The sequence below is a fragment of the Medicago sativa genome, chromosome 2 (genome assembly GCF_051527215.1).
Source record: "Medicago sativa cultivar Bolivia chromosome 2, Bolivia_mono, whole genome shotgun sequence".
NCBI classification, from domain to species: domain Eukaryota; kingdom Viridiplantae; phylum Streptophyta; class Magnoliopsida; order Fabales; family Fabaceae; genus Medicago; species Medicago sativa.
The window spans coordinates 21,869,825-21,941,913 of record NC_140750.1 but is presented as its reverse complement, the minus strand read 5'-3'; the positions used below and the strand labels follow the sequence as shown (position 1 = coordinate 21,941,913).

Sequence of the window (72,089 nt, the reverse complement as noted above, 5' to 3'; positions counted from 1 at the left end):
TGTGGTGCGAGTGCGGAAGAGGAAAGCGCAAGGACAGGTGGTTCAAGGACAGGACGGACAGCGGGACATCGAGCGGCATGGAGGTTCAGAGGCATGGCAGCAGCATAGGTTTAGGTCATCTTCTCGTCAGACTTTGGTGACTGAATTCGATGCAGTCCAAAACCCTAAGCAGGGCGCGATTGCATATGAGCATCACAGGGCACGCACCACTGTTTGGGATCGGCTTGGACAGAATTCTAGGGTTATTGAACCGAATTTGCAACCAATCACAGATGCAGTACGTTCAGGTTCTTCAGGTGGTGGTGCAACACATAAACATATTTCTGATCAGGCAATATCTCATGGCACAATCTCAGCAAACATCAAAAGTGCTTCAAATTCCATTGTTCCACAACGGTATGTCACATTCTATTTCACTAATGTGCCAGATTTGATTCCTTATTTTTACGTTAAAAAGGCATTTGAGGTGTGTGGCATCATGGACAATTTATTTCTGTCGAGGAAAAGAAACAAGCAGGGTCATGTTTATGGTTTTGTTAGATATGTCAATGTTAGGGACACAAATAAACTACTCAAGGCACTTAATAATGTAACTCTTGGTCACTTTCGTGTGTGGGCGAAGGTTGCTCGTTTTCAACGTAAGCCTGTGGGAGAGTTTGTGTAGAGGGAGTTGGAGGATGTTAGGGGTGAGGGAGTCACGAGGAAGGGGATGGTCAGGAAGGATATTTCAGTGGGTGAGGGAGAAAAAAGAGAGCCGGTAGGAAATAATTCAGCAGCTGGAGGACGAGGGATTGAGGTGAGGGAGCATGTGAGTTTGGGTAAGGAGATTGTGAGGGATGCAGAGGGGGAGGGTGGCGCTAGGAAGGCTGTGAGAGTGAAGGAGATCAATACAATCAAAAACTTTTCGGTTCATGATAAGAAGGCTGATGCTTACAAGCCAGCGACTCAAGCTGTTGGTAATGCAAGTCTACAGTCTGTTTCTAAGCTGCTGCGTACATATAGATCAACTTCTGATGATTTATCTTGGGCACGGAAGGGTGCGATTGCAACAGTTTTGTTTGGTGAAGCTATTCCGGTAATTCAAACTCGTATCATGGATGCTGGTTTTGACGACTTGGATATCATTCCGATGGGTGCAGATAAAGCTTATATCAGGTGTGTTTCGGACGCGGATGTAATGCAAGTGATAGATAATGCACGTGATTTTTTCGATTTATTTTTCTCTCAAATTGTCCGATGGAACAAAGATATTGTCAAGTTTGAAAGGGGAGCTTGGGTTCGTATTTACGGCATTCCCATTCATGCATGGAATGCGTCTTTTTTCAAGTTGGCTATTTTGGATTGTGGTAGATTTTTAAGGTTGATAATAGTACAGTTGCAAAGAACAGGTTTGACTATGCACGAGTTTTATTAGCAACATCTTCACTGGATGTTATTAATTTTACAGAAAAAATTGTGGTAGATGGTGTGCTGGTCGATTTGAAAATCATTGAGGAATGGGGTTTTTCTCTTGGTGAGGATGCTTGTTTATTAGAAGAAGAAGATGCAGATTCGAAGGCATCAATACCAGACAATAATTACGATGATGAATCACCTGTAAACCGAGATAATGTGGCTGATCTTGTAAACAATTTAACCGAGGATTGGATTGAGAAAGAAAAAGAGGCCAAAGTTACATCTCCCACCAAGATTCCATCCGTTTCAATTCAAAAGGATGGGAATTTGTCGCCGAACATGGACAATGCAATTCAGATTGAATCCGATTCACATGAGACTGAAGTTTTTCCGAAGCTGTTACTGACAAATGAGGCACAGGTGAAGCTTAATTGTGATATAGATGTAAAGGAAGCCAACAAGAAATCTTCAGATAAAGTGGTTCAGCAGGTGGTCAAACAGGTTGGTTGTGGAGATGTAGACAGCGATAAACGTATTACCAGACAACATTCTTGTCCTCCGATGGCTACTCGTTCCGTTACATCAGGGCCGTGGAGTCTTGAATGGCTAAAAGACCATGTTCATGGTGAAGCAGGGGTGGTGTCCTTATCTAAACATGCTTCAAAGCTTAGGGCGAATTCTCAGTCAATTGATTCCAAAACATTGGTGGATAGTAACTCTAACATTCAAAAGAAAGCAAGTGGCAGTTTGAAACTTCCAGTTCATAATTTAAAGAAAATTGCTCGTTTACCAGATCATGACCGTAAGCAAGTCCTTAAAATTTTAATGAAGAAATGAAGACGCAAAGTGGTTAATTTTGTGGAAACTTTGCCTTTTTCTATTCCTATAGGACCTCAAACATCTGATTCTTCTTCTTCAGTGTCTGTTAATAATGATTGGAAGAATTGGGTTGCATTACAGGGCAAGGAGGAGGAGGTCTTGAATGATGTTAAAGGCTTTGGTAAGGCATTGGGTGTTAAATTTTACAATGATAAATGAAACCAATTTCGGTTGTTATCAAGAGGTCGGAAACAATACAAGGAGGTGCTTGGTGGTTTAAAGATAGGGACGCATTCTGAGTAGTGTGGGGGGCGGCTGGTTGTCAAGGGGAAAGGGGTTGTAATGAAGATTCTCTCTTGGAATGTCAGGGGCTTAGGTGGGTATGCTAAAAGGCCGGAAGTCCGTAAACTTATAGCCGAAAAAAATCCTTCCATTGTTTGTTTGCAAGAAACGAAGATGTCAGTCATTGATGATGCTTTGTCCTTATCCTTATGGGGTTCTTCCCCTCATTCATATTCTTACCGACCAGCTGTGGGGGCATCTGGGGGCTTGTTAATTATGTGGGATTCTGTTGTTGTTGAGGTTTGGTCGACGGTTAGTTTTGAGCATGTGCTAATTATTCATGGGCGGTTTCTTGATTCAAATGATGAATTTTACCTCTTTAATATTTATGCTCCTTGTGATAATGGTGCTAAACAATTATTATGGAATTCTCTGTCTGTATATCTTCAACAATTGGTGGGAAGAAATATTTGTTTGTGTGGGGATTTTAATGCAGTGCGTAGTATGGAAGAAAGAAGGTCTAGGGGAGCTGCGCTTCAGTCATTTGACTGCGGTCCCTTTAATGCTTTCATTGTAAATAACATCTTGGTAGATCTTCCTTTACATGGCAGAGGCTTCACGTGGTATAAAGGGGATGGCAATTCCATGAGTCGCATAGATAGATTTTTGCTTTCTGAGGAGTGGTGTGCAAAATGGCCCAACTGTTTGCAAGTGGCTTCTTTGCGAGGCTTATCTGACCATTGCCCTTTGGTTTTATCGGTGGATGATCATAACTGGGGACCGAAGCCGGTGAGGATGTTGAAATGTTGGTCTGATGTTCCGGGTTACCATCAATTCGTTCGATCTAAATTACAATCCTACCAAGCAGACGGTTGGGGGGGTTATATTTTGAAGGAAAAATTGAAACGGATCAAAGGTGATCTCAAAGAATGGCATCTAACTCATTCTCATAATTTACCCGGCAAGATTAATTCCTTAAAGAATCAAATAGAGGTGTTGGATTCTAAGGGTGAGGCGGAGATTTTATCTGAGGAAGAAGTGAGTGCTTTGCATGATTTATCTTCTGAGCTCCATTCTTTATCAAGGGTTAATACTAGTATATCTTGGCAACAATCGCGTTTATTATGGCTTCGCGAAGGGGATGCAAACTCAAAGTATTTTCATGCTATTACATCTGGTAGACGCCGTCGTAACGCCATTTCTTCGGTTGTAGTGAATAATAACATTATAGAGGGAGTCGACAATGTTCGGGAAGCAGTGTTTGGTCACTTTCAGTCTCATTTTCAAGTGCTCCCAATCAACAGGCCTAGGGTGGATGACTTACATTTTCGTAGGTTGAATGCAACTGATGGTAATTTCTTGATTTGTCCGTTTCGTGAAGAAGAGGTTAAGGCGGCTGTGTGGGACTGTGATAGTTTCAAAAGTCCTGGTCCGGATGGCATACATCTTGGTTTTATAAAATATTTCTGGTTAGATTTGAAGCATGACATTATGAGGTTCATATCAGATTTTCACCGTAACGGTTGCCTCTCGAAAGGTATTAACAACACTTTCATTGCCCTTATTCCAAAGATTGATAATCCGCAACGCCTTAATGATTTTCGACCCATTGCTTTAATTGGTTGTTTATATAAAATTTTGGCGAAATTATTGGCCAATCGCTTGAGGCATGTGGTGGGTAAGGTCGTCTCAGAAACTCAAACAGCTTTTGTTAAGGACAGACAAATTCTTGATGGCATTCTCATTGCTAACGAAGCTGTTGATGAAGCTCGTAAGATGAAGAAAGAAATGTTATTGTTCAAGGTTGATTTTGAAAAAGCTTATGACTCAGTTGATTGGGGTTACTTGGATGACGTTATGGGGAGAATGTCTTTTCCTACCTTGTGGCGAAAGTGGATGAAGGAATGTGTTTCTACAGCAACTGCGTCAATTTTGGTTAATGGTAGTCCAACATATGAATTCCATTTGAAAAGGGGTTTACGTCAGGGTGACCCGCTCTCTCTTTTTCTTTTCCTTCTCGCAGCAGAAGGCTTAAATGTTTTGATGTCTGAGGCGGTGAATTTGAATCTCTTTACAGGGTACTCAATTGGGGCGCATAATCCCACTGTGATTTCTCACTTGCAATTTGCTGATGATACTCTTCTGATAGGTGTCAAGAATTGGGCGAATGTTCGAGCTTTAAGGGCTGTTCTGGTTCTTTTTGAAAATATGTCAGGGTTGAAGGTAAACTATCACAAGAGTAGTTTATTTGGTGTTAATATTGAGGACTCGTGGTTACTTGAAGCAGCTTCTATTTTGTCCTGTAAAGTGGGTTGCATTCCTTTCATCTATCTTGGCCTCCCTATTGGGGGTGATCCTAGACGTCTGGCCTTTTGGGATCCGGTTATCTATCGAATAAAATCTAGGCTGTCTGAGTGGAATAGCAGAAATTTGTCTTATGGGGGTCGCTTGATTCTCCTCAAATATGTCCTGTCTTCACTGCCTGTTTACGCCCTTTCTTTTTTCAGAGCTCCCGCAGGTATAATCTCTTCCATCGAATCTATTCTTATGAATTTTTTTTGGGGTGGGGGTGAGGAAAATAGGAAAATTGCTTGGGTCGATTGGAACTCTATTTGCACGAGTAAGGAGGTTGGTGGTTTGGGGGTTAGGAGACTGAAAGAGTTTAATATTGCTCTTCTGGCTAAATGGTGTTGGAGGTGTTTAGTGGATAGGGAAGGGTTGTGGTTTAAGGTGTTGTTGTCTCGTTACAGTGAGGAGAGGGGGCGGCCTAGAGAGGGTAGTAGGTTGGGGTCGGTGTTGATGACATGCTGTCATTACGTAATTTTTAGGACTTATTGTGACATTTTGATAGAGTTCTCATGCAATTTATACTGTTCTGGAGTGCAAAAAGCTTAAATATTGAAGTCTGTTCGAAGGAAATCGCGCCACGCCAATTTCAAGTCGTGCTGCGATTTTTGAAGCAAAATTACATCCTCCCTGTTTGAGGGAAATCGCGGCACGCCTATATACATGGCGCGGCGCGATTTTGACGGGTCAGGCCCATGACTTCTATAAATACTGCACTCAATCTGAAGAACAAGGGTTACGATTTTGGAGAGCAAAGTGCGATTTTGAGACATCGGAGACGGCTAGAAGGGCGATTTCTTCATCCTTTTACCAATTCATGTATGTTTTAATTATTTCATTGATTATGCTATTTGTAAACTCGATTATGAGTAGCTAAATCTCTTAGAGATTAGATCCGAGATGAATCTTTGTAACCCTAATTGACACATGTTGCTGTGAAACTCTATTTTGTTTATGAATTCAATTCTAGTTTATTCAATTCAATTGTTCTTAATGCTTTTTATATCTTGATCACATATAACTTGATTTTGTGAGAATGAATGACCACTGACCATGGCTTTCAACTTAGACCTAATTGAATTGTTCTAATAAACAGGGTTAGTCTAGGAATAGATAATCGTTTGTTAGTGATAATAGGTTAACGTTCGGTAAAACCTTCAAGAATTATTAGACCACCTAAGGAATTAGGGGATGTAGTTTAAGAAGAGGGTCCTAACTCAAGGGATTGATTAGGGCTATTTTGTTAATCATCGTAAACTAGAAGAGGGTTCATAACAAATAGGTGCAGTAGACCAATTAGGGGAACTTAGAGGATTCGACGGATCTGATCTCATCTCTCCCATATTTTCTTAACCAAATCTTTATTTTCTGTTACTTGATTTAATTAAAATCAAACCAAATCTACCGCCTAGTGGCAAATCAAAATAAACTTTTACACATCCTATTCTTATAACGCGATTGAATTATTGAAGTTAAAACAGTCCTCGTGGGATCGATATTTTTACTACTTCGATAGTATTTGGTGCACTTGCCAAACGTCTATCAAGTTTTTGGCGCTGTTGCCGGGGACTGTTGAATTATTTCAACAAGGCAATTACGTTATAATTTAGGGTTTTTGCAATTTAATTTTCTGTTTTTAATTTTTATTTTTCTACTTTCATATTCACTTGATTACTTTGCGTTGTGCAGTGCTACTAAGGTATTTTGCTGTTTATGCGAGGTAAACAGAGCTCAGACGACTTAGAGTACGATCCGGAAATTGAAAGGACTGCTAGAGCACTTCGGAAAGCTGTCCGGTCGCAAAGGTTAGCTCAGTCCGTTCCACCGGGTGTTCGAGAACAAATACCGGAGCCACTCTCAACTGAATCTGAAACGATCTCTTCTCCTAAATCTGCAACTATGGAAGGAGAAGGAGTTGTACCACCGAGACCTAAGCTAGGAGACTACGGGTTAGCCACTCATCGCGGTCAACTGACCCATACTTTTCAACCAGCTAACCCCGTAGCTTTCGACATCAAGACAACTGTCCTCAACGGTTTGAGGGACAAGCAATTTGATGGGACTGAAGCTATGAGTCCTCATGAACACTTGAGCCGCTTTGCTGAAACTTGCGAGTTTTGTGTGCAACCAGCCACCGTGACTGAAGCACAAAAGAAACTAAGGTTATTTCCTTTCACCTTGACGGGAAGAGCAAAAGATTGGTTGCTAACAATACCAAACGGGACTGTCCAAACATGGGAAGAGTTAGAGCTGAAGTTCTTGGAGAAATATTTCCCTATGTCTAAATATTGGGAAAAGAAGATGGAGATCTCTAACTTCAAGCAAGGATAAGGTGAATCATTGTATGATGCTTGGGAGCGATTTAACTTACTTCTTAAGAGATGCCCGAATCATGAGTTCACCGAGAAGCAATACCTCCAAATCTTCACTGAGGGGGTAACACCAAACACTAGAATGTTCTTGGATGCTTCCGCGGGAGGTAGTCTCAAGAGCAAAACTGATCATGAAGTTCAAGCTCTAATTGAAAACATGGCTGGCAATGAGTATCGTGATCAAGCTAAGAAGAAAGAAAGAGGAGTGTTTGGGGTAAGTGAGCAAACTGCTATCCTTGCTAACCAAGCAGCTATGAACAAACAAATCGAAGCTCTAACTAAGGAGTTTCAAGGCTTCACTTTGGCTCATAAGCAACAACAAGTAGCTGCAGTCAAGTGTGACTTATGTGGTGAAGAACATCCCAACGGTGAATGTGTTCCAGAAGGATCAAGTGAAGAAGCTAACTTCATGGGAGGTTATCAAAGGCAGAATCAATACTACAATTCAGGCATCAATAAGCATCCAAATCTAAGCTACTCAAATAACAATGCTTTGAACTCTCAGATGCTCACTCCTCCTCAACAGCAACAAAGGAAGCCATCAGCTCTTGAGGAAACTATGATGAACTTCATGAAGATGACTCAAGGCAACTTTGAAGAGATGAAGAAGAGTCAAGAAGCTGAAAGAAAGAACAATGAAGCTTCTAGGAAGATGCTTGAAACTCAACTGGGGCAATTAGCTAAGCAATTGGCTGAACAAAACAAAGGCGGATTCTCAGGTAACACTAAAGACAACCCTAAGAATGAGTCTTGTAATGCTATTGAATTGAGGAGCAAAAAGGTTTTGACACCTTTAGTTCCAAAAGCTCCAAAGAAGGTTGATGATGTAGTTGAGGTGGAGGAAAATGAAGTAGTTGAAAAAAATGATGAGGGTGTAGTAGAAAAAGAAAATGATCATGGAGTAGTTGAAAACGAAAGGAAGAAAAAAATAGAGGGAGAAAAAAGTGAGAAGTTAATTGATGAAGATTCAATCTTGAGGAAGACGAAGAGTCAAATATTGAAGGGTGGAGACAAACCACAGGTTATTCCATCATATGTGAAGCTTCCATACCCTCACCTTTCAAAGAAGAAAGAAAAGGATGAAGGTCAATTCAAGAAGTTCATGCAACTTTTCTCACAACTTCAGGTGAATATTCCTTTCGGCGAAGCTCTTGATCAAATGCCGTTATATGCTAAGTTCATGAAAGACTTGTTAACCAAACGAAGGAAGCCTAAGGATGATGAGAACATAGCACTTTCTGAGAATTGTAGTGCTATTCTTCAAAAGAAGCTGCCACCTAAGCTGAAGGATCCTGGTGCTTTCACTATCCCTTGTTCAATTGGACCGGTAGACATTGGAAGAGCTTTATGTGACTTGGGAGCAAGTATCAACCTGATGCCTCTTTCAATGATGAAGAAGCTTAAGTGTGGGGAACCAAAACCAACAAGAATGACCATTAATTTAGTTGATCGGTCAATCTCTTATCCTTTCGGTATACTTGAAGATGTGCTAGTCAAGGTTAATGACTTGGTGTTCCCAGCAGATTTTGTGGTCTTAGATATGGTTGAAGATGAAGACATGCCACTCATTCTAGGAAGACCTTTCCTTGCAACTGGTCGTGCTTTGATTGATGTTGAACGTGGAGAGTTAATGTTGAGGTTCCATAAGGAGCAGGTAGTTTTCAATATCTTTGAGGCAATGAAGAACCAAGATGAGAACCACAAGTGTTACCGGATTGACGTTGTTGAAGAAACAGTTGAAGAGAACTCCCTTGAATCTCAACCTATTCAACCAATGGAAGGAGAAATTGTTAAGCCTATTGAAAGTAAGGAAGTGGTTGAAGATGTGGGGGTGACAGAGTGTGTCAAGCAACTTGAAGCAAGCACAGAACTTATGCAACAACAATCATCAGGAGACATCCTTGACAACAAGTATGGGGGATTGGGAACTTGGAACAATATGCCTAAAACTACTTTTACTAATCCTTGTGGTGTATTTGCTTATAAGAAGATCCCCTTTGGAATATGTAATGGACCGGCTACTTTTCAATGTTGTATGCTTTCAATTCTCTCTGACACGATAGAAAGAGTTAGGAGGTACTATGACAAAGGGGTGGTAAGAAACAAGCCTTTTGATGAAACCGTGGATTTAAGGAAGTCTAGTGCACAAGGAACTTTCAAGGGTAAGGAACAAAAGCTGAAACGGTACCGTAAAGGAGGACTCCCAAACAATGAAGAGGGAGAGACATCCAATGATCCTTAGGGATCGTCATCAGTCAAGCTAGTGACGGTAAAGAAGCGTTGGGTGGGAGGCAACCCACTATTTATTTTTCAGATATGATTTTATTGCTTTCAAAAACAAAAACACAAAAATATTTTTCTTTTCTTTTAATACAAGGCAGGAAAGTTTTAAAAATTTGTTCAAGAATACCTCTTGCCAAGAAAATCATGCAAGGTACTGATGTCTTGCATGATTCTCTCCTCAGAAGTTTTTCAAAAATTCAAGGAACTCAGGCATTTTCAAGAAAACAAAATTTTTGGCCTGAGGAAGCAAAGAATGCTTCCTGTTTGACCAAAATCGCGCCGCGCCTATATATGGCCGCAGCGCGATTTTCATGAGCAAACTGCCTAACCCCCTGTTTTAAGGAAATCGCGCTGCGCCTTGTATTTGGCCGCAGCGCGATTTTGCTTGGAAGATGCCCAACCGTTGCAAAAAAAAACTAGCCGTTACAAACCCACTATCTCCCAACCGTTGCAAAACTAGCCGTTACTAGCCGTTGTAAGACAAAATCGCGCCGCGCCTTGCATTTTGGCGTGCCGCGATTTTGACCAAACAGACCTATAAATCCTTCACTGTTCATCATCATTTTCATTCCATTCTTCATACCTTTCTCTACCAAAACTCCCCTCAACTTCCACTCACGAATTTTTGTCATCTTCATCTCCTTTTTCACTTCCTAAAAATCATCTACCCACAATCCTATCACAAATTCATCAATTCAAAACACCATCAAACCACAATCATTCCCAAGTTTCCCAAACTTCACAAAATTTCCCATTCACCATCTTCCTTTCACTCACAAATGGCCTCCAACCAAAGAAACACCCGCTCAAAGAAAGCCACCAACCCCAAACCATCCACAAGCAAATCCAAACGCCCTCGTGCCGCATCCGAACCACCCGAAAACGCCATCCATTTCATCAATGACCAAGCCCAAGAGTTTCATCAATCTATGAAGAGTTTCGAGGTCATAGGGGAGAGGAAGTTTGATTTCACAAAGCTTGTGAAATATCCTTTCTTTGAGTCTGAATTACGAAGGAGGGGGTGGACGAGGTTGAATGATATGATCGACGAAGCAAACAACAAAACGGTGATCGTCGAATTCTTTGCAAATGCAAGGGTGTCCGATACACCCTTTCAATCTTTTGTTCGAGGAAAGTATATTGATTTCAGCCCAGATGCTCTCAATGCATGGCTGAATGTTCAAGCACCGGAGGAGTGTTGGGTTGAGAAACTGAGGAGGGAAATCACTGACGATTTCAATGCCACCAAGCAAGATCAAGGGGATGGCATCTTTGAGGGATTAAGGACACCTGGGGCTGGACACCCGGATGATGATGTGAACATGGGCTGATCTACTATGGATTAGCATTTTCTGCTTTGTATTTTATTTTCAGTCATTTTTCTTTTGATGTACTTTCTTTATTTTCTTTTTATGTCGAAGTCCATTGAACTTATTTCCCTATTGTAATTGCTCCTGCACTTGTTTATTATTAATGAATTTGTTTTGTTTCATGTTACCTATTCCAGTTTAGTAACAGTTGTTTGATGAAACGGTATTCCAAAAGTTCTAAAGGAGGGGTGACTTGATTCAAAGGCGAAGAGTACGGCGTTGCTAGGTAGTCACATACTCCCAGAAATCTCAGCCATAAGGTTCATTGCCAAATTTGTTTTTCAATTTACTTATATTTAGATTAGTTTTCCATGCAACTACATTTCTAGAACTTGCATTGTTTCTCTATTATTGATTGGTCTTTGTCAATTACACACTGAGGCAAAAGTGCTTAGTCCTGTGAGCCTTTTTGAAGCCTACCCTGTTTTAATTTGTTAAATTTATCCTTTCTTAACCAATTGTGAGCCGGTAGGATTAGAACTTTTTGTTCGGTGACAAACTACATTACAAGCCTAGAGACTTTTAGGACTTGTCCCTTAATGTATTTTCTGAGTTAAAGCATTGTAGAATGTTGCTAAAGATTAAGTTTGGGGTTGCTATTGGAATTTGCAACCAACTAAGTTTGGGGTGGGGGTACTAGAGAATAAGAGAACAAAAATGAATAAAATATGAAATTGTCATGCAAAATACACAAAAAAATGGTGTATAAAAAAAAAAAGAAATTCAATGATGAAAAAGGGACAAAACATTGAAAATCCGAGTAACTTCAAACTCGATTGTCCCTAAATGTTAAAAATGTTCTCTAGTACCTTTGCATTGATTGTATTTCCACAAGGTGAATGAATGAAGGATTGAATTTTGTGCTTTAACTTCCGTAGGAATGCCTAACTCAAATTTTGTGTAGCCTACTTATCCAAATATATCCCACCTTTCACCTAAGCCCCGTTATAACCCTAAATACCTCAAAAGTGTGTAATGATATTGACTTTGATTGATGTTTAGAAACTTTTCAAGCATATGGTAATATGTAGACCTGCATGTCGACTGGTAGAACCCTATTTCATATTGATGTGTGGAGTTGTGAACTGGTGGATGCGAACAAGTCAAACTAGCTCATCTTTAGCTAGAAGGAGAATGAACTTTTGAGTACTATCGTTTTGTCAGGTAACTGTTATTTTACTGTCGTTTGTCACTGTTGCAAGCAAATTCCTTGAGGACAAGGAATGGTTTAAGTTTGGAGTTGTGATGACATGCTGTCATTACGTAATTTTTAGGACTTATTGTGACATTTTGATAGAGTTCTCATGCAATTTATACTGTTCTGGAGTGCAAAAAGCTTAAATATTGAAGTCTGTTCGAAGGAAATCGCGCCACGCCAATTTCAAGTCGTGCTGCGATTTTTGAATCAAAATTACATCCTCCCTGTTTGAGGGAAATCGCGGCACGCCTATATACATGGCGCGGCGCGATTTTGACGGGTCAGGCCCATGACTTCTATAAATACTGCACTCAATCTGAAGAACAATGGTTACGATTTTGGAGAGCAAAGTGCGATTTTGAGACATCGGAGACGGCTAGAAGGGCGATTTCTTCATCCTTTTACCAATTCATGTATGTTTCAATTATTTCATTGATTATGCTATTTGTAAACTCGATTATGAGTAGCTAAATCTCTTAGAGATTAGATCCGAGATGAATCTTTGTAACCCTAATTGACACATGTTGCTGTGAAACTCTATTTTGTTTATGAATTCAATTCTAGTTTATTCAATTCAATTGTTCTTAATGCTTTTTATATCTTGATCACATATAACTTGATTTTGTGAGAATGAATGACCACTGACCATGGCTTTCAACTTAGACCTAATTGAATTGTTCTAATAAACAGGGTTAGTCTAGGAATAGATAATCGTTTGTTAGTGATAATAGGTTAACGTTCGGTAAAACCTTCAAGAATTATTAGACCACCTAAGGAATTAGGGGTTGTAGTTTAAGAAGAGGGTCCTAACTCAAGGGATTGATTAGGGCTATTTTGTTAATCATCGTAAACTAGAAGAGGGTTCATAACAAATAGGTGCAGTAGACCAATTAGGGGAACTTAGAGGATTCGACGGATCTGATCTCATCTCTCCCATATTTTCTTAACCAAATCTTTATTTTCTGTTACTTGATTTAATTAAAATCAAACCAAATCTACCGCCTAGTGGCAAATCAAAATAAACTTTTACACATCCTATTCTTATAACGCGATTGAATTATTGAAGTTAAAACAGTCCTCGTGGGATCGATATTTTTACTACTTCGATAGTATTTGGTGCACTTGCCAAACGTCTATCAGGTGTGGTGGAGGGATATGGTTAAAATCCGAGAGGGGATAGGTGTTGAAGGTGGTAGTTGGTTCGAAGATAATATTTTTATACGTCTAGGTAATGGCCTTAACACTTATTTTTGGTCGGACTGTTGGGTGGGGACGGTGTCGTTTATGGAGAGATTTAGAAGATTATTTGATTTATTGGTTCATCAGAATTTGACGGTAGGTGCGATGCATGCTTTAGGTTGGGGTGAGAATGGGGAGGCTTGGAGGTGGAGACGTCGTTTGTTTGCCTGGGAGGAGGATTTAGTAGTGGAGATTAGGAATTTGTTGTCTAACATTTCTTTGCAGGACTCTGAGACAGATGTTTGGCTTTGGCGACCGGATCCTACAGTTGGTTACAAGGTCCGTGGAGCGTATCAAATGCTTATGAGGCAGGAGATACAGGTTCATGATTTGGCTTCGGATGCACCTTGGCATAAAAACGTTCCTTTGAAAGTGTTTATTTGTGCTTGGCGTCTCTTTCGTAATAGATGGCCAACAAAGGACAACTTGGTGCGGCGAGGTGTTATCTCTTTTGACAATCAACTTTGTGTTTCAGGATGTGGTCAACAAGAAACATTAGATCACTTAATAATTCACTGTAATATTTTTGGCGATCTTTGGAAGCTTATTAAGTCTTGGATAGGTGTTTATTCTGTGGATCCCTTACAGGTTACGGATCACTTCAATCAATTTGTTCACTCTTCAGGTGGTTATGCTCCCCGTCGGTCATTCTTACATTTGATTTGGCTTTGTTGTATTTGGGTCATTTGGAATGAAAGAAACCAAAGACTCTTCTCCAACAAAGCTACCACGATGGAGCAGTTATTGGAAAAAGTTAAGATGTTTTCTCTCCGTTGGCTGAAAGCTAAAAATGTGTGCTTTCCTTTTGGTTATCATTTATGGTGGCAGCATCCCCTTGCTTGTTTGGGGATTGGCTGAATTGTTTGATCCTTTTCAAAACTTTTTGAACGGTGTGTGACATCGGTTGTAATCTTGTTTTGTCTCTTTCTGCACTACTTGTGCTAGGGAGCAAAACTATTGTCTGTTAATATATATCTCATTTTGGCTTGTTCAAAAAAATTTTACTCTTTGAGGTTCAATTATTCTAGCATATATATCACCTAACATTTTAATGGAATCATGCCACTTTTATAATAGAATCCTAACATCAATAATGTGAAGTAGCAAATCAAAGAAACTCATTGTTGTTTTTGGATTTCCAAACTGTTAAATTTGGATTTCCAAATTCTGTTATCTACCGAAGTTGTTACTAGGTTGAGTCACGACAAGGTCGCTCTCTTTAAGACGTTTCGTGGCACTACCCAAAGTTGTGCAAGGTAGACTATCAACCACGCCGCCTCCAGGATAAAACAAGCCCAGCTACAACTGTTCGATTAACTACTGCACTGTAGAAAATCGTTCGAGAATTACACCCTCAAATATGGTTCTAAGACCACTCTTTAATATTGAAACCACTCAAATTAATATGGTATTATTACCATTCTATTATGGTGCTGAGACCACTCAAATATGGTGTTACCACCATTCTAACTTTAACTTCTCCAAAACATCAATATGGCACTACGACCACTCAAATATGGTGATACTACCATTTCTCATTAAATAGAAAATTATTGAAATAATTTATATACTGTTAAGATCATTCTTAATTCCGACGGGACATTAGTATTACGAAAAGGGACTATGATCTTAATAGTAATCTATATTCCGAAGGGACTGTGAACTTAAGACCACTGATAGGTTAAATCGCAAGTGCACGATTCTATCGAAGTAATAAGAAGAGTATCGATCCACAGGGAGTTGGTTAAATTCTGACTAACTTCTATGAATGATTAGCTAAAAAGATTAGAGTTTGAAAGAGGGTTTATAATAACAATGATAATAATAATAATAATAACAATAGTAATAATATAAAACGTACCTTGGGATCGTTGGTTCGTCGAACGGCTAACCCTACAACCTAATCCTAATCCTTGGTTTATGCTAGACCTAATTTCTAAGGACGAATCTCTCTAAAGCCTATCCCCTTCTTCGTTCGATATCCGGGGAGTGTGTCTCTCAAGGTGTTAGACCTATTCTCATGGCTAACTCCTATATTAAGATCCTTGATTGTACGAGATTCTATAAGTCCCAAGGTTCACTAGGCTATTCTCATGCTTCGCAATCCTTGTCTAAATTCACTTGTTCGGTTATTAAGACTTCTTCGTTCGATTCATCACCTTAATAACAAGGGTAACGAATTAACAAGTACTAACCCTCCGCGTTCGCATCCAAAGTTTGGTACTTGTTAATATCGTTATGAAGAACGGTGAATTTAGATAAGAGAATTAGGGTTACATAAACTAGGATTAGAGATTAGGATTGATGGATCAAGCCATAAGACTCACCCAACAATCCTAAGACTAGAAGAAGAACATAGAATATAAACGATAACTTTTATTGAGAAAATAGTATTCTGTCACAATACTAATTCAGAATTAAAGATGATAAAACAAGGAGAACAAGCTCTCTATTTATAGCCTACTAATGACTTAAGCCCTAAGAAATAACTGAAGGAATATTCTCTGAAGATCCATGGGTTTTATCGTCAAAGCAGGCTGCGTAGAAAACCGCTGTTCGGAGCAAAAAGCAGCTAAAAGGGATGCTGGCAATCGCGCACGGCCGTGCGCCTTGCAGGCGTGGGCCGTGCGCCCTTCACTGACTTGGGGGAGCGAATTCTGATTTCTTCAAGTGCATGTTTCGGTCCCAAATCTTGGAAATCTCCTATTTTTGTGCTCCAAATCCCTTTTCTTTAGCTCCAAGCCTTGCAAATCATATATTTGATCCTGAAATATAATATTGGATTCTTTGAAGTAAAAAGCTCTTAAATATAAATAAAAACACATAGAATCTAATTAAATCTAAATAGAATTAAACTAAAAAAACTTAATTAAAATACGTAATAAATCTACTTATCAAACTCCCCCACACTTGAATCTTTGCTTGTCCTCAAGCAAAAGGCAGCAAACATAGCAGCAACAAAAGATTTGATTATGGCAATATTAAGAACAAATGTCTCAAATGAAAGGCTTTGCCTCAAGTACACTAATTACAATTTCAAATACTTCTCATGAACCTATTCTACCCAACATCAAGTCTCAAGTGAGTGTGTGTGTGTGAAGTCCAACCCTTTTCTTGCTCCTGTATAAGACAGATATTATGAGGAATAGGTTCTATCCTTAGTGCTAAAGTAACCGAGAAAAGTCCTTTCTTCATTTCATATAAGAGTGATGGGAATTTGAGTTAAAATTAAATTAGATTTAACAATTAAGCACAAGGGGCTGCAGATGCTTAGGGGCTATCTATCCTCGTAGGGAGTCTTCTCGGATGTAATTGTCCTTTCCCCCTAGATTCAAAATCACCCTAAGCAGTGCTGCAAAATTAATATTTGTTTCATCTCCGCGTAGGAAGTCTTTTTGGATGTAATTGTCCTTTCCCCCTAGCATTGATGAATTAGTTTCATTTAAGTTCAAATTAAGGAGTCACCACCACAATTAGGAAGTTAGGGATTGTCCTTCCCCCCACATGTTGGTGCCATTCTCCCGCCCCATTTAACATTAACAAATTAAAAAGAATATAACAATTAAGAACAATTTGATTAATTTTCCCACACAAACTTATACTACTTTTACTCTTAAGACTTTAAAGGGTCTAAGTTAACACTAAAGCTAGAACGTGCTCCTTAAAATACCTATTCATACATTTACTCAAAGATTGCAACTGAGTGCTTTTCTCATTGGAGAATTTTCACATTAAAACAAGATATGGGTATAGCAAGAACATAAGAAACATAAGAAACTACTTTCATGTACAAGAAGCAACCTAAAGAAGAGACAAAACAAAAAAATTTCATGCCATTTTTACATTAAAAACAAGCTACTTAGTCATGCCTCTTGCTATAAAAACAAAACAAAAGAATAAAGTTCAAGGGAGTTTGGGAACACTACGACTCTTACTACCTAGACACTTTATTGGCTCCCCCCCACACTTGGGAGAAGCATTGTCCTCAATGCATAAAGAAAACAAGAAATTAAAAGGAAGAGAGGAAGAGAAGAGAGGAGAAAGGAAGAGGAAAGCTCACATTTTTAATTGTTGCCCGGAGGGGGACGGTTAAGGCCAAACCTTTGCATCATTTGAGTGACAAGGCGTTGGCTTTCTTCCGCCACTCTATTTCCATGTTGGATGTCAGCTCGCATTCCAATCATCTCATTGTGCATTTGATTTTGCTTTGTATGCACTTTTTGGAATTCGGCTTGCACCCAAGCCCACCGGTCATATTCAAATTGGGGGCCGGCATGCAGCACCGGTTCCTCTTGCTCATGTTGAGCTTCCTCCTCATCACCACCATCATTAATTTGCACCTCGGGTACCTGCAAATCATCATAAAGCAAATTTTCTGCCTCCCATGTGTTAGTTCTAGCCGGGTTAGGCAAAAATAAACCAGTTGTGGCTCCATCAATTTTCCACTGATAGGTACCGTTCTTCAGGTCAGCGAAGAAGGTCATTAAAGCTAGTTTTTCAATGTTCAACAAAGGGTTCCCCTCAATCCTATTGGTCCCTAAATCCTCCCCCACACCAAACTTTTCAGCTATGAAGGTAATGATACCTCCAACTATGATCTCACCGGATCTTTTAGTGGTTAAAGAGGCCAAGTGATCAAGCATGTAATAACCTGTGTTAACGGGGCGGTTGTTCAACATTGCCCACAATAAAAATAACTCATCGGTCCTAGCGGAACTAGGCTCTCTCCTTCCAAAGATAGTAAACCCCATTACCCTCTGAATGTACCTAAGCACTGGGTTGTGTATCCTACTAGCCTTGTTAGCTTGTGAGTTACACTCATCGAGCCCGGAGATATTTTTCCAAAAAGTTTGGACATTGTAGTCTTCCGGTTTCAATTGTGTGCACTCATGGATGTATCCCTCGGAGGGAAAACCCATGTCTTCATTAAACTTCTCTAAGGACATGTTATAGTCTTGTCCTAAAAGCCGAAAGGCTACGGTATGCTTGGGGATGTTTTTCTTGGTTTTGTCTTTGGAAAAGACAAGTGAGCTAAGAAACTCATAGGTAAAATTCTCATAACCCCATCGGGGTCGCATTAAGTCACTCCATCCTATGGTTTCAAAAAGCCTAACCACATTCTCTCTAATCCCTAAACTAATCATCGTATGATCATTAGCATATTTGCAATTATGAATAGGTTTAGAGATGAGAAGATTATACCTATCTTTTTGGTCGGAGCCTTTGAGGTTAATGTCGTGGTATTTTGATGGCTTCTTTCTTCCTCCCGCGCCTCCGGTGGTGTCAATTTCCTTGCCCTTCCTTTTTCCGGTCATTTTGACTTAGTTTGAAGAAAAAAAATTGACTTTTATGGATTTTAGGTTTGTGGGAAAAAGTGGGTTTTTGATGAAGGTTTTGTGTGGGAAGTGAAGGTTTGATGTTGGGTATGTGGTGGAAGTGAAGTTTTTGAGTAGTTTGTTGGGTTTGGGTGAAAAATTGGTGGTTTTTGTGTGGGATAATGAAGGAATACGAAAATTGGGTGTTTTGGATTGAGTGGATGAAATTTGGTTTTGTTTGGATGTTTATGTTGGAAATTGGATTTGGAATGGTTTGGGTAAAAGATTGGAGTGGATTGGTTGAGTTTTGATGGAGATATGTGAGGTTGAAGGTTGAAGAAAAATGGAGGTTTAGAGATTGGTTGAAGATGGAGGTTTAGAGAGAGAAGTAGGATGAGAGAGGTTTGTGTGGTTTAAAATGGGGAAGAAGAAGAATTTTTTTTTTTTTGTGATATGAGGTATGTGTGTCGCGCTCGGCCGTGCGCCTTGGAGGCGTGGGCCGTGCAGACACTTCTGTCCTATGGGTCAATATTTTCAAAAAATTCGTGCACGACCACGCGCAATGAGGCGTGGGCAGTGCGCCTGTTTCTGGTTCTCTTGGGTCAAAATTTTTGAAATTTTCTTCACATCTTTGGACATGTACCTACAAAACAACTTAAAGCAAAACAAAACAAAACAAAAACAAAGCGATAAAAATGTGTGGGTTGCCTCCCACGAAGCGCTCTTTTCGTGTCATTAGCTTGACGATAAAGTGGGTTCTCTATCCTATACCCAATCTCTCAAAAAGGGACAAAGGCATCAAACTAACACTATCCCCTAGGTCACACATGTCTTTCTTGATGGGTTCACTTCCAATCATACAAGGGATGGAAAAACTACAGGGACCTATGAGGTTAGGCTTAGGAAGCCTTTGTGGGTAAGGAAGTTTTGTCTTATGAGGCGATGAAACAATTGGCTTATCTCTCTCTCCTATGGCATTCTCACTTTGTGGTTTGCTACTCAACTTCTTGTTCTTAATAACTTTGGTGGTCACAACGGGGGCTTCTAACTGGTTACCATCCCTAGGAATAATAGCATTTATATGGGTCTTGGGGTTGGTTTCAGGTTGACTAGGAAAAATTCCAGGGGTCTTAGAGAAAGAAGCTATTTGTTGGGCTACCTGGGCTACCTGAAGTTCAAGCATAGTGTTATTAGTAGCAATACCATCCACTTTTATAGTGAGCTTATCAAGAGAGTCTTTTAGAGCTTCAGTTTGTGTTTTAAAATCTATGTTTTGCTGGGTTTGAGTAAGAATGCAATTTTCCAGCATAAGCTCTAAATTAGACTTCTGAAAAGTTCTCTGATTGCTTGTGTAATCAGGTTGTGCTTCTTGTCCCAAGGGATTTTGAGGAGTTTTATTGAAAATTTTTTGAGTGGGCCTCATCCCTTGGTTATATTGAGCGTAATTCAACTGCTCAAGACTTTCAGCACTACCTAATTGACACTCAGCACCAGTATGATCAATTATACCACGAATTTCAGAAGGAGGCATAACAGGAGCGGGTGCGTAAGCACTTACATTAAGTTTATCTATTTTGTGAAAAAGTGCGTCCACCTTAGCAGTTAGATGATCAGAGGAAGAAACTTCGTACATACCTGCCCCCTTTTTGGAGGGTGAAGGAGCGACAGCAGAGATAACTCTCTCACTCGTCCACTGATAGTAGTTTTGAACCATATCCTCGATCAAAGCATATGCGGCTGTGTAAGTTTTATTCATCAAAGCTCCACCTGCAGCTGCATCAACATAAATTCTAGTGGAATACAAGAGACCATTATAAAAAACATGGATGATAAACCATTTCTCTAAACCATGATGGGGGCAAAGCCTAAGCATTTCTTTGAAATGCTCCCACGCATGATAAAGGGATTCCCCATCCTTTTGAGTAAATCTTATGATTTGATTCCTTAATTGCACAGTTTTACTATGGGGAAAGAATCGAGAGAGGAAAGTTTCCCTCATTTGGTTCCACGATGTTATAGAACCAACTTCCAATGAATTAAACCAAGCACTAGCTCTATCCCCTAAGGAAAAAGGAAAGAGGTGCAGCCTTACGGCCTCTTGGTTTGCATTTAAGGTTCCACTGAGTCTTAAAAAATTTGACACATGAAGATTCGGATCCTCAGTGGGTGATCCGAAAAATTGATTTTGTTGCACTAAGTAGATAAGTGCAGGTTTTATTTCAAAATTTTCATCAACTAACGGGTACACAATAGCATCGTATGACTCATCCGAAGATTGGATTGTATACTCTTTGAGAGCACGTTCCTTAGCCATGTTATTACTATGTGCGTTTTCAACTTTAAACCCAAAAGTTTACGAAAAAGATGAAAAGAAATTAGAAAGAAGAAGAAAAGAATAGAAAGAGATTTTTTTTTTCTTTTGAAAAATATTTTCTTCGAAGATATTTTAGAAAAATATTTTCTTCGAAAATATTTTTTTTTTTTTAGGAAAATAAACGATAAAGATATATATTTTTTTTTCAAGCTAATCAATACAAAAAAAAGTTAATCAAAATTAGGTTAACTTCCCCGGCAACGGCGCCAAAAACTTGATAGGTTAAATCGCAAGTGCACGATTCTATCGAAGTAATAAGAAGAGTATCGATCCACAGGGAGTTGGTTAAATTCTGACTAACTTCTATGAATGATTAGCTAAAAAGATTAGAGTTTGAAAGAGGGTTTATAATAACAATGATAATAATAATAATAATAACAATAGTAATAATATAAAACGTACCTTGGGATCGTTGGTTCGTCGAACGGCTAACCCTACAACCTAATCCTAATCCTTGGTTTATGCTAGACCTAATTTCTAAGGACGAATCTCTCTAAAGCCTATCCCCTTCTTCGTTCGATATCCGGGGAGTGTGTCTCTCAAGGTGTTAGACCTATTCTCATGGCTAACTCCTATATTAAGATCCTTGATTGTACGAGATTCTATAAGTCCCAAGGTTCACTAGGCTATTCTCATGCTTCGCAATCCTTGTCTAAATTCACTTGTTCGGTTATTAAGACTTCTTCGTTCGATTCATCACCTTAATAACTAGGGTAACGAATTAACAAGTACTAACCCTCCGTGTTCGCATCCAAAGTTTGGTACTTGTTAATATCGTTATGAAGAACGGTGAATTTAGATAAGAGAATTAGGGTTACATAAACTAGGATTAGAGATTAGGATTGATGGATCAAGCCATAAGACTCACCCAACAATCCTAAGACTAGAAGAAGAACGTAGAATATAAACGATAACTTTTATTGAGAAAATAGTATTCTGTCACAATACTAATTCAGAATTAAAGATGATAAAACAAGGAGAACAAGCTCTCTATTTATAGCCTACTAATGACTTAAGCCCTAAGAAATAACTGAAGGAATATTCTCTGAAGATCCATGGGCTTTATCGTCAAAGCAGGCTGCGTAGAAAACCGCTGTTCGGAGCAAAAAGCAGCTAAAAGGGATGCTGGCAATCGCGCACGGCCGTGCGCCTTGCAGGCGTGGGCCGTGCGCCCTTCACTGATTTAGGGGAGCGAATTCTGATTTCTTCAAGTGCATGTTTCGGTCCCAAATCTTGGAAATCTCCTATTTTTGTGCTCCAAATCCCTTTTCTTTAGCTCCAAGCCTTGCAAATCATATATTTGATCCTGAAATATAATATTGGATTCTTTGAAGTAAAAAGCTCTTAAATATAAATAAAAACACATAGAATCTAATTAAATCTAAATAGAATTAAACTAAAAAAACTTAATTAAAATACGTAATAAATCTACTTATCAACCACTCTTAATTCCGAAGGGACATTAAACCGAAGAAGGGACTATGGTCTTAAGAACACTCTTAAAATATGGTTCAATCGATTGATCGAAGCCACTCGATACGGTACGTAACCGCTCTATTTGAAACCGAAAGGGACAGAAAGGAGTAAAAGCAGAAGAAACTTGTTAACACAAGTCGGAGGGAGAAGAGAAGAAAAGAATTCCCGACAACTCAATGAAATTCTTTTCGGTGTGTGGAATGCACTGTGTGAGCTCTCTATTTATAGAGAAAATTCACAACTAATAAGTGAGAAACTTTGGGAACAAGTAATATGAGAAACTTTGGGAACAAGTAACATATTACTTTGCGATTAAGTAATTCACATATTAGATCTAGTACAAAAATATCTTAATTGAGTACTAAAATATATTAAATTTAGTACAAAAATATATTATATTATGTACCAAAATATTTTAGCAAAACTTGGGGACTAAGAAAGCATTTTCTAATAATGATTAAATTAATTATTTAATTTATCATTTCCAAATAATAAAATATATATCAATATATATTTTTTCTCTAGTGCTTATGTACCCCCATTAATTAGAGGTACACCCCCACTATATAAACACTACTAATGTGTGTGTTCCATCCGATGTGGGACTTCCACTTTTTTCAATTCACACAACACTAGTTCTACCCAACATGGGAATTTGTGTTTAGTCTTTTTTACTCAATTTCCACACATGTTCCAACATTCCCCCACTTGAATTTAAAAAATGGTTTCAGAAGTAACGTCAAAAACGTCTCCATAAGATTTGCTAGTAAACAAAGGTGTCGCTTACAACTTGAACCTTTGCATAGCGAGTAAAATTCTGATTAACAAGAGTTGCTTACAGCATTGAACTCTATCTCAGACATAGAACCCACACACAAACCTTTTCATAAGGTGTATTCTAAAAGCCCGTGCGTTTATGGCCTTGCACGTGTATCCCGGTTTTAACGAACGCTCTAGGTATTCTGCCCCGAATCCCATAGGAACCGGCCCTTAGTTCCACATTCATATAGGTGAGTCTATCAAGAGTACTCCTGTAGCTATGTACTCCACTCCAAATAGAGTATAGATCTCATTAAGAGTTTCTATTATCTCATCCTTCTATCGCTGCAGGAATCATGCTTTCTTACTTTTATCATAGCATGTTCTATCACTTGTGACTTGTTATTACCCATTGAACCTGTTTCTTGGGATCTCCAGTCATGTAGGTTGGGTTACCATCACTTGTGACCTTTGGGCATTAGTCCCATCCTATTGGATGTGTTTAGGACTTTCTTTTTAGTAATTCCTTTCGTCAAAGGATTGACTAATTCTTTATCAGTACGTACATGATCTACTTTAACCATTCCTTTTGAGAGTAGCTAGCTCTCTAATCCTTTATGTGTTCATGCCTTAATTATCGTCTCTAACGATTCTCAATTTTTGTAATAGCTGCAGACTATCACAATGATTTAACACTTCTGGAAATGGTTTTACCCACTAAGGGTTCCCAATTAGCAAGCATCTTGTCAACTTGCTTCTCCACTAGTTTTCTCTAGTGTTCTCATCTCAGATTCATTCCATAGTGGACTGAGTCAATATCATTTGTTTTAACAAACAACTCCTCTAGTGATGCTCAATATACAAACACTAGTCGCTAAATATTCATCTGAAAGATGTTCTATTTTATATCTTGTACCATTTAAGTACAATAGGTTACTCCTAGTGAAGTAATCTTAGAGTCATAGTTTTCTTAAGGCACCTCACGACTCTTTCTATAGCATGGCAATGCTTCTCATCCGTCTACTAGTAAACTTGCACAAGAGTTTTACGACATCGGCAATGTCGGGTCTAATACATTCAGTGGCATACCTAAGTACAGCCAATGATGCTCGCATATTCTGTTTTTCTAACTCCATCTCAAGTGTTCTTACACTTGGATCATAATATATGATTGCAAGTTTACGGCAAAATAATAATATTTCCTTAAGAACTTCAACTTTGTCTAGGTCTTTCTTATCAATGTTATTGATAAACAATGATTTCACATATAACATGAATCTTTAAATCAAATATGAGCAAGTCGTCTTTATAGAGACTTATGATCGTGCAAATATTATTTGTCACTTTCATTCACTTTATACTCATTCGATAGCATTAGAATGCCAAATTTTTCATGTTATTCCTTAAGAGTTTATTTTAGACCTCACAAAGAATTATCTAACTTACAGACTTTGTTTTCTTGTCCATGAATCGCAAAACTTTCAGGTTGTTTCATATAGATTTCTTCTTCTAGTTCACCATAAAAAGAGGCAACTTTCACATCCATTTGGAGTACTATCGAGTTATGAACGGCGGCTAAAGGGACTAGTACTCTTATGGATATGATTTTCGTGACTGGTGAATGAATGTCGAAGAAGTCTATATTTTTCTCTGTCTAAAACCTTTGACTACAAGGAGAGCCTTGTATTCATCAACCGTACCATCAGGTTTTAGTTCCTTTTTCCAAAATCCAAATACAACCGATTGATTTTGCAACTATGAGACAAGTCAACCAAGTGTCATGTTTTGTTAGACTCTAGAAGATTCATTTCATCGTTTATTGCTTTTTGCCATAATTCAGCATCCAATGAGGATATAACTTCTTTAAGGCTTAATGAATCTTCTTCCAATGTATAAACCAAGTTCATACTCTTTAGCATTTTTAGCTTTCTTACCTCCTTGAGGTTCTATAACATCTCGTATGATGTTTTCATAACTATTTCTAATTACATGAATGTGATTAGATATAGTGCCCCCACTAGTTCTTAATTTTTAGAAGGGAATTTATTTTGCCCCCACTAATGTCGTGCTCCCATTAGAGCCCCCACTAGTGCCCCCACTATTCTTTAGTTAAAGGGGTAAACATTTACATAAAAATATTTTCGTTATTTGTAACATACCCAGTGAATACATATTCATAGGCTCTACTAGTGAGTTCAACTCTCTTGGGGTTCAGAGTCAAAATATAGTCCAGACAATCCAAAGTTCAAAAATAAGACAAGTTGGGTTGTCTTTTCTTCAAAAAATTCTTAATTAGAATTTTTGTTCTTACACTTGGATACTCTATCCAACATAAATTTCAATTTTCGTTATAAAAATTGAACATATCAAACATATCAATTTTATTTTCCAAAATTCGCAGTCATCAATAAATATGATAAAAATATCATTTTATCATTTCTAATTTATGTGTCATCAAATTCACACATATCATAATTTATTATGTTTAGAGATTCATATTCTCTAAATTCTGATTTATATGAACTTTTGGTTCATATATCTTGACTGCAATAAATAAAATTGTTCAATCATATAACTTTAGAATTAATTCCAAGTTACTCAAGTTTTTAAACACTTGTTCGTGATCAATTTTGATATGTCAAATATTAAAATCACACAACTAACAAAATAGAAGGAGAATTTAATTTTTAACATACCATCAAAGGCGCAGTTTTTTCTCACAAAAATGCATGGTACACAAGTCTCTCTTAAGTCTGAGTCAACTCAGTCTTATTCAATAGAAATTTGAAATTCAGATTCTTTCTTATTTTTATAGCATGCAACACGTTAGCACTAGCATCAGGAAAACTGGAATTCTAAATTCTTCCGATTTAATATGCTAACTTGCTTTGTATACCCAATATGCCATAACTTCACCTAGACCATTCACATAAGTTTATGGCAATTCGTGTAATTGAAAAGCATCACGTAAGTATCTGCCATTAAGTAACAATTGGAAGAATTATTTTCTTGTTACAAAAGTACTCGATAGATCGTATTATTTTTCTTTTCGGACCCAAACAATTTCTTATGTTTCGTAAGAAACTAAACTTGTTTGGTTCTGTAACAAATAATTTGTTTTGTAACAAATTATTGTTTGACTATATGGCTCTGATTTCGAAACCATATTTCAAACAAATTCAACGTATTTGAATTTTTAGTGTTGTTATTTAAATACAACAATCACTTCATCGTTACAGTCAAAAGATGTATTTCTATAACTTGATTTATCCTTTTTTTATATTAAGGGACAACGCAACCTCAATAAGTAATTTCTTCGGTAGACATAGCAGATAGAAACGTCTTAAAATTGTTGTTTTTGGATTTCCAAACTGTTAAATTTGGATTTCCAAATTATGTTATCTACCGAAGTTGTTACTAGGTTGAGTCACGACCAGGTTGCTCTCTTTAAGACGTTTCGTGGCACTACCCAAAGTTGTGCAAGGTAGACTATCAACCACGCCGCCTCCAGGATAAAACAAGCCCAGCTACAACTGTTCGATTAACTACTGCACTGTAGAAAATCGTTCGAGAATTACACCCTCAAATATGGTTCTAAGACCACTCTTTAATATTGAAACCACTCAAATTAATATGGTATTATTACCATTCTATTATGGTGCTGAGACCACTCAAATATGGTGTTACCACCATTCTAACTTTAACTTCTCCAAAACATCAATATGGCACTACGACCACTCAAATATTGAAATAATTTATTACGAAATAATTTATATACTGTTAAGATCATTCTTAATTCCGACGGGACATTAGTATTACGAAAAGGGACTATGATCTTAATAGTACTCTATATTCCGAAGGGACTATGAACTTAAGACCACTCTTAATTCCAAAGGGACATTAAACCGAAGAAGGGACTATGGTCTTAAGAACACTCTTAAAATATGGTTCAATCGATTGATCGAAGCCACTCGATACGGTACGTAACCGCTCTATTTGAAACCGAAAGGGACAGAAAGGAGTAGAAGCAGAAGAAACTTGTTAACACAAGTCGGAGGGAGAAGAGAAGAAAAGAATTCCCGACAACTCAATGAAATTCTTTTGTGTGGAATGCACTGTGTGAGCTCTCTATTTATAGAGAAAATTCACAACTAATAAGTGAGAAACTTTGGGAACAAGTAATATGAGAAACTTTGGGAACAAGTAACATATTACTTTGCGATTAAGTAATTCACATATTAGATCTAGTACAAAAATATCTTAATTGAGTACTAAAATATATTAAATTTAGTACAAAAATATATTATATTATGTACCAAAATATTTTAGCAAAACTTGGGGACTAAGAAAGCACTTTCTAATAATGATTAAATTAATTATTTAATTTATCATTTCCAAATAATAAAATATATATCAATATATATTTTTTCTCTAGTGCTTATGTACCCCCATTAATTAGAGGTACACCCCCACTATATAAACACTACTAATGTGTGTGTTCCATCCGATGTGGGACTTTCACTTTTTTCAATTCACACAACACTAGTTCTACCCAACATGGGAATTTGTGTTTAGTCTTTTTTACTCAATTTCCACACATGTTCCAACACTCATTAAATACATACCCCTTCATATCATAATATTTGTTCATTATTCCATGCGAAGCACGATATGTATAAAATATAGTACAGCCCTAATAATTTGTTTTTTTGAAGGAGCCCTAATAATTATGTAATCAAAATCAACTTCTCCGAAAAAAAACAAATAACTTGCTTTTTTTTTTTAAAATAGTTTAATTAAGATATTATGTCACTATACAATTATTATACACATACATCCAACAAAATAGTTTAATTAAGATTTGTCAAAAAAAAAAGTTTAATTAAGATATTATGTCACTATACTATTATTATACACATACATCCAACATGTTGTGACATTAATTAATAAATATGATAATTTTTGTGTTTTTATATTCATTAATTGATATTACAACACACATTTAGATGCATGTGTAAAAAGATTTAAACCTAAAACAAAATCGTATCTCATACAAAAAATATATTTCATAAAAAAAAATATAGATAGCGATTTTTACTTTATAAAAGGATTGCGATTTCCACATGCAAAGAACTGAAAAAAGAGAACGATTAGCTTTTTTCTTTTTTGAGAAAAAAGAGAGTGATTAGTTGTTATATTCTTCTTTCAAAAAAAATGTAATTTTGATTTTACCATTTTGCTTTATCATAGTCGTCTCAATCATACTGGAGGTCCTGATATAGATTAAAAAAAATCTATTCCTAATAAAATAGTATAATTTTTTAAAAAGATTTATCATTTATATATGTAATTTGTAACTTACATAAAAGAAAATTCATATTCTACCAAATAACAACATACAACTTGCTCTAAAAAAACATCAAAATACAACTTCAAACTAGTTATCAACATTTTACCTACTTAAAAGGGTCATCTTTCTAACACTTTTTTGAAGTCATCCATCTTTTTCTTTGTTTTGTTATTTTACTTTTGTTACTGGTGTATGTGTGTTGTGTCGGGTCTATTATCCTGTATATTTTTTTTACTATTACATATTTCACCCTACTACCTTCTCGTGCGTCCTACAATTTTTTTAAAAATACCATTTGTACGGATTATATAATCTGAACCACATTGTTAGCTTTTCTCATATTATAAAATCCGAAACATCACGAACTGCATGTTTTGTGTTGTATTTGTGTTATATAATCTGAACCAGATTGTTAGCTTTTTTCTTTTTTGAGAAAAAAGAGAGAATGATTAGTCGTTATATTATTCTTTAAAAAAAATGTAATTTTGATTTTACCATTTTGCTTTATCAGAGTCGTCTCAATCAAACTGGAGGTCCTGATATAAATTAAAAAATGTATTCCTAATTAAAATAGCATAATTTTTTAAAATGATTCATCATCTATATATGTAATTTGTAACTTACATAAAAGAAAATTCATATTCTACCAAATAACATCAACATACAACTTGCTCTAAAAAAAACATCAAAATACAACTTCAAACTAGTTATCAACATTTTACCTACTTAAAAAGGGTCATCTTTCTAACACTTTTTTGAAGTCATCCATCTTTTTCTTTGTTTTGTTATTTTACTTTTGTTACTGGTGTATGTGTGTAAATTGTGTCGGGTCTATTATCATGTATATATTTTTTTACTATTACTTATTTCACCCTACTACCTTCTCGTGCGTCCTACAATTTTTTTTAAAAATACCCTTGGTTCGGATTATATAATTTGAACCAGATTGTTAGCTTTTCTCATATTCTAAAATCCGAAACATCACGAATTGCATGTTTTGTGTTGTATTTGATGTCAAAGGTCTCTGCTAACCGTCGTAGAATCCCCGCATAAAATGTTAAGCAATTGCAGGGATTCTATGATCGGTCAACAATGACCATGATACCATAAACACTCCTAAAAAAACTAAAAAAAAAAACTTTAAGAAATAGTAAGAAAAGATGGGAAGTGACGAATGAATGAATATGTTGAAGATGCAAGCCTAATTATAGCCTTTTACCAGTCCTAGATCATAACTAGAGTCAAAGAAAACGTTTTCCATGTTCCAACCGAACAAAAATGCATTAAACACATCACAAACTGTCCAAACCTTTGGTGAAACGTCGCCGTCCAACTAAACTGAGAGGTTTCAAATTATATAATCTGAACCCGTCTAGATATTTTTTGATTGTATAATCAGAATAGCACCAGACTGTGTTTAAATTTCATTTTTGGTAGGTTTTCTTGGCGAATGACATAGGAATTTTTTAAAAAAAGGTATAAAAATAATTAAACAGTATTAAAACAAGAAAATAACAAAGGTGATGAATCTTCTGGGAAGGTGTTCAAAAATGTGCTTTTGAACTTGATCCAGCTGGCCTGCCAACTGACATATTTCGATCGGCATGTCAAGTTCATAAGAACCTCTTCCGAATTAGATCTACAACATAATAATGATGAAAGACAAAGTGTTTCAAGAGGAATGTTTTAAGTTAGATCTTGCTGTCTTGCCAACTGATATATTTATATCGCCAAGACAGCAAGATCTAACTCATAGCAACCTCTTGGTGTTCATATCTTTCAGAAGAAATTTTTTTCAGATTTTTTGTTGTGTTTTGCAGCAACTGAACCAAAACACATTTATTTCGAATATATAATCCAAAACATCTCTCCCCTACACAAAGTACGAAGTTTCTCTCATTTTCACCCAATATTGAAGCATTTCGGATTATATAATCCGAAGACCTTTTTTCAAAGGCGTTATGTAACTCATGCAACACATTTTTCAAAGGTTTTTACGAGCTTTAATGGCTGGTAAAACCCCTTTGAACACTTTTTTTGACTCAACATTAAGAGTCGTTACAATCTATGCACCCATTCCTCACAAATTTCCCCTATAAATACCCTTCCAACCTTCACCATTTCTCACACCATCATATCACACTCTCTCATCCTCTTCCTTCTACAACAATGTGTTTCCATCGTTGGTCTTTCATAAAAAGAGGCTACATTGGAAATTCAGGGATTGTATAAACGGTCAATGAGGATCGTGACGAGCTGCAAAAAAGCACGATCTGTCTGGGTGCGAGGTTGGTTTGTTTGGGTGCAAGGTTGACCATCAAGGTCTCTTTCTCTTTCTCCTTCCTCCTCCCCTCCTCCTTTCCTCTATATCAGCTTGCACTACTGGTTTAGCTTAGGGTTTTTAATAGCTAGCATTTGGTTTGAATATTTTATGTAATAAGCTTAAAAAACTTTAAGCTTAAGCTTTATTTTATTGTAAATGTATTTATATAATAATAAAATGAGATTTTTTGTATCATTTTGTCCTTTTAATTTTGTTTGTATTTGAAGTGAAAATAATAGTCACAAGGAAGGGGATTTGAATTGTGACCCTTTTTAAAGTTAAACCCTTTACTTAAAAAATTACTTCTCAAGTTGAAACATGGAGATGTTAAGTTAAAAACAGACTTCAGAAAGTTCTGAAGTGTTACTGTAAAAACAATATATGAAATGTAAACTATTGTATGTGCGTTGTGTTTACTGAAAGTAAAGAGTATAAGGAAGAGAATAAGGATCATGTTGCTTTTGATGTTTTAAAGATAACAAACAATTTTGCAAATATTATCTTGTTATCTACTAATGAATTTTGGGGGCATGTTTCATGAGAATGATGAACGTTCTTGCTTCGAAAATGATCTTAAAGTGTTTCCATCAAAATACCAAAAGCAAAGCAATAGGCAAATGGGAACTTTTGTACAATATCAAGATTTGCATCATAAGATCATAAATGAAATTGATTCTTCGTCTCACTAAAATAGGGAATAAAAGATCTTAAGGATAAAGAGACTTTTAAAATATTGTAAGAATCTCTAAAAAAAAAAAAGAATTTTTTAACAAAACATGAATTTTTATATTTTTAGTGGTTCAAAATTCATATTTAATTTATGTTTTGTTGAAAATATATATATATTTTTTTGGAGATATTTTTTATAATATTCTACACAATTTCATTAAAAAATACAAATGCTACACATAAATTAACTTGAAAATAAAGACAAAAACTGATGATTGAAAATTTTATAAGAACTAAAATCAAGTAAAATTTTAAAAAGATAAAAAGTTGATATATTGTTGGGATAAAAACCATAATTAACCTAAAAAAAAAAAAAAAAAAAACCATAATTAACTCAAAGATAAATCTCAAAAGGTAAGGTTTGCAAGCTCCCACGACCTCAATTCACTTCAGAAACACTCATCATCAAAAACCGCACTATCGTCATAAAAAAAAAAAAAAAAAAAAAAACCGCGCCCTTTGCTTATTTGCTTATTTGCTCTCTCGCTGGTCGCTACTCGCTACTCACTCACCCCGCGGCTACAACAATGTCTTCTCTACCGATTCTTCCTCTCGATCTCATAGCACAAATCCTTTCGCGTCTTCCTGTGAAGTTTCTCATAAGATTCAGAAATCACTGATTTTCGACCCAACATTCGCAAAACTTCATCTTCAACAATCACCCAAAAACACACACGTCCTACTCTACTATACTTACTCGATGACATCGTCAATTTGGTTCTGCCAACGGCTTGGTCTGTTTGATGGGTGTTGAACCACTAGAAAATGGAAATCGAGAACTTTTTGTCAAATTTTGGAACCCTTGTTTACGGTTAAGATCTAAAAAGTCACCACGTTTGACTATTCGATTGCGGGAACGGACACATGTTGGATTCGGATATGATGATTCAAGTGATACATATAAGGTTAGTGAATTTTGAATTACTACTTATTTCGGGCATTTCTTGGTGAGTAAAATTTTGATATTGTTGTGCTACTTTAGAATTAATTTTGATATTTCATGGAGAGAGTTGGGGTAGCATCTATAGTAGAAAAGATAGTGGAAACTATGCTTAGGTGGTTTGAGTATGTAGATAAAAGACCCACCCGTAGATGTTGTAGATGATGGTTAATCATATAGACGATAGTCAGATCACTAGAGACAGAGGTACACCTAGAAAGATCTTCAATAAGTGCTGTTAAATAACGGCTATAGACTGTAGTGTATCGGAATTCGAATTGCTATTGTTCATAATAAACTATTTAGTACAAAATATTGTCAAATAATGGCCATAGTGGATTTTGGTTAAACTGCTATTTTCCGCGATTCACAACACTATATCCAATTACAGACTTATGAGTAGGGAGATCGGTTGGAACCCGTGTGTGGTTAGCTTAATAGCTTATAATGCTTGTATCTTCTCTTGCGCAACTTTAAGCCAATAATCATGTTCAATAACATCAGTCTAAGAGGTTGTTTCTGTAGTAGCAAAAATTGATTCCACAAAAATATGAGGAATATACCCCAAATCTAATATCAACGGGGCTTGAGAGTTGAGACTCAATATTAAGAGTGCAGGCAACATGAAGGGACCTTCGATTGATATGTTTTGGTCTTTGAATATAACTGGTACTTATCAGATTACATATATGGGGTGTAGATGGCTTTGAAGCTCCACTATCTGTTTGTTGGAGTAAAGCCTGCAAGGCGCTAAGCAAGGAGTGAAGCAAGGTGCTGCAGACTGAAGCAAACCTCACGGGGTTCTTGAAAATGATGATCACTATTTTCTGTGACAATTCCAGCACCTATCGCAGTGCTATTAACTACAGATGCAGTCCTGTGATTACCATTGCAAAATTTATACCTTTGAGAAAACCCATGTTTTTGATAGCACAACTGGTGTAGACCTTGGTGCCTCCCTGTGTGTGAGGCTTCCACTGTTCTACTCAGAAATATTGTTCACGACAACCCCTTGTTCAAATTTCCCCGCCATGTTGCGCAACATAGGAAAACACCTTGGTCATTTGCGATTGAGGATTCCTCATCTATATGTTAGACCCAACATTGTTATACTTATCATTCAGCCCATACAGAAGTTGCATTTGATCTTATGCCTTTCTCTCCTACACACTAGAATGAGCATTGCAACATTACTTAATTGCAGAAGTGCAGTTCGGATCTAATATAAAGCTGTCAATTTCTTCCCAAATAATTCAAGACTTGGTAAAGTAATCATTCATAGAAAGGCTATCTTGCATAATCAGATGAAGAGTTGAGTTCTGATATCATATCAAATTAGGGAACATAAGAGAGAGAAAAGAGGCATGACCAAATGTGTGACAAACATTTGATTAATTAATAAAGTAGTTATGTACATGTGTATTTATAGCTAGTGCTACTACGGGCTATCAATAAACAGAAATGCTACCTAATCAGTAACTAACTATGGAGACTAAATGCTAATATGAATATGAAACTATGTAGTCTGTCATGTGTATAAGCTAAGAATACTTGCTGATTCTGGAGTGTTGTTGTCTTGTCCGTTTTACTATTTAAAATGTATGTTGTCTTAGTATTGCTGATTTTGTATATTGGTTAAGGATGGAGCTGGTTGTGTGGTTCTGATTTCTCTTGTACTCTTGCTGGTTTCGGTTTTTATGTAACAGAAGAACCCCCTTCCTATCTATGGTTTGTTGTACCCTCTTTAAGGGTGGGGGTGGGGGTGTATAAGACATTGGTATTATGTACTACCTTAGTTTTTGATTTGTACGCTTTAGCTAATGATTTTCAATGAATTGTTGGACTTGTAAAAAAAAAGTGGGTCATAAAATAGAACACAAAAATAAAAAAATTATTGCACATTGTTGTTATGAGAAAGTGATGCAGTTCTTTTAAGCACATACCTTTAATCTCTTTGGTTTAATTTTACTATTTACTTATGCAAGGTGGTGGCTGTATTTTGGGATCATACAACACAGAAAATGGAGGGAAGAGTTCATTGCATGGGCGATAATTGTTGGAGAAAGACTCTCGCTTGCCCTACTTTTCCAATTCTACTAAGACGCACTCTTAATGGATCATTCGTTAATGGTAATGTTAACTGGTTAGCACTTCACAACTCAGATTGTCATCATTATAGATGGGAAAATGTTACCATCAAACAATTAGTGATTTTTTCACTTGATCTACGGAAGGAGACATGTAAGTATATGTTGCTGCCTGATGGTTTTGGGGAAGTGCCCCAAAATGAACCAACTCTTACTGTTTTGAGGGGTCGCTTGTGCCTTTACTATGACCACATGGGAACCCATTTTGTTTTGTGGGAAATGAGAGAGTTTGGAGTTCAAGAGTCTTGGACCCAATTGGTGAATGTTAGCTATGTGCATCTTCAATTTGAAGATATTGTGCCTGATTGGCTGCAGTTGCCGGTGTGTCTATCCGAAAATGGAGATGTCCTGCTGCTGGCTAGCAAAGAAATTGGAATTTGTGATGATGTTATCATGTATAATCGGCGAGATGGTAGAGTTGAATGTATTGGACTTCCTAACAGCCAAATTTGGGCTGCTGTTGAACATATGCAGAGCTTGGTTTTGCCTCGTCCTCGTCCACATTAAGCTCCTATGTAGCAACTGTTAGTTTTTCAAAATTTATGTTAGATTATGAAAGTGGAGTGATAACTATTGATGATTCCTTAATTATGTTTTCCTTAGTTAGTTTGACTATTTTGTTGTATGTTTTCATCGGTACTTATTGCTAGTTGTTGGATCAAAATCTTTGGATTGGATGAATATATTTTAATTTTATATTAATTATCATGAGTTACTTTCAACATAATGCAGAGAAAATAGCCAGAGTTATTTATTTAGTTCATTTGCTCCAAACATTCTTTATTGATATGAATTAGAAGATTTTTTTTTTTTTTTGAAGGAAGATATGAATCAGATGTTAGTGGCTTTCTTCTGCAATACTTATAATATATGCAAGATGTAATCCTATGCTGGTTGAATTAGACTTGTTGAATATACTACCAATGCTTTTTGGCCATCTTTATACTATAAGATTTTAGAGTGAACTTCATGACATAAAAGGATGACTTGTTTTGTAGAGACTTTGCTTGCTTTACCCTTGAATGCATAAATCTCTAATTTTCCTAAAAAAAAGCTTTTAATATGTAATTACTATGGATGTAAAAAGGATGGATATAATATATCCGAGCATATTATGTAAACATCAGGCTGAGGCATGTGGTTTGTTCAAGTAGTTTTGGAAATAAGAAATAAAGTAGTGACTTCATCATTTTCTTCTGATATCCAAGCTTTTGGGTTCATATGTCATATATCAGTACATTGGTATGAGGACCAAGTTATTCCCTTACTACTTCTTTAGTGCTCAAGATCTTCATGACAAATTGTTTTCCAAATGCAATGTCGCTCTGCTTTTGGTTTATATTTTATGTCCACTCCACTTGATTCCATTTCCCACCAACAACACAAGGCAAAATACAGGAATGCAGCAAAAACTCAGCAACAACACTTGGTTTATATTTTATGTCATCCTCATTTTCTAGTATTGCCACCATCAATCCATGTCTATATGTTCCATCACATTGTTCTTATTTTGTCGGCATCAATTTACCAGCAAAAATGAAATCGTGATGCTCTGGGTTTCCTTGTTTTTGGATCACAAGAGAAATTGCTTCGTGATGCTTTTTTTATGTGATTCTGTAATTTAATTAGTTGAGGTAAATGATTTTGACCTTCTAATGTGTTGCTACTTGCTATATTTTATCGAGAGCATGTTAAAACAATATTTTTATTTCTCCTAGAAAGTGTTTCTAGTTATGATTTGTCAGTTGTGAGAATTTTGCTCGAGTCTTCATTGTACAAACATTTTTTTCCTGAGCTGTTGTGCACTTAAGTTTATCATGTTGTTTACCTACTCTCAAGATTTCGTCTTTGCTTTCCTTTGATGTTCTTATTTTTAACTAAATTGGATGTGACTTGGGCTAGAAAAACTATTTCATTGGGAATTACTTATAACTTAACCGATTATCAGTTTTCCAATCTGTTTGGAAAAGTGTTATGCTGTACAGATGGGTGATTGGATGTTATGTATAACTCAATGATATAGCATCAATAAATTGGTTCATATGTTACATTGTTGAAACTGACTACTTTTCTTTCCACTTGTGCAAAGAAGATTCTGTGTAATTTTTGTTGTATAAGCTTAATATAAAGGTCGCTTTAACTTCTTTGCATATTTAGTGTAGGTAGTCTGTTTAGTTATATGCACACCGGTGGAGTGATTTCTGAGTTTCTATATGAAGTAGAAATTCATTTTTCATATATCCTATAATGTTCATGTGGGTCTAATATGTCACCAATCAAAGAAAACTTTGACAAAAATATAGATTATTAAAAAAAATTTCTCACAATCCATGAGCAATAGTTATGCTGATATATTGTGTATAGCTGCTTCCAATAATTGCTTTGAGTGTTTGACTAGGATGTCTCTGCCCAATTATGTCTCAACTCTTAAGGTAGGTATTCAAACTGTAATGGTGATGTCAACCATCTTCTTAAGCTTCAGTTATTTGCTTTTGAAGAACATAATAAAAATGTCATTCTTATGTTTAGGTTTCTTGGATTTATCAGAAGCTTTGCTATCAGCCTATCATTAAAACAGACATAGCCGTTTGTAAGAGAATTTTGACAATTATATTTTTTTCAATTAGAAGGCAGACTAAAGTAAGGTGATGGAAGGTGGGGAACAAATAGTTTTTGACTACCATCTATCTATTAGTTAGTCCTCTGTATATACAAATATAGAATTTTAGTCATGAAAAGTTATGCTCAGTGTATATCATACGACATAAAGCCAGAGAACATTCTCTTAGATGAGAACAAGGATGTGAAGGTGTGAATGTGTTTTTGTTTACTTGAATATTATTTATATTATATTTTACCTTACCAGTGCAGCTTTTATTTTAAATTTGTGATCTTCCTCCACTGGAGGTAATCCTGTTAGAGGTATGTCAGACACTAAATGTGGATACCTCTCTTAATCAGGATTCAAACTTTGGTAGCCACGTTGTGGAAGTCTAGTCCTTTTCGCTAGACTCAACCTCGTTGGTTGGTGCTTTTATTTTAGTTTACTTGTATATTGTCTTATATGATTTTGAGGATGAATGTTATATACTACCTCCGTCCCAATTTAATTGACACAATTTTGTTTTTCACACATATTAAGAAAAATGTATAAATAAAGGGGAAAGTGGAATATATTATATTGGGAATGATAAAAGTAGTATTATTTAGTGTTATATTGTATTGGGAATGATGAAAGTTGTATTAAAAATTGAAATGAGTCAGTTATTTTGGGACACTTTTTTTAGAAAATGGGTCAGTTATTCCGGGACGGAGGGAGTATGAAGTTGTGAATAGTTTTATCAACTGAGCATACAATATTATTGTTGTTAATGTTTGGAAGTGATTTATATGAAAATTGCTTGCATAAGTTATATTGGCACAATTCTCCAATATAAAGTATAATTAACGTGTAAAAAATGTAATCTATCACACATTTCTTTTTTAAGTGTCATAAAAAAAAATGTAATCTATCACATTCCTTTTTTAAGTGTCATAAAACTTCAACACAAATGTCTAGAAATCCTAACTCAACTAGCAAGTGTCGAAATTGTAAGACCGGACGTCGTGACCCGGGTTCGAACCCAGAACCTCACAATTGTATGTGAGTTTAATTTCAATGACTTACCACTTCATCTAATTACAAAAAAAAAAAAACCAACACAAATTAATGAAATCTACACACATATAATTTTATTGTAGTACATTTTCTTAGAATTATCATTAATTTAAATTATGACATTTAGTATTTAATCATTTTTATAATATTATTTAAATATTTAATTGAATAAATTAGTTTGACCGAAAAAATTGAATAAATTAGTTAAATCTCATTATAATATGAACAAATCGACAATCGTAGTAAAATATTGGATACTACAAAGAAAATTTATTTGAATCTTATTTGCTAAAATAATTTGATTGTGATACATGCCTAAAACTTGTAACCTCGATAAAATAGATATACAATTAAAAAGTTTAGCTCAGTTGCTAGGAACAACACATGGTAAAATGGAAGGTCCGATGTTCAAACCCCGACCACCACAAAAAAAAAAACTCGGTAGGAAAACAGATATATAGACACATTAGTCTTTGTATAATTCCTCTAGTTTATGCTAAAATTCCGAGGTTCAAACCCCGACCACCACAAAAAAAAAACTCGGTAGAAAAACAGATATATAGACACATTAGTCTTTGTATAATTCCTCTAGTTTATGCTAAAATTATTATATATTTTCTAAAATATATCTTTGACAATAATTTTTTTTTAAAACTTTGACAAAATTTCTAAAAAGTAACAATGAGATTAATTATTTAATTTACTCAAAAAATTAATTATTTATTTAATTAAAATTATCAAAATAGTTTGACCACATCAACATTGATATTTCAATGTCAAGGGTGAACTTTGAATTTTCCACTTCTCCATACTTTAATAGGTTAATTGACAAAAATTATTAAAAAAAACTATAATAACTTCAAATTAAAATCCCACAAACAAAAAATTCAATCAAAAACAAAATAAAAAAAAATCAGAAGGTATAAAATGCAAACAAATAAGAGTAATGATATTTTGACATCTATTTGATGACAATTTTGTTGACAACCTTGTTTTTCTCACTTCTTATTGGTCAAAAACAATGGAGAGAGAAAAAGGAAGAGAGAAGATAACAACATCATGTGAGTATGAGAGAGAAAGTTGTCCAAAAGTTGTCAAAAAGTGGTTGTCAAAATATCATTTCTCAACAAATAAATATTCATTCCGCCGCATAACCACAAACCTCTTATAGGTCGTTCGTTTTTCTCTGGTTTGGAAGCAGCAAGAACATGCCACCAGCACGAGGTGAACCAATTTTCCCAGACACACATCTACAAAACTTGTTTATTCGTTTTTGTTTTCCTAATAATGTTTAATTAACAATGATTATTAATGCTAATTGATTCATGTTTGTTGCAGAGCTTCCTGGGTTCTACTTTGACCCAGAGAAGAACAGGTATTTCCCCATCAAAGGTCCCATTCCTGGTTCTTCTTCTTCAAAAACCAAAACCGTTACTCCAAAGCCTTCCCAACCCTCTTCCTCTCAGGTATACTATTATTATATTATATTCTATGCAAGGTTTAATAGGCATACGATGGTTATCGTTCGTTGTTACAGCGTGATGATTTGATTGTGAGGATATTTTATGTGGAATCCGGGTGACCGCCCTCCCTGTGTGTTTATTTGAGTACGTGTTGGTCACTAGGCTAATAACAAATAAAAAAAATGTGCGTACACAGACAGTGTAAATTAGTTTTACGGTTGAAATTTGTTTTCTTACGTCATACAATTATTTTAAATTTTAGTTGCAAATGTGGGCTGATGTGGGAAAATGACGAGTTTTCGTTGGATGTTAGTGTAAAACTGATTTACATTGACAATGTATGAGTGAAGATCCGTTTACTCTATGAGTAACTCTGATATAGTTAGTCTGATTTAGAGATAACTATAGTTATTGAATTTCAATAATCCAACCGTCAAATTATAAATTCATAGTAAATTTATTAACTCCGTGAGTTTTCATGAAATTTCAAAACTATTTCATACTTCATCAAATAGCTTCAACTGAACGCATATATTTTTTATTGTGTTAAAATATGAGTGAATATTGACTATAAGATAAGATTAGTGCTTTATCTGGCAAGGCCAAAATGCTACTTTTTGGTGATTAAATTATAGTGTATAAAATCGTATAACTGTTCGGTAAGTCATTCTTACGAGCTTAGAACGTTTTTTTCACAAGCTTATAGTTGATGCTACTTTAAGCAGGGCTTGACCTTATAATTTATGGCATATCATTTTTTTTTTCTGTCGTTTATACCCTCCTTATCTTTATTCAAAAAATTTGAAATGATATTTATAACTGTCTTTTTATGTCATTTATATTTAAAACTGTTGATATTACCGAACAATTCAAATTTAATCTGCTATCAGCTATCAGCTATCTTGTCCACCATCCTCCATTGTTTGCCAAAAAGAGCTAGACTGTAATGTTTTTTCTGAAGTTCGGTGTGCATGTTGATTAATATAATATTGACATGTTCAACAATTGTATTAATGAAATTCAATGCGTATTGTGATTTATTTAGAGGATTAATTATACCAAAAGTTACTCCTAGAGTAAGTTGATCCCCACTCATTGTGTATTATACGTGAATGTTTCTGCGTTGGCCTTTTCGATTTTTACATAAGCCGTTGAATTAAATTCTAAAGTTTGTTTGATTTTAGTTACAGGAGAAGAATAGGAGTTCTTGTAGGAAGCTTAGAAACAGAACGTCCAAGCTGCTTCAGATTAGGGAGTTAGATGGTCGTCATGTTAATGCCTCACACTATTGCAAGTGTAACTTCACTGAGGAATTCCGGAAAATACAAACCTCTCAACCTGCTGTATGTTAATTTCTTCGACGATTTTGGTTCCATTTATTTTGATAATTTGATTCGCTGTGTTTGAGTTGCGTCTAATGTAAGATTGGGTTTGCAGGTATGGAAGTATCAGGGAACTAATAGGATAGGTATTAGTGCTTTGGAACACTTAAATGTTGATGTGCAGACAGCAGAGGGTAGATTTCGAACTGATGTTTTATTGAATGGCAGCATAAATGGCTCGCTGAGGTAATTTTTATATTTTTTTTTCGTTTGCATTTGTATTTGCTTGCATTCATTGACAAATTTTAGGACATTGGAGAGATTATCTAATCTAATCATTGAATTGTGTTGTATATGAACAATTCTTGGATTTTGATATTTGAGCTTTTAAATTGTGATTTTGTTAGTGATGGAATGATATGTCTGTGTGATTATTATGACCATCTTAGAACCGGTGTCATTTTTAGATTCTGAAATGGTATTGTGTTCTGTAGAGCTTCGGAGATGGTTTACATTTTCCTCAACGCTTTACTTTTTTTGTTCCCCTGCCATGTTAAACTGTGAATCAGCTTACCCCTGCTTTATGCGTCTTGATCTTGAAAGAAGACTAGCTTTGGCAAAGAAGCACTGTAGGTATTAGATCTTATGCTGCCAGCATAAGAAGTTAGTAATGGTATAAGTTTTTGGATTTGTGCCATCTTGTGTTGAAGAAATACTGTGATTTAATTGCATAAAATTAGCCTTGTATGGATTAGCTTCTACTTTTAAAGAGCTTTTCAACTGAAATAAATATTGTGTTTGCGTTATAAACTTAATATATAATAAACAGAGGTTGACCCAGTTGGCAAGAAGTTGGCTCATGCCCCGCAAGGGCGTGTGGGTTCAACTCCCACCACCATTTTGAGGACCTCGTTGCGCTCTTTGAGCCTGCTCTAACCCTGATTAGTTCCTGGGATCCAACTCACCTAAACTTTTTTTTGATAACAAAAAATAAATATAGAAACTGACACTAGGAGATAAACTTAGGTGCTCTAACATATTATCAAGATATTTTAATAAATTCTAACAATTATCTTGTCAAAATGTACAAAATAATAAATTCATTCCATTGCATAAAAGCATCTGTGCTTATTATTTGAGATAAAGTACCCTCCCAAGTTAAATATATACTTGTCTGAACTGAAAGCATAGAAACTCAATACAATAAGGAATACACGAACTTCGGTTATTACCCTAGGGAAAGAGGAATTAGATACCCTTTCATTGCATAAAGAATATCAAGAGATGGTTTTGTAGCTTTTAAGTTGATCACCTACCTTAATAATGATGCTATTGACAGTTAATATGTTCCGTATTAATCATTCAGTTAGTATATTTTCATCTTGACATTAATTATTCACTATAAGTTTACATTTTGTGCTGTTCTTTTTCCAACATTATCATTGAACTCTTAAGTGACAACAAATGCCAATATACCTCCAATTAGATCACATTGGTTGGACTTGAACTGTTGAACATAAAAACATTTATACTTTTTGATTGATTCTGGTGAACTTTGATTCAAAATGTTGATTACTATTTACTAGTTGTTCCTTGTGAAGTTTGGCACACACAGTTTTTCTGAAGTTGGAAGGATTGGGCAAAATTTCGATGATGGGGTAAAGTGGATGCCAGATTGTGTGAAGAGTCGTATTAAAGGGAAAACAGATGGGCATAACGAAGTGCCAGGGCCGCTTTTCAGACCTAATGGAGCTACACTGATTATGTCTTCCAGAATATCTTGTATAAGATTGGGTCCAAACGTATCCCCTCCTGCTGCGAATGACAATCCAATTGTTGGAAATATATTGTATCCTTTAATTAATTTGTCATTCATTTATTTAGGGTTTAGATTTTGTTATTACCCCGTAAGCACTACTTAAATATAAACATTCAAATATGCATGAATTACAAAGATTAAATTGCAAGATTAGCACTTCTCACTTTTAATTTTAATAATATAGCATTTTTTGTATAATCCTCTCTACTATGGATATTGGGACATGCAATTCCGCATATTTTGGATAAAGTTGAACATGAAGTTAAAGATCTTAACATGCAAAATAGATTTACTACGCTGGGATCAGAAACAGCTGGTGGATCCGTTTATACCATCAGTCTTGTTGATCCTATAGATCTTGGACCAGGAATATTGAACACATGGAGCAGACTAGAGGAAATAACGTCTTTCAATAGTACCCTTTGGACAGCTGAATACGATTATAACAGACATCGGGCTATAATTGGTAAGTTATACATTGCTCTCCTTTCTCTTTCTTCCCTCTTTCCCTATCTCTCATTTACATACACACATGCTACGTTGTATGTGCTTGTGCCAAATTATATTTAATTCAGAGACAGCCAAATGTCATTTTGTTCATAATTTTGATCTAACAGTTAGTTAATTCAGTGCCATGCTAATATAGTATTTCTCATGTTCTCTGATTGCCACTTCCCTTCCCTGTATAGGTTCCAAATTTCCAACCCAGTTGAGTTTTGATTAAGAAATATTCATTTTAGGCAATAATATGCATACTTTTCTGAATGGTTTAGCTCAAATTCTAGATTATTGAGATACAATGTATGTTTCAGTTCACTGCACAGATTCAACGAGTCATCTTATTTTAGCATTTTTCACCTTATTCATCTGGAAAATACTGTTCCAGTTCTCCAACCATTAAATCTCTTTTCGGCTGAGCTTCGGCTTTGTAAAGTTCTACATAGAGTGATCTGGTAGCCTTTATCAATAAGGTTGTGAATGATTTGTCTCACTTCTGTTTTATGTCTGTTTTTTCTTTTATCAAGCTAAGATAGTAAAAAATGCACCGTTAGAATTTGATTTAATAACATAGACTTGGTAGTTCCTAAAGATGACAACTGCGATATATACCCTTTTCCTTAAGAAATTTCCCCTGTTAATTTTATATCTAATCTTTTGCTAGATATTCATTTGTGTTTCTCTATATCTTTCTCAGGTACTAATCAGGGAGGTGCGTCGGTGGATCTTCAAAGTGGGACAAGGTCATGGTTTTTACGTTGTAAAAGTGATGTTTTTGCACAACAGATTGTTGATTCAGTAAGTTACCCCTAGTAAAAATATTGCCTGGTACATCTTCATTAACCTATTATTGTTATTAAATGTACATTTTGATCGTGTCTTCATGGCAATTTTTGTTGAGTGTGATTAATGAATATGAAGTGAAACGGATGGCATGTATACTATTCATATCGTATCATTAACCTGTTTTGATAAATATTTGGAGGTTGTGATTCGTAAAAGATTTTATTTTAATTATTTATTGTTGTTGCAGGGAAATGTGATTTTATGTGGACTCAGAAATGGGGCAGTTGTCTCGGTAGATTTTCGAGAGAAAAGATTGCTTTCTAGTAGACTTACTGAGCATAGGATATCATATGTATCTTCAGATAAGAAAGTTGGAAGTTCTAAAAAAGATTGGTTCAAGGTATTTTCTTCATTTTTTAAATTAAGAATGAAAAAGATTAGAAAGGGGGAAGATTTCAAGAAATAATCAAAATTTACCATAATAGAATATTGGGAAGAGATACAGAATGTGTAAAAAATGTTCACTTTTGTTCAATATTCACTGTTTAATGTCCTTAAGTACCTTTTTACTTCTGCATTTTGTGAATCCAAATTTAAACCCCCAATATACATTTTTTATTTTGGTGGAGCTTATTATTTTCCGTTCTATGCGGGTATGCAATCTTCAAAGACCGATGCTTCACTTTGTGAAAGTTGTAATTATTAGCTGAAACTATTGTTGATATGCTTATGCCCTCTCACTTTGCAGCTTCAAGGAAGCATATATCCTTCACATACCATCAAGATGCCTTCATCTATATCCAGGTTGGTAAGCTTTTTCCTGCTAAGTTGTCTACTTGACTTATATCTTAATTGATTTAAATTTTATTGATTTTGACTGACCAATTTCTGTTTTTTATTTTGTGGATTTTATACTAGTTTGGCATCACTTCAATTTGATGATCAGTACTTCTTGGCAAGCTCCATGGATGGATCGGTTAGTTTATTCTTTGGGAAACTTCTACTTAGATTTATTTTTAATACCACTTCTACATGGCATCAAATTCTGATAATTTGCTGCAGAATCTCATGTTTAGGCATTTGTGTGAATTCATTCTGAATTCCTTATATTTACATTGAAATGAATTTTTAGTTATTTAATGTGCACAAACCAAGTCTAATAGATCCCATGTAGTTGGGTGAGATTTCCACGGGGATCTTAGAATTTTGGTTTCGGGCTTTCGGCTTAACTCAATTACCGGCTTGTAAGTGAACTACTCACCACCGATAAACATATTTTCAAGCCTTTTCTCATCCAATGTCGGACTCTTGATACTCACCCCCCATGCTAAGAGCTGGACATATAGGGTGGGTGATACAATCGATCCTGTCTTAGATAGGTTCTGATGCCATCTTAGAATTTGGGTTGGGCCTTACTCTCTTTTTGATGAAGGCATTACAAGCACAAACCAAATCACTCTTTCTTATATCTGTTACCTGAACTGACAAAATGATGTTACTAAAATTCTTCGTAGAAGCTATTTTTTCGTGGGCTTCATATAATGAGAGAAATTACATCTTAATTACATGTTCTTTTCATTTTTAGATAAGGCTATACGACCGTCGCATGGTCCAGAGGGGTGCGGTTCAATCTTATGAAGGGCACGTGAATTCCCATACTCAAATACAGCTCGGTGTTGACCCATATGAGAGATATGTTATGTCAGGTGGGTGTTATTTCAGTGATATTAGTATTTCTTTAGCATTTTTATTTGAAAATTCTGACTTAGTCATCTCAGGTGGAGAGGATTGCAAGCTACGGATATGGAGTATCAAGTCTGGTGAATTGCTTTTGGAGGATAAGTTCTCTAATTCAGTTCTCTCCACTGTGTGCTATCAAACATTTAATAGTAAGCACAACATGCTTTTGCTCTTTCTGCTTTCAATGTTATATATATTCCCCTTTGTTGTCAGAAGCACTTTTAGGGTGGGTTTTCTTGTAACTTACGTTAGACTGTGTTATTTTGGTGCCCAGAATTTCAAGCAAAGGAAGAAAACCAATACACACATGACTCTTCTTTAGGTGCATGGCTTGGATCACATGAAGGTCTATTCTATATGCACTGGTTATGAGTATAAAGGATCTTGATACCATGGCCTGTAGGCTGTAGCTCCTGTAGGTCTATCCTGGTCTTAGCATGATGAGATTAAATAACTTGTAGATATGCTGATTTGGTTTATTTCCTTGTTAAAGATTTTTATTTGATTAGAGCTAGAATTTTGATATAGCAAGTAGCAGAGACACGATTTACCTTCTAGAAGTAGTGATATTTATCTAGTATTTACACATACATGCACACAATGAAAAGGAAAGAGAATGAAAAAACAACATAATTTTGCTTGGCTTTTTGGCATCAAGGTTTCTTTCTATGTAGACCATCTTGTTCATCAACCGTGAGATTGACTCATGGGGCCAACCATGGTTCAATGGTTGTAGTGGAAACATCTGACGACTGTTTTGTTCACTGCAACTACTTTCACACATTTAACAGTTCAGCATTGTCCTATCTTTAATGAACGAATGCCGGGGATTGAACGTTTGGTTTTATACATTTTGGATAACGAATGGATTGAATAAAAAGAACCACCAAGTGAATTGATTGAGTTGAATGTAAAGTGTTTTTATTTGGATACATTTATGTAAAAATGATATCTACATGTGTTTGGATATTATAGATCAAAATTATTCGTGTGATTATCAAATTGAAAAAAGTTTTAATATGTATATAAAAGTTGTAGAAAGTTAGAATTGATTCCACGTCAATGCTAACAATTTTCTCTTCAAATCCCTAGCTTGACTAATTGCATTCACACATCGAAATAAAAATAACTAATCATGACATTCGGTTTAACAATTTTGACAATAACAATAAGTAACATTTGCTACCAAATTCCTCTTAAATAAACATTTGCTCCCAAACTTCTTTCAACAAAACAAATCGGGAGTGTTTTATTTTATAGCATGTTTGGAATGAGGTTGTATATCTTGAGGTGACTTGGAAGTCATATAAGCTCACACTTAGATGATAAATAGCATAATATGAACTCTAATTTTAATTTATTTTTATTTTTTCTTGAGAATGTGTAGGAGACTAAGAGGTAAGTATGCCAGAATTAACAATTTAATATATCTCTCCAAAAAAAACTATTTCATATGTTTTTCAAGATTGATGTTTGATTTGGAAGTCATATTTTCTTGTTGGGTTAATTCAGTAAATAGTCCCTGTAAATATTCAAAATTTTGTTTTTAGTCCCTATAAAATAAAATCACACTTTTTAGTCCTTATAAAATTTTCCATCAGCATTTTTAGGCCCTATAAAATTTTTCCATTAGCATTTTTGGTCCCTAAAATGCTTAAGGAAAATGTCACAGGGACTAAAAAGTGTGATTTTATTTTATAGGGTCTAAAAACAAAACTGTGAATATTTATAGGGACTAAAAACTTAAGGGTTAATTAAGTAAATGGTCCCTGTAAATATTCAGAATTTTGTTTTTAGTCCCTATAAAATAAAATCACATTTTTTAGTCCCTATAAAATTTTCCGTCGGCAATTTTAGTCCCTATAAAATTTTCCATCTGCATTTTTAGTCCTTGTCAAAAATTTCCATCAACATTTTTGGTCCCTAAAATGCTTAAGGAAAATGACACAGGGACTAAAAAGTGTGATTTTATTTTGTAGGGACTAAAAACAAAACTGTGAATATTTATAGGGACTAAAAACTTAATTAACCCAAAATTTAATTAACCTTTTCTTGTTTTATATTTTAAAGTAAAATGCATACTTGTCCGGTCACTATTATACACAAAAGTGCACATTTTAGGCTCATTGAATAAGTGATGTAGACCATATACATCCTTTATTCAATGAATTTAAAATGTAAATTTTTGTTAATAATTGTGACCAGAGAATTTATTAATACTGTCTAAGGACAACTTTTAAAATATTAGTAAATTCTTTACAAAATTAGAATTCGGGTTTAGAATTAAGTTAAGCCACAACTGAATTTACAATAAAAATAATATCGTACAAGTGGCATTCTACAATAATTTATATAACCCAAATTATCTAAATTTTTAAAAATTATAAAAGAAAAACCTTTTTCTTTCTGAACCAAAAAGAAAAAACTATTAACCTCATATCTCATATCGTACATAATTTTCAACTTTGGATGTATAAATATTTCATGTGATTGACATAAGTTTTTCATGATGTAACAACAATGACAGAAAATAATCCTAACAAAAAACTATCCTTTTCTGAAATCAGAACCCAAGAAAACCAGGAAAAGAAAACCAATATTGAAAAGAGATAAGGAATAATTAAAAAGGAAACTAAAATAAGCAAATAAAGAAAACAGTCGTAAAAAGGAAAGCTGTCAAGGCACTTTGGTTGCTTTTGTCAAAGTAGGAAATATCAGTTCTTTTTATATCTTTTTTTTTTTTTTTGAAAAAACATTCTCTAGCCATACTCTTACAAAGCATTTTTTAGTTGAGTCTTGGTAACAAAGTAAAGTGACAAGACCCCTTAAAACCAAAGGTGTAGGCAAAATCATATACAACTAGTGTTGTTACACATACCCTCTCTTTTAGCTCCACTTCCAAGCATACATGATGAACCTATATCTCTATAGTAGTAACACTAGTGATCAAAGGTGTGTCTGTCGCATCGTAGTGTTTGATAACGAAATATGTGATTGGATTTAATAAATTTATTTATTTTTAAATTATTATTGTTGTTGACGTGTCTCTGCATGTGCTTTAATTAGATGGGACTGGGAGGGATATGATGAGGTGGAAAATATTGATTGATCAAATCCAACATTGGAATTTAGTAAGTAGTACATTGTCACATTTTTATAATGTGAATGCTTTTCATTCCATACATGTTAAAGGATGATGATTATCTTTGTAGCTAAACCCCAAAATTTGAAATCATGACTAAGGTTGTCACCAATAATAGAGTTACCAAAAATTAAATGAACATTTTCTTGATAAGGAAAACAAGTGAAAAGGACCTCATAATTACTCCAAATCGGTTTGGCTGTTTTATGCATATAGATAAACAAACAAGAAGGTAAATAACAAGAGGAAAGAGACAATGGATATGTACTATAAAAAAAATTGGTTCAGCCAGTAATGTTTTGTTTTGGTTTAAAGTAAAGAAACAAAGGATACTATGCAAGTTTAGGGAAAGTGAGGAGGATATTTTGGGTAATTGAGGAAGAAAGATATTGACCCTTCAAACACAACTTTGAATGCTAAATTTGTGTAAACTTTTTCACGCAAAACAATGGGGGGTGATGGATTTTTTTTGGACACTTTTTTTAACCCCAATTCACATTTCATTATTGTGTTCAGTAAGTAGCTCCTCGTCATATACAAAAGCTTTCACTACAAATATTTGAATCATTATGTCACTTCCCCAAGTGATTTTATACTTTGGATCCTTTACCAATAGGAAGATATATGCCCTTTCACAATACTAAAGAAACTTCAATTCAAAACTAAGACTTCTATAAAGTGAATATTTCACCATAAGATGTAAAACTAATAGTACCAGTGGTTGATAGAAAAACCAATGGTTGTTACTTGCACATGCATGATAATTTATCTGTGATTGGAAAAATATTTGATACACAAAAAATTCAATTGAGACCTTTAGAGAGAATGATGTGATATGTCTATTATATGATGAAAAAAGATATATATATATATATATATATATATATATATATATATATATATATATATATATTGTTATGAAGTTTCTTTAGTATTGTGAAAGGGCGTATACAAAGAGTATGATGAAAGAGAGAGAGAAAATAACATGTTGAATAAGTGAATAAGTGTATTAGACAATCTCTACATGTGTGCGATTACATCTATAAACAAAGAGTACTAATATATATAGACACTCAACTAACATGACTGTATATAGCCCCACATGGTATATGACTAGTGATAAAAGGGAGAGATAGAGCGAGATAGTTGACATCCAATCAGGCTCAGCCACACAAAGATACAGATGTACAAAATATAAAAGGGAATCTACCTCAATCTTTTCTTATACACCAATGTTATAGTTTAGTATTACTTACTTATACACAAAATTATACATTATTATTATTCTATCAACTTTTCTTAAGAAATTTGTAATGAATGTTTACAAAAAGTAGCTAGGGTAAAAACAATTGATAGAAAATAGATAACGTAGTGTTAAAATTTGAAAACATTTGATAACTAGCAATTTTTTTTTCCTAAAATAATAGGTTAGGTGGTTCAAATGTTTTTTTCCTAAAATAATAGGTTAGGTGGTTCAAATGGATTGAACAATTAAATGAGTTAAAAAAGTTAAATAATTTGGGTTAAACTCTAATATAGTAGAAAATATTAACATAACAACTTATGTACTTGATACTTGATGAGCGGTTTATAATATTTATTAGTCTCATTATTTGGTATTTAGTATCAATGAAAGCATTAATATTAATTTTCAATGAATAAGTTTATTTTTTCTTAAAAAAAAAAACAAATAAGTGTATTTATATATTTTCAACCTACATACCTAATTACTCCAATAACTTCTTAATTTAATTAAATTATTTCAGTCAATGATGCTTATTTTATCATGAAAATTAGTATGCTCAACAACATTTTGAGAAAGGTCTATGCTCTGAAATGTTTTTTTTTAGGGGACAAATGTTGTTAATATTTTTTTTGAGGGGTTGATATGAGACGGAGGGATTGATGTATAAATAAATGGAGGTGATACTAATCTGAAATGATATTTTAAAAGTCGTTTAATATGTTTTTTTTTGTTGTTGTTAAAGGAATACGATTTCTTTTGAAATGTTAAACTATCAGTTGCGGGTGGTATATTCTTTTTTCTTATAAAGAGTGGAATTTTTTTCTTCAAGAAAATCAAAATTTTACTTAAATATGCTAAAATAAACTTATATTTAAAAAACCTAAATTTTTACTCCAACCCATTTTAAATTTAGTTATCACATAGTTTTTCAATTTGATTTTTCATTGATCAAAATTTTCTTCAATGTCTGAGAAATTTTGAATGCTTATCCCCAGCATAATATTTCATATGTATATATAGCATCCTATTAGCTTTTGTATATGTGAAACAATTCACTATTTGAGCCTTTCTACTAGCAGAATAAATTTGCCTGTTCTTTGGCGACAAAGTGATAAACAAATGTAAAAAAAAAAATGATGGCTATTCTAAAAAGCAACAACAAAAAATATATACATATATGAACATAATGATGACTGGAAATAGAAATCTCACATACACGTATCCTCATGTTAAAATGATTGGTACGTTTCATGATGATAATATGAATAGAACTGCACTCACATATATCAAACTCCATGTTTTTGAGTCCCTCCCCCAAATCCCAAATCAATTCTATGCATACATAAAGGGACCCAAAAAAAAAAATGAACAACAAAATAATAATAAAATATTACAAAATTAAGGAGGAAACAACATAAGAACCTAATTAAAACCACAACCCAAAATCTTATTCCATTTCTTAGGTGTTCACTTCTACCAAATGATATTGAGTACTATTATTTACCTGTTTGAGATGGGGTTTGGACCACTAGGAACTTCATGTTCACTAGCATTGAAGATCTTGTTTTTCCATTGAAATAGAGTCTTTGAAGCTCTAGAGTTTCTTCCCTTAGGATGCTTTTGTAGATCAGAAATACCGTTACCTTTTGTGGTATTCAAATTTTGTGCACTTTCTTGATTTGTTGAAGCAGCTACCTCGTTGCTCCTCTTCTTGGCATCATCTTTTGTTAAAGTGTGTTCTTGGACAGCCATAGCAAAGTGAAAAGCTAAGAGTAAAGAAAAGAAGATGAAAGTAATGTTAGAGTGGAATGTTGCATCACTAGCCATGCAAAACGAAGTGCCTTGTAAAAATCATTCAAGAAATGTAAGTTGATGAATTGGTTGGAAATCAACAAAATAAAAAGGATCACATGGATTGAATATGCATGTGGATTTTGTAGTTTTTTTTATTTTTATTTTTGAAAAATAGAGATGACAATGTAAAGAAGTGTTCTTGGGAATATATCTTAGATATAGGGTTTGATTATATTATAATATGAGAGAGAGAGAGAGAGAGAGAGAGAGAGAGAGAGAGAGAGAGAGAGAGAGAGAGAGTCCTTAAGTATGAAAAGAGGAAAGTGGAGATTGGTGAACCCCTCCTTTGATTGTCTGGTATATACCTTTATCAATATGTTGTGTCGTATTAAGCAAGATGTACATATTGCAAAGCGAATCACTCAAAAATTAAGAATTTACAATTGCCACATAGCTATAGATGTTTGAGGAAAAAAAATGATATAGCTATAGATGGATAAATGATTTAGTTAAAATATATATAGTATGAGAGTTTAAAATTGACAAAAAGTGCTCGAGTCAAAAGTTTAAAATATTTCAATTTCCTTTGACTTTGTGGTGTTGTTGTGCATCTCCATATTTATTCTGTTTTCTTTGCCCACTTTTTTTTGCTTAGCTTGGACAAATATTTTCTGTTGGGATATTTGAATTCTCGGGAGTTTCACATCGAGTACATAAAAATATTCGTTACTTAAATCATGAGGTTTTCCTACTTAATAGAGTAGCCTTTTGGATTGAACTCATCTTATGCGCTTAAGTTTTTATTAAGAGTTGAACCATGAAAAATGCTACATATAGGTTGGATTAAGGTGTTCCACTGAATACTGATAGGTGATTGAAGCTGCCAAAAAGAAAAGGGTTACCATCGGGTCAATATAGAGTGAAAGTCGTCGTGGATGTCAACTTTTAAAGGGCTTGACAATGTTAGGAGTCCCACATATGTAAGATAATTGAAATGGTTGGGTTTTCTCATTCATGTGAATAGAATATATACATCAATGTGTAACGTTTGGTCAACTATCTAATTATGATATAACATAATTACTTAAAACTAATTATGACTAATTATTACAACATATTCTATTTGTTTGGTCAATTATTCTATCACACCCTCGCAGTCGAAGCAGGAGGTTCACAAATGTTTTTGGTCCGAAAATCATCAAAGAGAATGTGAGGAATTTCTTTGGTGAAGATGTCTGTAATAAGGTGTCGGGAGGGAACATGTAGACGACACGAAGGAGATTGTCGCGCGTGGTGTTGTTGTCGTGAGAAAGAGGATCACACTGTTGTGTGTGCGGCGGCATATGGCAGAATGCGGCAGCGGGCATGGCTCCACGATGGAGAGGTGCGCGACGACTGTGTTTTGCGTGAGAGAGAGAGAGAGAGAGAGAGAGAGAGAGAGAGAGAGAGAGGTCGATTAAGATGATACCATGTAACATAATTGGAATGGTTGAGTTTTCTCATTCATGTGAGTATAACGTTTGATCAACTATCTAATTATGATACAACATAATTATAGAAAACTAATTATTACAAAATATTATATTTGTTTGGTCAAGTATTCTATCAACATCGAGTAGATAAAAATGCTTGATGTGGTACTCAAGCCATGAGGCTCTCCCACCTAATAGACTAGTCTTATGAGTTGGACTCTCCTTATGGCTTAAGTCGTAACAATTTTATCTACTCGATGTATAACGCTCCAATTTTTTTCATATATTATATCTTCATATACTTTAGGTGTGCGTCTCTATATATTTTCACCTTATGAATTAATAGTTATTATTAGGGTTAATAGGTCTTTACCCTCCTGTAACATAGGTCATTTCAGGTTTCCCCCTGTAAATTTTTTTTTTGATTTATCCCCCTAATAGGCCAAACAAAAATGAAAATTTCTTAAAAAAAAAAATAAAATTGGTTTTTGTTTGGCCTATTAAGGGGATAAATAAAAATAAAAAATTACAGAGGGGGTGAACAAAAAAATAATTTTACAGGGGGGAAACCGAAAATGACCTATATTACAGGGGGTAAAGACCTATTAACCCTTATTATTATAAGTGATTTTACAAGTACATATGTGTTAATTATTATTTTGACGATTGTGCAGATTAGTAATATTTTTGTTATGAATATAATTAAATATGTTTGTATGTATAGTGAGGTGCATTTGTAATTGAGCCCTTTTAATTGTAATAAGAAAAAAAAAATATAAGTACTAATTGTGTATGCATTTGGGCTTAGCCCAACGTATTTGGTTTAATATCAAGGGAATAGTTGTATACCTAGTTTCATATGATGAGAATTCAGAACACGAGTGAGAGAGGGAGTGACGAATTCCTCATGGAGATCATGAATCGAAAATAGGCATGGCAATGGGATAGGATGGAGAATAGTTTTACCTTCCCCGTTTCCATACCCTATTTTCATATACTTACCCGTTACCCTATTCATATTCAGTGGGGGATGAGAAATCGAATCACATCCTTGTCCCCGACGGGTTCGGGTATCCCCGCCTCATCCACATCCCTGCAGTGGATAATATTTTTTAATAAAAAAGTATTTTTCAGCTTCAAGCGCAATGTTGTAATGCATTATCCAGTGAAGAGATGATGGTGATCGATGGCTATGGTCATGGAGAAGAGAGAGGTCGAGAGTGCAAGATATGAAAGGAGAAAAGAAAAAAACTATGATAAGTGAGTGTCATGTGAGTGTAATGATTTAGGGTTTGAATTTTTATTTATATAAAAGGTGTAATAAATTGATTTTCTACATTTGGGACGGGTTTGGGTATGAGTTCGGGGTGGGTACCTATATCCCTGTTACCCGTCCCGTACCCGTGTTTCAAAATTCGGGGAAAACCCAAACCCATACCCAAACCCAATCAAAGCGGAAAACCCGTCAATTTGGGTTTGGTTCGGGCGGGTGCCCGCGGATATGGGTTTTGTTGTCATGCCTAATCGAAAATATTTTCCCTTTCATCCTAAAATTCAATCCGATTTAAGTGAAACCAACGTCAAAACTACCGTGTGATCATTATCTACTTCATCTACCCATTTAATTTATGATTTAGATTGGACCAATTGGAGGACGGCGAGACATGGAACAAAAGACTTTCGCTTGTGGACTTGGAGTAGCACGTGGAAGTGTCACAACTCACAATAAGGTATGGGGTGAGAGAGAAGAGTTCGAGATCATGAGTGTAAATTAACTGAGATGAACGAGAAAGTCATATTTTCCAAAGTTCATCTAGGGCTCACCGCGACAGTTGTAGCCCTTTGAGGGAATAATTAATTAACGTGCAAATTTAGACGTGTGAGGTTAAAAGAGGAATTAGAAACATTATTAAGGTATTGTTTGATTTAAATTATGTGAATATGTGGTATTTCAAGTCATGGATAAATTTTGTGTGTGATCATGCTTGATTTGCCGCAATTATTTGGATTGATTAATTATTCGTTGATTGATATAAACGTGATGTTATGTAATGTATATTTGAAAGTTGTTGAATTGAATTTTTGGTATGTCACATGTATATGATGACTATTAATATTGGAATGTCGGTCGGAATATGATTACATGTGATTGAAAATATGATAAGTGTTGATGAGTGAGATGTTGATTTTAGATGAATACGCATTGATGTTATTATTTAGATGACAAAGTAGTTATGGTTCCAGTTTGTGTTGTAGATGACACTCTTAAAGAGTATTTTAGGCCAACGAGGGGAGAGATTAGATGTAAGGGATATAATCTCTTCATCTTTAGGGTATTATGATCTTAATTGTAGGGTTGTGTAGTAGTTTGATTGTAAGTTATAGGAAATGTTAATGGAGAAGTTGATAAGTCGTAGTTTTATTGTTTTTTTGGCATTCTAATTCAATAATGTTTTTTCTTTTTTAGTTGTGTTTCTTGAGCTATTTTACTACAAAATCTTTGGTTTTCGTTTCAGGTTGGTAATCAAAGGAGCATGAATGTTTGGTTTAAGTTTGAGCAAGAAAGGATCAAGAATGAAGGATGAAAAGGAGCAAAACTAGAGGAAGAGCACGATCCGTGCATTTTAGCACCAGACTGTGCGTTTTAGCGTGTTCAAAGGCCAGTCCGTGCGCATCAAAAGTGCACGCTAGCAGGCACAGACCGTGCGTTCCCTGTTTCATGGAAGATGAAAAGTGCACGGTCTGAATTTCAGACCGTGCGATTTTACTGCCAGCTTCTTGGCTGTTACAAAACTCTTTGTTTTTCCATTTTAAAGCTTGTAATTTACCTTCAATGCATTGTCTATGACCTTAGGCTATAAATAGGTCCATTATCAGACTGCAAATCACCTTGGATCATTTGGAACTTGTTTTATCATTGAATTACAAAGTTACTTTTGCTCTAAGCTTATATTGTTCTTATATTCTGTACTTTACAATTTTGCACTTTATTTCTTTGTTCTTTACATTCCTGCAATTTATATTTAGCATTTTATTTTTATGTCTTTATATTCCATGTATTTAATTTTATTTCTTTTGTCTACAATGAACATGGTGAGTAGACTCTCTAGGTTTGGGATTGTTGGAAAGTCTAATGACTAAATCCTATTCAAATCAAGTCTAGAACCTTATTTTATTTAAATTCTTTTCTAATCCAATCTCATCATCTTTAAGTTATATTTCAAATAACAATCGAAGGATCGAAAGATGAAGATTGTTATTGGAACAAATGAGATTAGACAAAGTAAGCAAAACATGAAAATAGTTTTGTGAACTTTGAGACAATAAGATTAAAACTTAATGGGTCTCTATAATAATCAACAATGAGAATAGGTTTGATTATTATTGAGATACATTCATGTCTTCTGAAAAGAATTTAATATAGAATAAGGAAATAGATAAGGAACTTGTTTAGTTTTGTCATTAAGATTGACCACAATCCTAACACCTTCTATTTATATCTGAATTTTAAACCAATAAATTGTTGAATTTCTAAACTTTAATCTTTTCAGCTAATCACAATTGAAAACGAAATTGGTAATTACATAACTCTCTGGGGAACGATAATTTTTACTACTCGATAAAACCGTACGCTTGTAGTTTCTTATCAGAAGTGACATCATAAATTAAGAATGAAGAATAGGGTATGCTATTGGAATAAAGTATTTGGGATCCTAGAATAGACGAGAATAGAGAGCATGACCGTAAGTGAATAATAAAATAAAGTAAAGGGATGTTGGCGTAGGAATTAGTCGTGTGTATGAATTAGATTAATGGAGAGGTAAGGTAGTGATGTGATCATCTTGATGGGTGTAATGATGAAGGATTTTATGACCGTAACAAGAAGGTCAATGGGGTAATGACATACACATATATTTAAAATATATATGATGAGAGAAAGATGGTGTTTATTTTTGGATCAAACAATGAGAAATAATGATGTCCATTTTATGATGATGATGAGGATGATGTTACTAATTATATGATGATGATAAAGAGATGTCTATTTTACATTTATGATGATAATGACGATGTCTAATTTATATTGACGATGAGAATGATAATATTTGTATTTTAGTGATGTTGAGAATGACGATAACTATATTATTTTGATAAGAGTGATGATGTTATTTATGATGATGACGATAGTGTTGATGATTTGTGTGCTTGCATTAGAGTCGTGCATTTTAGTGGAAGTCTTGCATTCATATGTGGAATATGTGACTATATGTATACATGTAATACTTGTCGAATTTAATTCTTTGTGTTTAGAGTCTCGAGCATGAAGTCTTGCATTGGTTTGGGAGAAAAGTCCAGTAACATACCTCTGCAATTATGACGAGAAAAGTCCAATAACATAACTCTGGCAAAATGACGAGTAGGTGTGGTACCACATCCATATAGGTCTTAGGGCTGAGTCCATATGCATAAAAATTGATGAAGATTTGTATTTGGTGAATAAGTGTAATTGTGTGAGACGATGAAGGTGATTATTTGTTGATGTTTTTATGAAGATGGTTATTGGTGACTATATGTGTTGTGACTATTTTGGAATTGAATTGTGACATTGTGTTTGTGAAGATTTTGGTCCTTATGCTGTAATGATATTTTTTTTACTAAGGTGGATTGAGTTGATATAGTATATTCTTTAAGGTTCTGAATATTATATTTGTGATGTGATACGATTTTGACTTAATTGCTTACATGTTCTTCTGATTTATTTTATACTATTACATGTTCTCGAAACTCACCCTGCATTGTTTGTGTTTGCTGGCTTGGTCTTGCGGTTGCGAAACCGTAGTTCTATAGGTTATGAGTCTTGGAGTCAAGTAGATGCCTCCATGAAGACTTGTCTTGCGTCGTCTGTTATTTTGGGGAAAAACACCGCTCTGATAGTGACACGGGAAAAGGATATGCTTACTTATTTAGTTTTGTACAAGAAAACCATTGCCTATGATGTATAAGAAAGTATTTTCAAAAACAAAAGATCCGATGTTAATATTATTATAATTTTCAAGAAAGTGAAATCTGTATCATGTTTGTTATGAGTCAATATGATATCATAAATCTTGTGGAAGAATGATCATATTATTAGGAAATTTTTATTTGACACTTTCTAATGCGAATCAAACTCTAATTTTAATTAAATAATAGTTATAATTGTTTTTGGGATTTGTCACACGATGTGTGATAATTACCACGTCGATAAGACCGAAAAAAAATATTACCACGTCGAACACTTTTATCTACTCCTGTGGTGTGAGACTCTAATATTGTCACGCCATTTAATAGTAATATTCATCAAGGTCATGGCCTTGTAGAGAACTTTCGAGGCCTATGGTAGAAAAATAGAGAGACTTCGACTAAGACCCAATTTTGAAGTCGTCGTATTTTTGTTTATTTAATTCTTTAAATATTATAAAATGAATTTATTTATTAGCACTGTCATTGAATCACAACCGTTGGATCAACAAAAATGTTTGACTCTTACTTTTTTTTAGATTTTAAAAGAAAAAGTAAAATAAAATTTATAAAAGTTTCTGTTATGATGATTTTGCATCAATCATGAAAAGAAAAAAAAATTATAAAAATTATAACCTATAAAGTCTCACACATGATCCAGAAGTCCTAGCTCAACTGGCAAAATGCCGAAATTGTTAGGCCGGATGCCATGACCGGGGTTCGAACCCTGGTACCTCCACTTGTGTGTGTGAGTTTATAATGGCTTTGCCATTTCGTCTATCTACCAATACAAAAAAAAAAAAAAGTCTCACACATGAATTGTTGATATGGACTTACAAGTAAAGCTTTTTTAGAAATTAAACTAACATAAAATTTACTAAATATAATTAAACCAAAAGCATTTTAAACAACTTTTATAGACCATATGTCAATTCCTCAAAAAAAAAAAAAATAGACCATATGTCAAAAAATGTTTTTATTGACATATTAACGAGACTAAAAGGGTTATAGATCACCAACGAAAAGATGGACACTCGCGTGTCCGTCTTTCCTTTTTTTTATTACGTTAATGTTTGAAAATTATGAACGGTATTTTTTAGATACGACAACCGATACCTGCAGGATACTTCGACCCACAAACAATACCAACATTTCTTGTATGCGACCTCCATTGCTATAATAACACCAATCAATTCATTAAAAAAAAATATTCATACCAATATTTTAAGTAAAACAACCAAGGGCAGTTGCAAAATTATCTCTAAAAATCCCTCCATAAGCCGTTGGACCAAGACTTTCATTTTCATTTCCGTCTGTGTCGCACTTAATCCAATAAGTCTTCGGAGAGAACCAAGACCTCTTTAGGCTTTGTTTGCAAGTTGGGTTTTGGAGGGGAGGGGAAGGAAAGACTTATGGAGAGGTAAACCCTTGTTTGGGAGTTTTAAAAAAACAGAGAAAGGTTTTGAAGGGTTTTGAATGGCTTTATTTGTCCAATTTTAAAGTTCCCCCAAATTGGGGGGACAATTTTGTCCTCATACTAATTCAAAATTCCAATTACTGTATAATTTACAAGATAAATTACAAAATATAACATAATGTATTGATTTTAAGAGAAAAATGGTAAAATAGTAAAATTATCACATAAGCCCTCCATCTCCTTTCCTTGTTGGTTTCTTTAACTCGCAAACAAGGGGAAGGCTTTCCCTCCTTTCTTCCTTCCCTTCCCTTTCCCTCCTAAGCCTTTCCTTCCCCTCCCCTCGCAAACAAAGCCTTAATGACTTGCGCCTTGAGAGGATGTACCTTGACAAGGAATTGTTGTTTGTGAATTTGAAATCCCTTCATGGAAGTAGTATATTTAGTCAGATTGCTAGTCAGAGACACATTAGCTATGATTACATTGGTAGCATTAATAGTAGTGGGATTTTTTCCATTGAATCTAGCATGATTCTTGAAAAAACTAAATAGTATCAATTATATTAATAATAATACCATAAAGAATAACTTCACCACATTGCTTAGACCAACTTCTGTTACATTTGTCCAACAATTGTATAATAGAGACATGAACAAAGGTGTTCTGCAATAAAAAAAAAAAAAAAAAAACCATTTTCATATCTCTTGAGAAACCTGTAAAATAATAAAAGGTGACCATATTGTCATCCGAAGGAAGCTTGTTAGGAGAACTTCCCCAAAAAAAGAAGAGATTTTGATGGAGGAACATATTGATGCCAAATCAAATTTGACCAAGGAATATTCAGACCAGAAGGTTTAAAATGTATATAAGCAAGCATCCTTGAAAGAAAGATCACCAGTAACAGACTTCTTCCATATCATGTGATCATTGTTGTCGAAAGTAGGAATATGAACCTTGGATAATAAACTACTTAGATTAGGAAATCCATAAGATGGCACCCTCCAATGACAATCTTGAATAAAATGAACAACTTTAGCATTCAGATGAGCATGCAAATTAGGATACAACTGAAGAAAATCTGCTAAGGTATCTTGATCCAGAAGTTTATGGATTCACCCTTACCAATTTGCCACTGATAATTGTCTTGAATGATATAAATTTTAGAATTAATACTCAACCAAATAGAAAAGTCTATATGATAATTGATGAAGTTACTTTTTGTCATTGTTCTTGCTCTAAGAAGAGAGGCCCAATGCTGATCAGAAGTTAAATATTCCGAAGCAAGCTTGAGATTGGCTGCATCATTAAGTCTCTTATTGATCTTAAACCAAGACCACTGTTATGGGAAAATATGAAAAGATAAATTCTCATTTCTCATGAATGAATTAACATGTACAAGAGGTATATATAGGCTTACATAGAACCTAATGACATGCTAATCTCTGTTATTAAGAAGCTAAACTCAATTACTTGTATATCAAGTAATGTCACTGACTAACATTACTTTATTTCCTTCATTCTCTAATAACCACCTTCTGCAATTGGACTACAAAACTTATGGCAAGCAACAATTACCAACTTTCTTTTCTCAAATCTCAATATTACATGACCAGATGAAATATATAGTGCACTTCTCCACCTCTTTGATTAAGGATATATGTGAAAGTTATACACCAACATATATACTATAAATCACAATAATTGAATTCTTCCATGTATGGAGAGAAGATTTCCAAGCAGGCAAACTCTTCCATGTATAGAAATCCTGAAAGCCTCAACAAGATGATAAATACACTTGTTTAGAACTTCTGCAATACAAAAGAGGGGACAAAGGGTCACCTTGCCTCAACACTATGATATATATATATATATATATATATATATATATATATATATATATATATATATATATCACCAAAAGAGAATAATATGATAAAAGAAAACACACAAGATCAAATTAGATGAAAGTAATTTTATACTATTTATAAAACTAAGTACAAAATTCAGGTTGAAACCTAATAAAATACAAAAAACAAAAATTCAGCAGAATCATGAAAACTAAAACCAGCATCCCAGCTATTATCAACGTCATCATGAATCCCCACGTAAAATCGGATATGGATCACCTCATGCGGGAGCAGTGCTGCTGTTGTGATTTTGTTTTTGAGGAGAGAGAACCAAACAAATAAAAGGGAAGAGTTAATGATGACAGAGAGAGAAATGATGAGAGTGATCATAGGAACATAAATCAGCAGTAGAGAGTGCAAAAGAGGGTAGCACAGCAGAATATCCATTTCCCGTCAAATCCCATTCATCATTCTTTATCTTTGCTACCTTTACTGCGGCCGGAACTTTTACACGATCACCGAATTTGTAGGAGAGGTTTAAGGTACCCTTGGATTTGGCAGAGGGTTTTTTTCTAACCTGGTAACTGAGTTGGTGGCCAGCAGCAGCAGGGTTATCAAGAAGTTCCTTGATAGGGATATAGACGGTGCCGATTGTGGTATTCCATGGGAGGAATTTGTTACAGGAGAGGAGTTTGACTTTGAGAAATATGTCATTATTGTTAACGAGAGATTCGTTGACAGTGAACTTGAGTGCGAAGTTCCAAACGGGGTTTCTTCCATGATAGGTGGTGGTGATTTTTCGGATGTATGGGTTATCGGAGATTGAAACAGCGGCGAATACAAACATCTTTGAAAAAAGATTAACATCTTTGAGATCTTCTGCGGATATTATGTTGAGTTGTAGGGTTCTATATGTCATGGAACAGGATGAGAGAGTAGATTTTTTTATTTCTTTTGGAACAGCATTCTCCATGATCTTCTTTTTTTGTAGAGGAGGGTTGCTGTTCTTCTTCTGATTAATAGGCTCCATGATCTTCTTCTTTTTTTGGAGGGGAGGCTCGTTGTTCTTCTCATTATTAATGGGATCCCAGCACAAGATTGTACAGATCAGTGTAAAGCCAAACAACAAATAGAACCCACCACCAGAAGAAAGACTCACGATGAAAAACAAACATGAAAGAACCCCAAGTACTAAGGTCCCACGCAAAACACCCTCCTTCATCATCCTCTACCCAAAAACTGATACACCAGAGACGAGAGAAGGAACAACAGTAGGAAAACCACACAGCAAAGAGAACAACAGTAGGAAAACCACACAGCAAAGAGAGGGAATAATAAAGAGAAATTTTATCCTAGGGTTTTGATGAATGATGATTTGTATGTGATCGTTGTTTTATAAGGTGAGAATTGAATCTTTGAGGAAACCTCCGTGTAGGTTCCATTTATATAATGTGGTGACAAAGCCCACCTAAAGGAAAGGACAGACAACAAGTTTATCATGCCAGTGGATAACTGAATAAGGGTTTCAATCTAAATTTATATCGATTAACATGCAAGTATTTGAAATTTCTTAATCTAAAGTTTTCCTTTAAAAAAATACTTTAAATTTATTAATTTAATATATCATTTATATTATACTAGCGAAAAGATGAGCACTCGCGTGTCCTTCTTTTCGCTATTTTTATTACCCTAAAGTTAAAAAATTATGAACGGTGTTTTTTATGAAATTTTGATTTTGATTAAAAGTATAAATACAAATCCTTGTTGCTTTCAAATTATAACAAATCAAACTAATCATGTTTATATATTTCATTGATACCAACAATATAACAAAAAAAAATCTAAATTTTTATCTTTTTAATGACACCAACAACATTCATTATTATAGAAAAAAATGTTTAATGTATAATTGAGAAAATGAAAAAGCTAGCCCAAAATTTTTTAATGTATAATTGAGAAAATGAAAAAGGTAGCCCAAAATCTTCTATTTTCATTGAGTTCATGTATACATTAATACTATTTAACCAAACAAGTATTTGATCATCATAATCGAAATAGCCGTAGAATGTATATATTTGGCTCTGATACCAATTGAAACATATTTTAACAGAGACCCAAAATCATAGATATAAATTATGGCATATTGTAAAAGTAAAATAGATGTGTACCTTGATTTAATTAGTTGGTGATTGGCCATTAAGATCCTGATATTAGAGGAAGAGGTTAGGGTTGATAGAGTCTTCTCTCCTTTCCTCCTGATGTTGTTAGAATGAGAGTGCATTGAAGCAGTTATCTGACTTGATGGGATAGTCAGTATATATAAGCATCGGTAGGGAAAAGGACCTCTCAACAGGCTTACTTTGAGAAACGGCTCAACCCATCACGGCCCGTTTCTAATTACAGCTCATCAATAAATATCTTTTTATTTAGTGCAATATTATAATTAGAATTAATAGTTGATATAATAATATATTATCTAACTGTTTCAAAAAAAAAATATATTATCTAATTATTGACTAAGGTTTTTTTGAAGAAGAGTTATTGACTAAGGTTAATCCATAAAATCCAACAATCTCCCACTTGAATAACCTTAATCAATCATTAAAGTATCAGCTATTTATAAAAGCACTTATTATAACAATATAAGAAACACAAGTTTTGAACGTATTCTCTCTCAAAAAAAAAAAAAGTTTTGAACGTATTCATTAATTTTTTACCAACATGTATCTATTTATTTTACATCTTTTTCGTGAAAAAAATATTATATTAAACACATAAACTATATTTATCACTCTTTTTTTTTCTCGAAAGAAATATATTTATCACTCTTAAAAGGTAAAATTGAAAAATAATATTAATTCTGTACAAATTTTTACTAATGTTAGGTTTTTTATTCACATGTTTCAGTCAATAAACCTTATATTCAGGGACGAGAGTGTAGTTCAGTTGCTAGAGATATTACGTTATGCAGGAGTGAGTGTTAAAACTCTAGATTTCTTATTAATTCATCTGAAAATGTGAATTTATAGTCACTAAATTAATTGACAAAAAAAACTTTAGTTATCACAATAGGTTTATAAACTCTTGCCGGCCTATTTAAAAAAATTGTCTTAATCCACCACGGTTCTCGAAGCTGAAACCATAGGTTTGTTGGAAGTTATCAAATTGGTCATATCAAATGGAATGTGTGATGTTCGATTTGAAACTGATTGCAAATCTATTTCCGAATGATGAATTTGGTTATCTTCTTTTTTAATGTAGAAGTGTCTTGCTAAATATAATCAACTTTGTAAAGTCGTATATTCAGAACCATACTCGACTTTGTAAAGTCGTATATTCAAAAGAAAACAAATAAAGTTACACATATTATTCTTTGAGCTTCCTTATATCACTCTAGCCTCCAATTTTTAATACTAGGTATATAACTCGTGCGTTGCACGAGTTTGATTAAAATAGTGCTTACAATTTTTTACAAAGGAGAAAAAAATGTTATGATAAGTATAATCATATACAATTCAATGATTTATAATATATTTTTTTGTGACCAAATGATTTATAACATTTTTCAAAATATAGTGATATGATTATGTTTAATATTAATCTATATTAAAATATTAGTGTTGTTTAAAAATATGAGAATTTCTTCCTTCAAAAAAAAATGAGAATTTCTTGATTCATATCGTAGGTTTATGTGAATATTTTAAGGACAATGAATATATTTTTTTATGGATCTTATAATATTTTATAAGTTTAAGGACATATGCCATAATTTATCATATTAGTGTGATCATATAAGAGTATTTTTTTTTTTTTGGGATTTCAATGGTGAAGTCATGCTTGTTGTCATATAATTAAAATAAGCTTCGGTTAGCATTTAATTAATTTTTGGCGTTTTTGTCTTTTTCATCTTTTGATCATGTTCTTGAAAATTATGCAAATTAGTGAAGCAATAACTTACTTTTATTTTCCTATATCTTATTTAGGGTCTCTCATAGGAAAATAAAAGTTGTTATATGAGGAAAATAAAATTATGCAAAGTTGCATAATTCCAAAAGAAGTCCTTATATCAAGCACGTGAATTTCATTTTCAGTATATATGAGAGAAAAAGAGACAAATTCACCAAATAGTTGAGTTCCACCATTATCCTTCTTATGTTGCAATAACCATATCACGACATGGGTGACAACTTCAAAATGTTTTACTTCCCACTTAGTTTCTATCATTCTCAAACATCCAAGTAGATCACAAATACTTTGTATACAACATATATTTAAAAAGACACATAATTTATATTTCTAAATTTATGATAAAATATTAGAGTAGACTTATACTTACATGAGATTCCATTTTCACATGCAAGCAAAAAATAAGCTTTATTTATCTTCTTCTCTTCATTGATGAAAAATAATTACATCCACACAAAGCAATAAAAAATAAAGGTAGGAAAAATAAACTAACAAAGTCTCATTCTACCGTAAAAATCAATGAACACTCATGACATATGCGAAGAGTGAGAAAAAGAAATAAAAACCACAATACAAATTGACTGAGAGTTGTTAGGAGAGAGAGATAAGGCAACATCAAATAAAAGAGTGAAGAGACATATAAAAACCCAATGAAGATAAATGGATCTCAAACAAAATACATTTGCATAGAATTATCATGCAGTTACATCACTCAAACAAATAACATTTAAGCTAGATGATTTAAAACTGTTCAAGTTCTTTTTTTTTTTACAAAAACATTTAAATTCTAGTTCTTTTTTATTACAAAATCAGTTAAATTCTAATGAAACATCAATTTAATTATAATTATGATGGATAAAACACACAAAACTCCATGATATGTAGTGGTATCAGTGTTATACGTTTGGCATGGAAAGGTCACCCGAGCAACAATAAATCTTTATCAACGCTACAATTTATTGTTGTGACTTATCAATTAATTTATTAATTCAAATTTATGGTTTTTCTAGAGGTGACATATAAGCATAATCTAAGATTAAGAATGAATCAAGTTTAGAAAGAGAAAGAGATGATGTTTTTTAGAGGTGCCACATACAAAGACCTATATTTTCATGAGCTGCCAATATGAAATAAAACTAAAACAAAATAGACTAACAAATGTTACATGAATAAAAAACCGAGCTACAACATTTGGTCAATCTAAACAATAGAATAAGCTGAGTTCATATCCTGCCGAAAAAAAACGAAAACGATTAAGACGAAAAATAATATCCGCATAAAATCTAAAAATGATCTAATTACTTGTTGCCATTAGTTAGCTCAGTACTCATATTTCACTATGAAGAAGCTGGTAAATTTGAGGAATTGGTATACAAAGTGGGTGTAGTTGTGAAATGTGCAAAAGTACATGGGATGTTGTAATCTTATATAGAATATTACCTGACAGTAAATTTATTTCTGCGAGTGTTTTGTTTTCCCATTACATAACCAACATATTAATATTAATGTGATTTTGTGGGTTTAAAGTACTGACTTATGGTTGTTGAACTTCTTGTTGAGATATAACTCAAGAACGCCAATGGATTTTATTGGAAAAGTTGGGCACATTCAAGCTTAAGGAAAATAGTTATTTTCGTAACTGCTTTGGGAATTGGGAGCCTTGCAAATACACATCTAATATTTAACCTTAGTGGATAATTAAGTTTGCAGTCACACATTAATATAGTGGAGATAAATAAAGAATTTTAGAATAAGAGAGTGGAGAATAAGAGAGTAAGAATAAGCTCTTTTGAAGTGCCACATAGACATAATACTTGCATATGGTTAACTTAAGTTTCCTTTACAAAGATATATAGATAGATAGATAGATAGATAGATAGATAGATAGATAGATTGTACCAACATCTCATTTGTATGGTGGTGTTGGCTTGTATTCATCTTAAGATCTCAAGTTCAATTCTCCATGGTGTTAACTTCAATGAGCTAATTTAACATTTTGTTTAAAACATTACTTTATACTCATTAATTATGAATGAAATGACCTAATTTGTCTTTGCTTGAAAAAAAATGTCGGGATTTAAAGGGAACGGTCGATATCTCAAGTCCCCATGAGCTTAGCTCATTTGGTAAGGGATAATGCACAATATGTGCAGGGGCCGGGGTTCGAACCCCAGACACCCCACTTATTCATCTTTAAGGTGAATTTCTCTAGCCACTAGGCTACTTGACAAAAAATAAAAACATAAACAAAAGCACAAATCATCTCTAGCCACTAGGCTACTTGACAAAAAAAAAACATAAACAAAAGCACAAATAAAAATTGAAATAAGCATATTCAATTAATATTATCCACCAAATCAAGAAAGTAACATAACAAGATCAAATTACAAATTTAAAATCATTGAAATATAAGAAAACAAATTAATTAGTAGTAAATCAATAAGCATTGACAAAATTGCAATTGGTCCTGATTTCTCCTTCATCATCTCCAGTAAGAACATCAATGACACCAAACTTTGACATTGAAACAGCAAATTGATGTTCAAAAACAGATGGTGTTGTGGCCAATGCTGAAACAAGTGGAGAAGTTCTTGGATCAGAATATAACAATTGATCTGTTGTTAACAATCCCATTTTCTTTTTGAGATTTATGTAGTACATTCTGTCAAATTTTTTTGGTGTTGTTGCATCAAGATCCACATATTCTGTGGCCCATCTACATTTTCTTTGCAAGAAGTTAAGGTATTTTGGATCTAATGATGGGTCTGGTTTGCCTGTTCCTTGGTAGTTGTATAACCTGTATTGAATAGAGCCACAAGTAGTCCTTCCAATAGTATGTGCCCCTGAATATTAATATAGAAAACAATTGGTTAGTAAACCATCAAATTGGTCCCTATCTTTGTAAGTCATTCTCAAATTAGTCTCTGACTCTATTAATATTTCAAATATATAAATCAAATTTCTATGCAATGAACATATAGATGTTTAGTTAGATTGAATTTATTTACCTGAGAGAACAACTAAGTCAAGGACAGTCAAGCCTTTGGATTGAAAATATTCGATCAAGGAAGTAATGTTCTCATGGCCCATTGGTACCATTTCAGCTTCTTTGTCAATAAAGACTTTTCCATCTTTCCTCCCATAAGGGACTGACCAATATGGTCCACCCAACTCAACAGTGGCATCCCTTGAAGCAGTTGTAAGAATATCAGCACAAGAGACTGTTTTAGGACATTGTTTCTCTATCTCTGCCTTAATATCATCAATAACTTCATAACCTCTCAATGTCTTGCTTACTTGTGATTTCCTTTCACTTCCTTCATGATTCAATAAAATAGAGCCATCACATCCCTTTAAAAATACAGCCAAAAAGTTCAAATAAGTATATAGTAAAAAATGAATATGGATTCCTACAAATTATGAATCTATTGTCAAATATAGAGTTATTAGATTAAGTGCATATTTGGAATGATGCCGACTGTGATTTTGTTGAAAATTGAAACGTTAAAGTGTAGTTTTATCAAAATTACAGCGTGACACGTGATTCTACCAAACTTACCACAATCCAAACATACATTAGAGTAAATGGTCTAGACTTCATGTTTGGTAATTTGATTGGACAACACTGATTGCTAGACTACAGGATTCCCGACTACTATAGGAAATCCAAATCCATGAAAAATAATGCAAAACATATAAATACACGGATAATGGATTCTTTGTAGTCGAGATAATTATGCATTCATGCAGTCAACAATCTTAATTGTTAGTTACACGACTTGCATTTTGACTTAGCAAAAGAGTCTAAAACACGACGACAAAATAGATATCATCTCATCAAAATCGGACATTTTAGAAATGCAAGTTATTAAGTAACACATAATGAGCAATGCTTTATATAATGATATTATGTACCCACCCTAACAGAGCAGTCATGGAAGTGCAACCTTAGGAGACTAGCTGCTAAAGTGTAATCCTTCTTAATCCATTCTTTGACTTTGCTATGCAAGATGGATTCAAATTGAGGGCAGCTTTTACGGTAGTAACCAAAGGATAAGAGATTATCCAAATCTGTATCCTCTAATGTTGGGACTTGTAGAGTGAACTCAGCATCCTCATAGTTTTCATCATAAGGTTGGGTTGAATTAACTGAAATTATGTAAAGAACCAAAAGAAGCAACAATCGGAGGTAAGAATTTGACATATTATAATTTCTGATTAATCTCACCCCCTAATTGTTATGGCTTCTATTATTATTAGTATAAATCTAGTATATGATGAAAGACTTTGATGTGTGTGTGATTTATATAGTTTTGGTAAGGAGGGTAATGCATCTAAAAGAGAGAGAATGAGGGAGACTTTGATATTGTGAATATGTTATTAGGATGTGACAAACGTGGGACGCACCTAGTAGAACACAAATGACATGCTAGCATGTTGTATTATTTTTCTTTCATTTTGTTTGTAGCAAAATCTTTTAGGACTCTTTTTTTAATTGATTTTTTTTTCTCATGTGACAGGGAACGACTTCATAAAAATAATCAGCATCGATCATCTGGGTGCATTCCCCTTTGAACAAATTGATTGTGCGTATTTGTTGTGATGATTGTGCGTATTTGTTGTGATGATTGACATTAACCAAGGTGTTTGATAAATGTTATTGGTATATATATTTTAATAAAAAAATATATATGTCAATAAAAAAATAACATAATCAATTTGGTTGTTTTCTTTCCAATTTTTTTTTTTTTTTGGTATAATTAGAATTGCGTTAGATAAGTTTTCCGTCTCAAAAAAATATAGAGGCCTTTGATTTTAGTCTCTAAAAAATAAAACGGGATGTTTTTGTCCTTCCAAAATTTTTTATTTTATTTTTGGTCCCTAATAAGTATAATTTTAACATGACATTGACTTTTCTTGAACATAATAGGAACATATAGGGGTTGTACATAATTGATTTTCATAACTTGGACAAATCGTGAAAATAAAATGGTCATAACATTGACGTTAATATGAACATAAACTGATCATTAATGAGAAAAAACAAAATAGAAAATTTTGGAAGGAGAAAAACATCTTTTTTTTTTAGGAATTAAAATCAAAATTCGAAATACTAAAACTTATTTTACCCTTCAAAATTTAAGATTCATCCCTAGATATTTTGTTGTATGAAAAAAAATTAAGACGGATACTTTTTCCACCCTGATGAAAAAATAGAGCATTTGAGAAATGTATAGGGTGAAAAAATTAGTAGTCAAAAATTAAAATTAAAATTAAAATTAAAAGGGCCAGAAAAGGAAAGGCCGAAGTAGATAAGTTTTGGATGTTATATCTGTATATCACGATAATTGCTCTATGGACCCCTCGGTTTTGTTTAAAAGCATCTCGATTTTCCATGTCATAACTTCCAATCGACTTTTATTTCCATTACATCGTAACTTTCAATCAACTTATTTAAGGGATTGAACAATCTAAAAGACATTTGGAGCAACTTTGATTTATCACAACAAAATATCTGAGGGTCCATTATAGGCTATATATGCAAAATTGCTGGTATTCTACGTGTAAACAATGCATGGGCAATGGATCCTACCTTGGATTGCCATCCATTACAAGAAGTGTGTATATATATTCTTCAATTTTATCAACAATTAAATTTGGAAATAAAAAAAATATTAATCTTGGAGTTCTTTTTTTTTTTTTTTTTGAGGGAAATCTTGGAGTTCTTGTTCGTTGTCAAAAGCAAGTAAATAGGTACTTGTCACAGTAGTGGCACAATAGATCTCCTCGTATTTGCAGGAATATCTTTCTAATTTCTCTGTTCCTTAAGGATGAGATTGAAAGTGGTGAGGACATAATATAAGCAAGGAAAACTAATGAAATACTTGAAGGGTTAGAGGACTCGTGCCAAGAAAGCTAAGAAACCTTAAACAAAATGGTGATAAATATCATGGAAGTCTTACCTAACTTGGAACTAATGGTAAAATTTGTCTTACCCGTTTGTGTCATTTTATTTGGTTTAAGTTGTAATAAAAAAATGTGTCCCGATGCTTAAGTTTATTTTAGGCAAAATTACTCTCATGTCTTTTGTCTTATTTATTTATAACACTTGGTGTTTTACCAATTTTTTTTGTTTAAATCCTTTATCGTTTAAAATAGACACTAATTTATTCTTCTTCTATATTCTGTTTAAAAATGATGGCA

At 34.3% G+C, this 72,089-nt stretch overlaps 4 protein-coding genes and 1 non-coding gene across 6 annotated transcripts; 3 read left to right on the top strand and 2 right to left on the bottom strand.

Moving 5' to 3' along the window:
• Positions 1 to 20,463: 20,463 nt before the first annotated feature.
• On the top strand, positions 20,464 to 20,570 carry LOC146945510 (small nucleolar RNA R71). The gene has a single exon (XR_015029467.1). It is a non-coding gene; the product is annotated as a small nucleolar RNA R71 (small nucleolar RNA).
• An 11,429-nt stretch (positions 20,571 to 31,999) lies between these two features.
• LOC146945509 (F-box/kelch-repeat protein At3g23880-like) lies at positions 32,000 to 35,419 on the top strand. The gene is made up of 2 exons (XM_085743836.1): positions 32,000 to 32,535; positions 34,556 to 35,419. Exons 1-2 carry the CDS (start codon positions 32,374 to 32,376, stop codon positions 35,222 to 35,224), a joined length of 831 nt encoding a protein of 276 aa, XP_085599962.1. The 5' UTR covers positions 32,000 to 32,373; the 3' UTR covers positions 35,225 to 35,419.
• A 4,101-nt stretch (positions 35,420 to 39,520) lies between these two features.
• LOC146945508 (Transducin/WD40 repeat-like superfamily protein) lies at positions 39,521 to 46,660 on the top strand. Of its 2 annotated transcripts, none has more exons than XM_085743835.1 (13): positions 39,521 to 39,599; positions 39,714 to 39,841; positions 41,029 to 41,181; positions 41,276 to 41,406; positions 42,776 to 43,009; positions 43,267 to 43,445; positions 44,175 to 44,275; positions 44,511 to 44,663; positions 45,012 to 45,067; positions 45,182 to 45,239; positions 45,849 to 45,969; positions 46,042 to 46,152; positions 46,278 to 46,660. In XM_085743835.1, exons 1-13 carry the CDS (start codon positions 39,584 to 39,586, stop codon positions 46,373 to 46,375), a joined length of 1,539 nt encoding a protein of 512 aa, XP_085599961.1. In that variant the 5' UTR covers positions 39,521 to 39,583; the 3' UTR covers positions 46,376 to 46,660. The 2 variants fall into 2 exon arrangements, with proteins under 2 accessions (XP_085599961.1, XP_085599960.1); XM_085743834.1 differs by having other exon boundaries at positions 41,023 to 41,181.
• Positions 46,661 to 62,271: 15,611 nt separating this feature from the next.
• Positions 62,272 to 62,949, bottom strand: LOC146945507 (protein SRC2-like). Its single transcript, XM_085748072.1, has one exon. It carries the CDS (start codon positions 62,947 to 62,949, stop codon positions 62,272 to 62,274), a length of 678 nt encoding a protein of 225 aa, XP_085604198.1.
• Positions 62,950 to 68,205: 5,256 nt separating this feature from the next.
• On the bottom strand, positions 68,206 to 70,174 carry LOC146945506 (peroxidase 7-like). Its single transcript, XM_085743824.1, has 3 exons — positions 69,805 to 70,174; positions 68,894 to 69,236; positions 68,206 to 68,728 (listed from the first exon to the last, which is right to left on the bottom strand). Exons 1-3 carry the CDS (start codon positions 70,087 to 70,089, stop codon positions 68,322 to 68,324), a joined length of 1,035 nt encoding a protein of 344 aa, XP_085599950.1. The 5' UTR covers positions 70,090 to 70,174; the 3' UTR covers positions 68,206 to 68,321.
• Between the last annotated feature and the right edge of the window lie 1,915 nt (positions 70,175 to 72,089).

What these genes read in the sequence shown, in the direction of transcription:
- LOC146945509 (XM_085743836.1), top strand. Translation starts at nt 32,374, where the DNA reads ATGGGTGTTGAACCACTAGAAAATGGAAATCGAGAACTTTTTGTCAAA. An exon ending in ATTCAAGTGATACATATAAG is followed by an intron (nt 32,536 to 34,555) that starts GTTAGTGAATTT and finishes TACTTATGCAAG; the next exon opens with GTGGTGGCTGTATTTTGGGA.
- LOC146945506 (XM_085743824.1), bottom strand. Translation starts at nt 70,089, where the DNA reads ATGTCAAATTCTTACCTCCGATTGTTGCTTCTTTTGGTTCTTTACATA. An exon ending in TCCATGACTGCTCTGTTAGG is followed by an intron (nt 69,237 to 69,804) that starts GTGGGTACATAA and finishes GTATTTTTAAAG; the next exon opens with GGATGTGATGGCTCTATTTT. An exon ending in TGACTTAGTTGTTCTCTCAG is followed by an intron (nt 68,729 to 68,893) that starts GTAAATAAATTC and finishes ATTAATATTCAG; the next exon opens with GGGCACATACTATTGGAAGG.
- LOC146945508 (XM_085743834.1), top strand. An exon ending in CCCAACCCTCTTCCTCTCAG is followed by an intron (nt 39,842 to 41,022) that starts GTATACTATTAT and finishes GTTTGATTTTAG; the next exon opens with TTACAGGAGAAGAATAGGAG. An exon ending in GTGCTATCAAACATTTAATA is followed by an intron (nt 46,153 to 46,277) that starts GTAAGCACAACA and finishes TTTGGTGCCCAG; the next exon opens with AATTTCAAGCAAAGGAAGAA.
- LOC146945507 (XM_085748072.1), bottom strand. Translation starts at nt 62,949, where the DNA reads ATGGAGCCTATTAATCAGAAGAAGAACAGCAACCCTCCTCTACAAAAA.